Source organism: Hyperolius riggenbachi, chromosome 1, assembly GCF_040937935.1.
Source record: "Hyperolius riggenbachi isolate aHypRig1 chromosome 1, aHypRig1.pri, whole genome shotgun sequence".
In the NCBI taxonomy this organism is placed as follows: domain Eukaryota; kingdom Metazoa; phylum Chordata; class Amphibia; order Anura; family Hyperoliidae; genus Hyperolius; species Hyperolius riggenbachi.
Genome location: NC_090646.1, coordinates 629536419 through 629608507, shown reverse-complemented (window position 1 = coordinate 629608507; position 72089 = coordinate 629536419). Strand labels below are relative to the sequence as shown.

Genomic DNA, 72089 nt, shown 5'->3' with positions numbered 1-72089 from the left:
CAGGGCAATAGATTCCCCAGGTCCCAGCATCCCTGCATTATACTAGTAACATTGTGTCTACATGAGGAGGAGGGACTTGAACTTCAGAGGAAGTAGGCGGTAAGAGATGACCAATGAGATGCTAAGTTTCCAGGATTGGAATTGGGCCAATCAAATGCAGTTGCTGCCAATTGTCAATTGGCTTAATTCCGAGCTGCATATCAATGGCAACAAAGTTTACATCAACTCGGAAGATTAACATCCTGTTCATCATCTGTAGTGGTGGTGAGAAACTATATGGCCTCAATCCATGAAGAGAAAACCAGGCATGTTACAGGTATTTTTGTTTATTAGGAGCGCTGAAGCCAGTAAATATAATACCTGGTCTCCCAGAATGCTCTGGGAGAAGGATTCCACATAGCTAAACTTTATAGGCTGTGACATCACTGGGAGGGCGGGGCTACATACCAATATACACCAATATATAGCAATAGAAGGTATTTCTGATGTAGAAATCAGCATAACTACCATAAGTGCAGTGCAATAGGGGGTGCAGAGGTAGCGACCGCACCAGGGCTTTTGGCCCAGAGGGACCCTCCTTCATCTATCTTATTAGCTTTTTATTGGTATTGTACTGGTAATGAACACCTCTATATGTACATAGGATAGTAGTAATCATTAACAAACTGTTTCCTTACTCATATTACACCTCTCTGACACTGGAGCTGTCCTTGGCAGGTTTTGGGGCTTCACATCAAAAGCGTGCTTGGGGCCCCATGTAAAACTCGCACCGGGGCCCCAAACTCCTCAGCTACCCCACTGCGTAAGTGAGTATCCCAAATAATGTATTACCTCCGTTTGCTTGACTATAAGTTCAGTTTTAAACTTTAGTCATTTTATTAGCAAAAGCTCTTTGGTTACCTCCCTCCCCAATTCTCTGTTTAACCCAAAACAAAAGCACCACAAGTCTGTTGAGTTCACTCTTGCTCTGTTTAGGGAACAACAATAAGGATCTGCATTGAATGTCACACTCAGTTATTTCACAATGAGGCTGCTGGTAACATTTCCAGTCTGCAGCCATTAATATCTGACCTAAACCACAAATCTGACATGCAGTTATTAATATGCTTTTCAATCATATTGCACCTCCCCCTACGCTCACCATTTATGTGAGAACGTCACCGCCATTGATAGAATCCATATCACCCCCTGACTTGAACAAAATCAACTATGAACTAATGTTGCTTGCAAATTTTCGCTAATCATTTTCGCATTGAAAATGCTATTTTCAATTTTGAGAACATTTTTGCAAAAATAGCTCGTATTTTTGCGTTTTCGCATAATCCATATTTTTACCTCAAAAGCGTGAAAACAATATTTTTGCAGCGCACATTTTTACTGCAAAAAGGCAAAAATTCAATACTTTTGCTGTGAACAATTGCGAAAAGCAACAAAACTTATTTTTGATGACATTTTTACTCGAAAAATCTAATTTAACATTATGGTCGTGACAATTAATCCAAAAGAATATTGTCATTTTTGCTCATGACTGTCAAACACTAATAAGATTCTATGAAAAGTTTCTTATTGCTTGAAAGATTGACGTGTGTGTATAAAAACTGATAACCTCCAAAACTTCAGAATATTAGAGAAAAAAAAGAAAGTAGAAGTACGCGACCGTTCTCCCGCAATGGGATGCGGACTAACAGATTCAAAGGATGATAGAGGCGGTTCCTATGCTGTGACCCAATCTGTGAGTACCTATATAGTTCCCCATCCGGTCCGCCGTATGGGAGGGCCTCTCTGATAGGTTGTGTGAAACTGGATAATGTGATTGGTTACTCACAGTTCCATGTCAGTATATAAAGAAGTTTGTTGCATGTATATATGTACTTGACTTGCAGCTTAGCTTGAGAAAGGAGTGTTGCAGCTCTGAAACGTTGCTATAATGCCTGACAAGCAACTTTAATCAATAAAAGAGCATTTAAAGAGAACCCGAGGTGGGGTTCTCTCAACAAAATCCCCATACAGAGGCTGGCTCTGCCTATAAAGCCCAGCCTCTGATGCTAATCAGATCCCCCCTATATCCCCTCTGCGCTCAGCCAGACCCCATAAATCTCAGCCGTGTTTAGCTTCCTAACGTCAGTCTCCGCTCTCCCCCGCCTCCTGTATCGCTTCGGTGCCCGCCCACGTCTCTTCCCTCCACGCTGATTGGAGGGAAGGGACGCGGGCGGAGACCGGAGCTCTGCAGGAGGCGGGGGGAGCGCCGAGACTGACGTTAGGAAGCTAATCACAGCCGCACAGCGCGGCTGTGATTTATGGGGTCTAGTTGAGTGCAGGGGGGATTTAAGGGAGAATCTGATTAGCAACAGAGGCTGGGCTCGATAGGCAGAGCCAGCCTCTGTATGAGGATTTTGTTGTGAGAACCCCGCCTCGGGTTCTCTTTAAATACTTATGGTGCCGGCTTCATCGGTACACAGAAAAAAAAAAAGAAAGAAAATACACAAACTATGCATGGCTCACAAATGTCCCTTATTTGGGGAGGGACAGCCCCTCTTTTACAACCCCTATGTGGCTCTTTTCAAATTTTTCCCTCAATGGATGAGCAGGTTATAAAAATAAAAAAAAATAGGGTTATTTATTAAAAAAATATTAAAATAAATATTTATAAAAAAAAAACACATCCTGGGAGCGATCATTGCCCACCAACAGAGAGCTCTGTTGGTGGGCAGAAAAGGGGGGGGGGGGGAATCACTTGTGTGCTGAGTTGTATGGCCCTGCAGCGAGGCCTTAAAGCTGCAGTGGCCTAATTAGCAAAAAATGGCTTGGGGCGTTTAACCTCCCCAGCGTTCTATTGAGATCGCCAGGGCGGCTGCGGGAGGGGTTTTTTTTATATAAAAAAAAATCTATTTCATGCAGCTAACTAAAAGTTGGCTGCATGAAAGCCCACTAGAGGGCGCTCCTGTTGCATATTTCTGATCGCCGGAGGCTGCAGGGCGGCCCTCCTTGTTTTTCTTTTGATTCTGTTCGTTCTGACGTCAGCCGCCTCCGATCCAGCCCTTAGCGCTGGCCGGAACTGATTGGTCCGGCTGCGCAGGGCTCGGGCGGCTGGGGGGACCCTCTTTCGCCGCTGCTCGCGGTGGATCGGCGCCGATCAGACAGCACTCGCGGCTGGCAAAGTGCCGGCTGCGTGTGCTGCTTTTTATTTGATAAAAATCGGCCCAGCAGGGCCTGAGCGGCAGCCTCCGGCGGTGATGGACGAGCTGAGCTCGTCCATACCGCTCAGGAGGTTAAAGAAATACTACCAATACCCAAGTGTTCTAAAATGACAATGTACAAATAATGTCTAAGTAGCTGTGTAAACATTTTCCTACTTTTCATGTTAAATATCAGAGGCAAAAGCTTGAATTTATTGTGTGTAGATTTTAGCTACGTTTGGAATGTCTCATTTGCAGAGGTATGAATCTGTATGAATCTCTGCAGTCTGACATGCTAAGAACAGTGTAATATTGAAGCAGATTATTTGAAAACAGGTATCAGGTTTTACAGTATTTTATAAATGTTTATGTTGCACATAAGATACATTTCCTCTGCTCTCTCTGAGAGAAAGCTCTGCCTGTCTCTGACTGAGCTCTCTGCACAGAGTAAGGCCTCGTTCACATCTGCAGCGCTGAAAAACGTGTGAAAGCGCGTGGTAAAAAACGCATGCGCTTGTGCGCGCTTTAGTGCGCGTTTCTGTGTGTTGCGCTGCGCTTCTTTAAAGCACGTTTTGCTTGTTGTACCAGCAGCAGTTGTCAATAAAACGTTGTTTTTGTATGTAAATGTATTTTTTTCTCCAATTAGGGGTAAAAAACGCATGCGCTTCTATGCGCTTGTACGCGCTAAAAAAGCGCACCCATTCACTTGCATTGATGTGCGCTTTCCAGCTCAACGCACAGAAATGCATGCAACCCTACGTTTCTGTAACGCTGCTCAGCGCAGCGCATAGATGTGAACCAGCTACATTTAGTTACATGGGAAAATAAATACCTTGCTGATCGCACAGGGCAGTGCGCTGTAAAAAGCGCACAGAAACGGCCCTGATGTGAACGAGGCCTTAACTGATAAACTCTGTGAGGGAATTCCCCCCCTCCCCTCATGGCTGAGTCTGCCATCAGAATTGCCATCAGAAAAATGTGAAAGGAATTAGATAACAGTAATCAAATAGATAAGCAGTGAAATGTATACACCAGTCCAGTACTTAGCAGAACTTCCCAAACATTTTCTATCTCAATTGAAATAAACATGTTTATCGATAGTGTCCCTTTAAGCCTACGGTCCTTAAAGGGACCCTGAGCTCTAAATAAAAACGAAAGTAGTACTCACCTGGGGCGGCCGGCGTGACAGTACGGCGCATGCGCAATTAAAGCGTGCATGCGCAGTACTGTCACGCCCGGCCGCCGTGGTGACATGATGGCAGCCGTGACGTTTAAGGAAGAAGGAGCCCGACACCCGGGCCCAGTGTCGCCGGGAGCTGCCGGGGAGCCATTTCTGAGCAGGGCCCAGGAGAAGAGCTGCCGTGGGACCTCCCGACCTACACTGGGCTGCAGAAAGCCCCAGGTGAGTACCAATTTCGTTTTTATCTAGAGCTTGGTGTCCCTTTAAGTGGTTAAGTAACTCACCTCTCTCTTCATTCCAGCATCGCTCTATCAACTTCACGCTGAGCTGTCTGCAATGACAGCCCCAGAACTTGAGCCATATCACCCAAGCTGCCATTACAGTCAGTTTGGCATGCAGCCATGAGCATTTTGCTGCTGCTCTCCCATCTTGCCTTCCGCTGCCATCAGGGGAAATGTGGGGGGTGCTGCGAGACACGGGACAGTGCCTCCCAGCCGAGCAGTGCCAGCAAAACCGGGACAGTTGGGATTCATGGATTATTATTTTCAAATGCTAAAATCAAGGAAAGGGATCTGGTGTTGTCACTTCCCTATAGGGAGGTAAGTTTTGTCTACATATTACCTTGGTCCGATAGGTCTTCCCTTTGCCCTCAGGAGACAGCTGTTATTGCAGTCATATTTATTTATTGTATTTATAAAGCACCAACAAATTACATGGTTATCTTCTTACCTCTCTGAAAGGTCCTTCCCAGTCTCCTACTCAGATCAGATCTCTTCTCCTCATGCTTTGTCTGTCGGGGTTCCTCAAGGCTCTGTCCTTGGTCCCCTCCTCTTTTCCATCTACATGCACGGTCTTGGTGACTTAATCAACTCATTCGGGTTTCAATACCACCTGTATGCAGACGATACACAACTCTACCTCTCGGACCCAGACCTTTACTCCCTCCTCAAACGTGTTCCTGACTGCTTGTCTGCTATATCCTCCTTCATGTCCTCTCGCTTCCTAAAACTTCATATGAGTAAAACAAAACTAATAATTTTTCCACCGTCTCTGGTCACCTCTCTGCCTGAAGTAACTATAAAATGTTAATAACACTCCCATAACTTCAGTTCCCAAAGCACGGTGTTTGGGGGTAATATTCGACTCTTCTCTCTCTTTTATTCCTCACCTTAAAGTGGACCCAAACCAAACATTTTTTTAATTAAAAATATTTAGTTGCACCACTCTGACACATACAAAGATAAATACACACTCCTTCAAACCTATGATCATTTCAGTGCATGCTTTTCACCCTCCTCTTTTCATAACTAGGATTATACTGGGGGCAGCCATTAGCAATTCCTCCATTGCCAGACACCATCTACTCCACCAGTTTGCAGGAAAAATCCCGGCAATTTGAAAGGAAGGGAGGGGTTCCTCCAATAAATGTAAAATATTTTATATTTGTCATCATGCAGCTGAATAAAGGCTGCTATTTATTATTATAATTTAGAAAATAGATTTTATTTCTGAAATCTTGTATTTTTAATTTGGGTCCACTTTAACTCCATAACCAGCTCCTACCATCTCCAACTCAAAAATGTATCTCGCATCCATCCCTTTCTCACTCAAGACACAACCAAAATGTTAATCCATGCTCTTATAATTTCTCGTCTGGACTACTGCAACATACTACTTTGTGGACTACCTTCTAACAAACTGGCCCCGCTCCAGTCGGTACTGAACTCAGATGCTCATCTCATTCATCTTTCTTCTCAATCTTCCTCTGCTGACCCTCTCTGTCAAGCTCTTCACTGGCTGTCAATTAACCAGAGGATCCAGTTCAAACTCCTAACCCTAACCTACAAAGCTCTCCACAATCTCTCTCCCCGGTACATATCCTCACTAATTTCCAGATACAAACCCAATCGCAATCTCAGATCTGCACACGATCTTCTGTTGTCCTCCTCTAGAATCAACTCCTCACATTCACGCTTACAAGATTTTGCACGCGCTTCACCACTTCTCTGGAATGCCCTCCCACAACACATCCGTCACTCGCCAACCTTTGTTACCTTTAAACGCTCTCTAAAAACTCATTTGTTCCGACAAGCATATGCGCTACCCTAGGCCACTTCCCTTGGTCCTAAGACCAAATTGCACTCCTACTAGGTATCCTAAAACACACTGCCTCTATATATTTTATCGTATACTACCCCTCCTCTCGTTTCCCCCCATTCCCTTTAGATTGTAAGCTCGCAAGGGCAGGGCTCTCTCCCCCTTTTGTGTCTTGGAAAACATTATACATTTTATTCATCATGTTACTTTCATCACTGTCATTACCAATTCTGTATTTTGTATTCTGTATGCTGTATCATTTTTTGTATTTTGTCACTAATTATGAATCTTGTATATTAGTGTACACCATTGTCTGTCTGTATTATGTACCCCATGTTTGTTTCTTACCGCCACGGAATATGTTGCCGCTTTATAAATCAATAATAATAATAATAATAATTACACTTCAAGCATATTACGATTCAAGCATGGCATTAGATTAATATGTACCGTACAAGTAAACTCTAGGAAGGCAGCATTCAGTTTGGCTGAACCACGAACAGGCATAGGTTGTGTGGCTATTCCACAGACAGGTAGTAAGCCAAGGTCAGGGGAGGCTGTAGAGAAACAGAAGGAATCTAATGGCCCGTACTCACGGGCTGCAGAAGTAGCCTGTTGCCAGCACACGTGAGCGTGTGGGCGACAGGCCGGCGACAGCTCCTCGCCAGGTCCCTCCGCGTACACACGCGGAAGAGGGACCAGCGGCGAGACGGAAGCTGTCGCCGACGTTCCTCCTCCCCCCGCCGGAAGCTCCATTTACCACAATGGAGGTTGCTGTCGCTAGTCCGCGTACTCACCTGGACTAGTGACAGTTGCGGGGGAGGTGCGGCGGCGACTGTCGCCATGCGATTGAAACTTTCAATCACATGGCGACATGAGCGACGGGCGACAGTTCGGGGTGCGCGCGCGTGCGACGGCCCATACTCACGGGCGACCTGTCGCCGCAACACGCGCGCGCCGCGTGTTGAGGCGACAAAAGTCCCTCGTGAGTATGGGCCATAAAGGACGCCCTGAGGTCAGATTTAGAGCAACAAATGCAGATACAACACACCACCATAAATAAAGGATTATGATGGCGTGCTTTTAATGTGCTGCTTCAATTGCATTATGTGTAAGAGTCCATCAGGAAGTATGTGCAAGCATCTATGAGGAATAACATTACCACTGTCCCTGGGGAGACTTGATTACTGTTTAACAAAAGGTAAACTGCAGCTGAGAGTTAATTACAGAAGAATAATTATGGAGTCAGGCTATGCAAGCCCTTGCTCTGCTTAGGCCTTGCTGCAGTCAAGTAAGACTCAGTAAACCTTTTCTAAAGCACTAGTCCACTTCAGATTTCTGTTTTAATGTAAATGATGACAAAGGTTTGTGAATTGTATGTCTGTGTTTTGTTAATAAGGGAATGTTGTAGAAATATAGCGCCGAAGACCATTAGCAGAGACAACGTAACACCTTGATCAAACTTCAAAGAAATTGATGAAGAAGTCACATCAAGCATCCTCCTTCACCTCCGCCTAACTACCTGTGACCTGGATCCTGGCCCAACACAGTTCATGTAGAACTGCCCCGACCTGTTCGTCCCGGTATTCCTGAAAATTGTTAACTGTTCCTTACAATCAGGGATATTTCCTGCTTTACTGAAGGAAGCAATCATCAGGCCTCTCCTCAAAAAACCCTCCCTGGACCCAGATGCAAAGACCAGCTACAGACCTGTCTCTAACCGCCCCTTTCTGGGCAAGCTAATTAAAAAAGCTGTTTACCTCCAGCTAGAAGCCAAAATCCTACAAAACAACAGTTATGACCCATTCCAGTCTGGCTTCAGGAAACACCACAGCACTGAAACTGCCCTCATCCAAATATGCAACCACCTGCTCATGGCAAGAGACAGAGGAGAGTGCTAGATCCTCATACTGCTAGACCTTTCTGCAGCCTTTGATACAGTTGACCATGACATCTTGATAAACAGGCTACAGGAATACTGTGGCATTGATGGCATAGTTCTTCAGTGGTTCCAATTCTTCATGAGTGGCAGAACGCACAAAGTGTCTATGGGGCCCTTCCTGTCCACCCCTGTATCACTTAAGTATGGGGTGCCCCAGGGCTCAATCCTCTCTCCCCTGCTTTTCACGATTTACATGTTACCGCTTGGAAAACTAATTCAAAAACATGGCCTGACATACCACTGCTATGCAGACGACACCCAACTATATCTTTCCTTCAAGCCTGGTGTGACAGACCCAACTCTAACTATAAACGCCTGCTTACGGGAACTACAGCAATAGATGAATGACAACTGGCTGAAACTAAATGCAGACAAAACTGAAGTCCTTCTGATTGGAGGGCAGAGCATGATAACAAAACAACTTAACTTGCAGTCTTCACCACTGGGAATAGGAGGCACGGATCTACGCAGCTCTGATCATGTGCGTAGCCTGGGAGTTCTAATTGATGGGGATTTAAACTTCAGAACTCAAATCTCTGCTGTGGTGAAATCATCCTATTTTCACCTGAAGAACATTGCAAAAATCAAGCACCTCATCCCCCCAGAAGATCTGCCAACCTTAGTCCATGCCTTCATCACATCCCGACTGGACTACTGCAATGCTCTCTACACTGGCCTTCCAAAAAAGGTCTTGTACCGCCTACAGCTGATACAGAATACTGCTGCCAGACTGCTATCCAACCAACCCCGTCACTGCAACATAACGCCAGTCCTGCACTTCCTTCACTGGCTACCTATAGAATGGAGGGTCCTATTCAAGATCGGCCTACTGACATTTAAATACCTGACTAATCTAGGCCCTGGATACATGAAAGATATGTTGCAGCTACGTAGCAATCCCCGCATTCTCAGATCCACAGGTTCTAATAATCTAGTCATACCCAGAGTCCACTTGGAAACTTTTGGTCCCAGAGCCTTCTGTCATGCTGCCCCTACGTTTTGGAACTCCTTACCTCAACAGATCAGGACAGCTCCATCCCTGGACGTGTTTAAATCCAGACTGAAAACCCACCTGCTCAGTTTGGCATTTGCAGAAATATAACTTTTGTTGTGTGAATACTTCATCCTACTACCAATTACTGAATCTGAGAGAGCCTAAGCGCTTTGAGTCCTATGGGAGAAAAGCACTATAGAAATGTTATTGTATTGTATATATGATGGCGTGTGTGGGCCAAGTTATACCTACCTGGGGCCTCTTCCAGCTCCATAAGGTGCTTGGAGTCCCTCAACATCCTCCCCGGCTGTTCCGTTCTCTCAGAAAGCGTACTGGAAAGGTGGGTGTGCGCACGGGCCGAGCTGCGCATGTGCAGGAAAGCGCGGGCAGCCTGATTACTGGGAGGTTTTCTGAGAGAACGGAGCAGCCGAGGTAGATGTTGAGGGACTCTAAGCACCTCATAATCCAAACCAATCCAAACATTTGGATAGCACTTTTCTCCTACTGGACTCAAACCTTTTCAAGAGCTGCAGCCGCTTAGGGTGTGCTTAAGGGGCCACCCTGCAGTGTTAGGAAGTCTTGCCTAAGGGCTTTGTACTGAATAGGTACTGACCCCAGCCAAGATTCAAACCCTGGTCTCCCATGTCAAAAGCAGAGTCCTTAACCAGTACACTATCCAGCCATACCTCATGAGGCTGGAGGAAGCCCTAAGTAAGTATAAATTGACCCATACACGCCATCTCATTTCATTTTTACAATAATTATGCATAGATGATTTAGTCAGTGTTTGCCCATTGTAAAATCTTTTAAATTCCTAATTTACACTTTGACATTTATTACATGGTGACATTTTTACTGTTGGCAGGTGATGTAGCTGCTGCTAGCTGTTTTGGCCGTTGGAGACAGCTGTAAACAGCTATTTCCCACAATGCAACTAGGTTAACAGACAGGAAACTGCCAGGAGTACCACGGTCCTCAGAGTTTCTTGTGGGAGGAGTTTCACCACAATATCAGTCATACCAGCGCCCCCTGATGGTCTGTTTGTGAAAAGGAATAGATTTCTCATGTTAAAGGGGGTATCAGCTACTGATTGGGATAAAGTTCAATTCTTGGTCGGAGTTTCTTTTTAAGGTCTGCTGATCAAGGTAGACACAACTACTCACTCTCCACCTGTATCTTAGCGCATTGCAGTCTGGTAGCCAATGCATCACTCTGCAGGTTCTCACTGAATTTGCCTTCTGGTTTGCTATGGTCTTAATATTGTTCTTGGCTTGTTAGTTGCAACTATTTTCTTTTACAAGCCTTTGGTCACTATAGAGAATCATTTTCATATCCTCCACTGCATAAACTCTTCTTCCCCTTATTCTCTGGACATGAACCGCTAACATCCTGTTACCTCCTTGCTGCCTCATGTTCCTACAACCTACTTCTGCTTTGTGGGCACTTTTCATCTGGGACAGATAGTAAAACTCTCCCTGGCTTTGTTCAAGTGAATAGAAAGTGTGACTGTTGTAAATGTTTCTGTGTTGGCTGCGTACATTGTGCAGAGGTGCAGTGTGGGAGGCTTGGGAGAGCTCATTGCTCCTCCAGTGCCAAGCAAACAGTGTCAGAGCTGATGTTATACTGCCCGGATCACTGCACATATAAACACTTATATTTCATAATAGTCCTCTTCTAGTGCTGCTGTGGTTGCATTTTTAAACAACGTTGTGCGCTTGCAAGTTATCGTCGTTGCCTTGTATTATTATTATTTAGTATTTTTATAGCGCCGACATCTTCCGCAGCGCTGTACAGAGTATATTGTCTTGTCACTTAACTGTCCCTCAGAGGAGCTTACAATCTAATCCCTACTATAGTCCTATGTATGTATGTATCATGTAGGGTATGAATCGTAATCTAGGACCAGTTTAGGGGGAAGCCAATTAAATTATCTGTATGTTTTTGGGATGTGGGAGGAAACCGGAGTGCCCACAGCAAACCCATGCAGACACAGGGAGAACATACAAACTCCGTGCAGATAGTGCTCTGGCTAGAATTTGAACTGGGGACCGAGCGCTGCAAGGCAAGAGCGCTAACCACTACGGCACCATTACCAGAATCAATATGCAAAGCACATTACAAAAGACTGTGAAGACCTACACTCCACCAAGATGATCTTCCAGGCTGATCCCTCGCCGACGCACCGGGGGATCAGACTCTGGACTCCCCACATTAGATTCTCAATAATTTATCTTAATTTAATTTCAAAGCTAGAATGAAAAAACAAAATAAATAAATAGTAATCTATATATATAAAATCGGATGTATGTATGTGTGTGTGTGTATGTGTGTGTGTGTGTGTGTCTGTGTATGTGTGTGTGTGTGTGTGTGTGTGTGTGTGTGTGTGTGTGTGTGTGTGTGTGTGTGTGTGTGTGTGTGTGTGTGTGTGTGTGTGTGTGTGTGTGTGTGTGTATGTGTGTGTGTATATATGTGTGTGTGTGTGTGTGTGTCTGTGTATGTGTGTGTGTGTGTGTGTGTCTGTGTATGTGTGTGTGTGTGTCTGTGTGTGTGTGTCTGTGTATGTGTGTGTGTGTGTGTGTGTGTGTGTGTGTGTGTGTGTGTGTGTGTGTGTGTGTGTGTGTGTGTGTGTGTGTGTCTGTGTATGTGTGTGTGTATGTGTGTGTGTGTATATATGTGTGTGTGTGTGTGTGTGTGTGTGTGTGTATATGTGTGTGTGTGTGTGTGTGTGTGTGTGTGCGTGCGTGCGTGCGTGCGTGCGTGCGTGCGTGCGTGCGTGTGTGTGTGTGTGTGTGTGTGCCGCGATCACTCGAAAACGGCTTGACCGATTTGAACGAAACTTGGTATACCGATCCCTTACTACCTGGGATGATATGTTCTGGGGGTCTCGCGTCCCCCCTGCACACCTGGGCGGAGCTACAAACAGCCAATCAGATTCCACCCATTCAAGTGAATGGAAAAAATGGAAAAGGCTGCCATTCTCGCAGTAATTGAGCCAGAGTCCTAACACTTGGCACAGTTGGTCATTTGGTGACCGAGGTTACAAATCCAGGAAAAGTGGGCGGAGCATAAAACAGCCAATGAAATTTCAGACATTCATTTTAAATGGAAAAATTTAAACTTCAGCCATTCTTACACTGTTAACCTCAGGGTTTTCAAACTTGGCACACTTGGTCACTGGGGAAATGAGATAAATATTCAGGAAAGTGGGTGGAGCCTACAACAGCTAATCAAAAGTCACCTATTGATTTTCAAGGGGAATATTAAAACTGCTGCCATTCTTACACTGTTAATGGCAGAGGCTTCAAACTTGCTACAGTCGGGCATTGGATGACTGGGGTCCAAATTCACTAAAGGGGCGGGGCCACAAACAGCCAATCAGACTTTCTTGGTGGATAAACTGCTTCCATTCACACATGTTTGATGCCAGGAACCTGAAAGCTCACAAACTTGGTCATTAAAGTGACTGTGTGTCAAGGTTACAAAAAGTGAGCGGAGCCAAAAATAATATAATAATATAAACTGCAGCCATTCTTACACTGTTACTGGCAGGGTTCTCAAACTTTGCACAGTGGGTCACTGGGTGAATGGGATGAATATTCAAGACAGTGGGTGGAGCCTACAACAGCCAATTAAAATTCATCTGTTGATTTTCAAAGGGAATATTAACATTGCTGCCATTCTTACACTGTTAATAGCAGATGCTTCAAACCTGGTACTGTTAGTCACTCGGTGACTTGGGTTCAAATTCATAAAGGGGGCGGAGCCACAAACAGCCAATCAGATTTGTTTAATTTCAATGGTAATATACAAATTATTGATACCAAAAGCCCAAAGCTCATAAACTTGGTCATTGAGTGACTGTATGTCAAGGTTAGAAAAGTGGGCGGAGCCAACAACTACATTTTTTCCAGGGGAAAATAAAAACTGCAGCCATTCTTACACTGTTAATGGCAGTGTTCCCAAACTTGACACAGTGGGCCACTGGGTGACTGGTATTAATATTCAGAAATGTAAGTGGAGCCAACAACAGCCAATCAAATTTCACCTATTGATTTTCAAGGAGAATATTTACATTACACTGTTAATGGCAGAGGCCTCATTGCTGATAGGTGACTGGGGTCCAAATTCACTAAAGGGGGTGGAGCCACAAACAGCCAATCAGATTTGTTAGATTGATTTCAGCCATTCTGTTATTGGCAGGGTTCTCAAACATGACACAGTTGGTAAATGGATGACTGGGATTAATATTCAGGAAAGTGGGTGAAACCTACAACAGCCTACAACAGCCAATCAAAATTCACCTATTGATTTGTAAGGGAAATATTGAAACTGCTGCCACTCTTAAGGTGGCCACACACGATACAATAAAATGATCCGATTTTACAGTAATTCAATAAAAACGATCGTATCTCCCGAAAAAATCGGAAGCTTTTTTTTTCATTCGACTGAAAAATCCGATCGGATTTCCCATTTTCTTCGATTTTAAACGATCCGGACTGCCAGATATTTTTCTTCAATCTTTCTAAAGAATGTATGGTGTGTGTTGGGTTGTCAATTTATTAATATACACACCCTAGCAATTTTGTTGGAGTTTCCAATCATTTTTATCATAATTGGGGGAAAAATTGAACACAGGTGTGTGGTACATTGGTCATATTTTTGAAATGTTGCAATCAGTCAGAAAAATTTATTGCAATTCTTAAATTGAACAGATATTTAAAAAATTGTATGGTGTGTGGCCACCTTTACACTAATAATGGCAGAAGCCTCAAACCAGCTACAGTCGGTCATGAAGTTGCTGGGGTTCAAATCCACTAAAGGGGTGGAGCCACAAACAGCCAATCAGATTACTTTACTGGATAAACTGATTCACACAATTTTGATGGCAGAAACCCAAAAGTTTACAACTTGGTCACTTGGTGACTGGGATTAATATTCAGAAAAGTGGGTGGAGCCTAAGAAGAAAATCAAAATTCACCTGTTGATTTTCAAGGGGAATATTTAAATTGCTGCCATTCTTGCACTGTTAATGGCACATGCCTCAAACCTGGTACAGTTGTTTATTGGGTCACCGGGGTTCAAATTCAGAAAAGGGGTGGAGCTACAAACAGCCAATCAGATTTGTTTCATCTCACTGGTAAATTACAAATTATTGATGCCAAGGACCCCAGAGCTCACAAACTTGGTCATTGAGTGACTGTGTGTCAAGTTTACAAAAAGTGGGTGGAGCCAATACCAAATTTCACTAGGAAAATATAGACTGCAGCCATTCTTACACTGTTAATGGCATGGGTTCTCAAACTTTTCCCAGATGGTCACTGGGTGACTGAGATTAATATTATGGAAAGTGGGTGGAGCCTATAATAGCCAATCAAAATTCACCTGTTGCTTTTCAAGGGGAATATTTAAATTGCTTCCATTTTTGCTCTGTTAATAACAGATGCCTCAAACCTGCTACAGTTGGTCATTGGGTGACTGAGGTTCAAATGCCGGAGAGGAGCGCAGCCACAAACAGCCAACCTGATTTGTTTAATTTCTATGGGAATATACAAATTATTGATGACAAAGACCCCAAAGCTCACAAACTTGGCCATTGAGTATTTGTGTGTTAAGCCCCATCTACATGATGGGACATTGTAGCGATCCGGCGGCTCGATTAGCCGCCGGATCGCCTCTTCCGCGTGCCCGCCGCGTCCCCGCTCGACGCGCGTGTGTCGGCATCAATACCCGCTCGATTCCCGCTCGTCCCCATGCCGCGCCGCTTATCTTCCGCTCGATTCCCTGCCATTGTCCCCTAGCGGGGAGCGAGCAGGGAATTGGCGGAAGCAAGATCCGTCCTGTCGGATCTTATCAATCGAGCCGCATCAGCGGCTCGATTGATAAGGAGCATTGCGGCCGCATCTACGCGTGTAGATGCGGCTTTAGGGTTAGAAAAAGTGGCAGGAGCTAACTGCAGCCAAATACATACCGCCGATTCATCAGCTATTATTCATAAAAGTGGATGGAGCCTACAAAAGCCAATCAAAATTCATCTATTGATTTTCAAGGGGAATATTTCATTACTGCCATTTTTGCACTGTTAATGGCACAAGCCCCAAACTGGGTACAGTTATTTATTGGGTGACTGGGGTTCAAATTCAGAAAAGGGGTGGAGACACAAACAGCCCATCAGATTTGTTTCATTTCAATGCAAATTATTGATGCCAAGGACTGCAAAGATCACAAATTTGGTCATTGAGTAATTAAGTAATTGTCTGTTACTGTTAGAAAAAGTGGGCATAGCCAACACCAGCCAAATACATACCCAGGCAATGCTGGGTCATCAGTGGGCAGAGATAAATACAAATTTCACTTGGAAAATGTAAACTGCAGCCATTCTTACACTGTTAACGTTAGGGTTCTTAACCACTTGCTGACCGCACGCTTATACCGTGCATCGGCAAAGTGGCAGCTGCAGGACCAGCGACGCAGTACTGCGTCGCCAGCTGCAGGCTGATTAATCAGGAAGCAGCCGCTCGCGCGAGCGGCTGCTTCCTGTCAATTCACGGCGGGGGGCTCCGTGAATAGCCTGCGGGCCGCCGATGGCGGCTCGCAGGCTAAATGTAAACACAAGCGGAAATAATCCGCTTTGTTTACATTGTACGGCGCTGATCGGCGATCCCCGGCCAATCAGCGGCCGGGGATCGCCGCCATGTGACAGAGGACGTCCTGTCACTGGCTGCACAGGACGGATAGTGTCCTGTGCAGCCCGGATCACTGGGGGGACAGGTAGGAGAGGGAGGGGGAGGGAATGTCGCCGCGGAGGGGGGCTTTGAGGTGCCCCCCACCCGCAACTAGCCTGCACGCAGGAGCGATCAGACCCCCCCCTGCACATCATCCCCATAGGGGAAAAAAAGGGGGGCGATCTGATCGCTCAGCATGCCAGCTGATCTGTGCTGGGGGCTGCAGAGCCCACCCAGCACAGATCCCATCAAACAGCGCTGGTCCTTAAGGGGGGGTAAAGGGTGGGTCCTCAAGTGGTTAAACGTTGCACAGTTGCTCACTGGGTGACTGGGATTAATATTCATAAAAGAGGGTGGAGCCTACAAAAGCCAATCCAAATTTATTTATTGCTTTTAAAGGTGAATATTCAATTGCTGCCATTCTTGCACTGTTAAGGACACAAGCTTAAAACCTGGAACAGTTGGTCATTGGGTGACTGGGGTTCAAATTCAGAAAAGAGGTTGGAGCCACAGCCAATTAGATTTGTTTCATTTCAATGCAAATTATTGATGCCAAACAATGCAAAGCTCACAAACTAGGTCATTGAGTCATTGTCTGTTAGGGTTAGAAAAGTGGGTGGAGCCAACACCAGCCAAATACATACTCGGGCAACGCCGGGCACCAGCTAGTCTATATATATAAAATCGGATGTATGTATGTGTGTGTGTGTGTGTGTATGTGCCGCGATCACTCGAAAACGGCTTGACCGATTTGAACGAAACTTGGTATACAGATCCCTTACTACCTGGGATGATATGTTCTGGGGGTCTCGCGTCCCCCCTGCACATGTGGGCGGAGCTACAAACAGCAAATCAGATTTCACCCATTCGAGTCAATGGAAAAAATGTAAAAGGCTGCCATTCTCACAGTAATCAAGCCAGAGTCCCCACACTTGACACAGTTGGTCACTTGGTGACAGGTTACACATCCAGGAAAAGTGGGCGGAGCATAAAACAGCTAATCAAATTTCAGCCAATCATTTTAAATGGGAAAATGTAAACTGCAGCCATTCTTAGACTGTTAATCGCAGGGTTCTCAAACTTGGTCACTGGGCGAATGAGATTAAGATTCAGGAAAGTGGGTGGAGCCTACAACAGCCAATCAAAATTCACCTATTGATTTTTAAGGGGAATATTTAAACTTCTGCCATTCTTACACTGTTAATGGCAGAGGCTTCAAACTTGCTAGAGTCGGTCTTTGGGTGACTGGGGTCCAAATTCACTAAAGGGGTGGGGCCACAAACTGCCAATCAGATTTCCGTGGTGGATAAACTGCTTCCATTTACACATGCCAGGAAAATGAAGGCTCACAAACTTGGTCATTGAGTGACTGTGTGTCAAGGTTACAAAAAAGTGGGCAGAGCCAAAAACAAATTTTACTGGGAAAATATAAACTGTAGCCATGCTTACACAGTTAATGGCAGGGTTCTCAAACTTTGCACAGTTGGTCGTTGGGTGAATGAGATTAAGATTTTCGAAGGTAGGTTTTTGTAAGCTCGCAAGGGCAGGGACCTCCTCCTAGTGTTTCTCATACTGCTGTAATTTTAACATATGTACATGTACCAACTACACATCAACTATGTGTGTATCTGTATTTATTCTATTCAATGTCATGACTGTACAGTGTCTTGTATTTCTTATGTATATTTGTTCCCCATTATTTGTGTGTACTATGTACAGCGCTATGGAAGATGTTGGCGCTATATAAATAAAAAATAATGATAATAATAATAGGTGGAGCCTACAACAGCCAATAAAAATTCACCTTTTTTTCACCGATTTTAAAAGGGAATATTCACCGATTTTCAAAGGGAATATTTAACCTGCTACCATTCCTATACTGTTAGTAGCAGATGCTTCAAACCAGGTAAAGTTGGGTGATTAGGGTTCAAATTCCGAAAGTGGCTGCAGCCAAAAACAGCCAATCAGATTTATTTATTTTTCAGTGGGAATATACAAAGTAATGATACCAAGGACCCTAAAGCTGATAAACTTGATAATTGAGTGACTGCATGTCAAGGTTAGAAAAAGTGTGCGGCGCCAACAACTTAATTTTTTACATGGCAGGGTTCCCAAGACACAATTGGCCACTGGGTGACTGGGATTAATATTCAGAAATGTGGGTGGAGCCTAAAGCAGCCAATCAAAGTTCACCTATTGATTTTCAAGGGGAATATTTGCATTGCTGCCATTCATACACTCTTAATAGCAGAGGCCTCAAATCTGGTACAGTCAGTCACTGGGAGACTGGGCTTTAAAGGGAACCAGAGAGGAAGGATAGGAAAAAATAGCAAAAGATTTTGCTATTAAGCACGGATCAATCCCACGCCGCAATCCTCCGCTTCCTGTATCGCCGGTACCGGGCCCCGTCACTTCCGGCGGACGCAGCCAATTGTCCGCATCACAGGGGCTCCCTTCATACCCTTATGCATGCAGCTGCGAAGTATGCAGCCGCACGTGTAGGTATATGGAGGGAGCTCCTGTGATGCGGACAATTGGCCGCGTCCGCCGGCCGACTGGCCGACTCGCGGCAATGACGGGACCCGGTACCGGCAGATCCAGGCAGCGAAGGACGGCGGCGTGGGAGCGATCCAGGCTTATGCAGCTGGAGGAAGCCCCAGGTATGTATAAAACCTTTCCCCCAACGTCTCTGGTTCCCTTTAAATTCTGAAAAACAGCTAATCAGATTTGTTTAATTTCAATGGTAAAATGCAATTTATTGATGCCAAAGACCCCACATGCCCATAAACTTGGTCATTGAGTGTCTGTATGTCAAGATTAGAAATAGTGGGCAGAGTCAAAAACAACTAACTTTTTACATTATTATTATTATTTAGTATTTATATAGCGCTGACATATTACACAGCGCTGTACAGTGTATATATATATATATATATATATATATATATATATATATATATATATATATATATATATATATATATTGTCTTGTCACTAACTGTCCCTCAAAGGAGCTCACAATCTAATCCCTACCATTGACATATGTCTATATTATGTAGTGTAAGTACTGTAGTCTAGGGCCAATTTTTAGGGGGAGCCAATTAACTTATCTGTATGTTTTTGGAATGTGGGAGGAAACCGGAGTGCCTGGAGGAAACCCACGCAGACACGGAGAGAACATACAAACTCTTTGCAGATAGTGCCCTGGCTGGGATTCGAACCAGGAAACCAGCGCTGCAAGGCGAGAGTGCTAACCACTATGCCACCGTGCTGCCCCTACATGGGAAAATATAAATTGCAGCTATTCTTACACTGTTAATGGCAGGGTTCTCAAACTTGATCAGATTTGCTTTTCTGGATAAACTGCTTCCATTCTCAAAATGTTGATGCGAGGAACCCAAAAGCTCACAAACTTGGTCATTGAGTGACTATGTGTTAAGGTCACAAAAAGTGGATGGAGTCAAAAACAGATTTTTCTGGGAAATTGTAAACTGCAGCCCTTCTTACACTGTTAATGGCAGGGTTCTCAAACTTTTCACAGCTGGTTACTGGGTGACTGGGATTCATATTCAGAAAAGTGGGTGGAGCCTAAAAAAGACAATCAAAATCACCTGTTGATTTTCAAGGAGAATATTAAAATTGCTGCCATTCTTGCACTGTTAATTGCACAAGCCTCAAACCTGGTACAGTTAGTCATTGGGGTTCAAATTCAGAAAAGGGGACAGAGCCACAAACAGTTTAATTTCTTGGGAAAATACAAATTATTGATGCCAAGGACCCCAAAACTCCCAAACTTGGTCAATGAGTGACTGTGTGTCCAGGTTACAAAAAGTGGGCGGAGCCAAAAACAAATTTCCCAGGGAAAATGAAGACTGCAGTCCTTCTTACACTCTTTATGGCAGGGTTCCCAAACTTTGCCCAGATGGTCACTGGGTGACTGAGATTAATATTCAGTGAAGTGGGTGGAGCCTATAATAGTCAATCAAAATTCACCTGTTGCTTTTCAAGGGGAATATTTAAATTGCTGCCATTTTTACACTGGTAATAGCAGATGCCTCAAACTTGCTACAGTTGGTCATGAGTGACTGGGGTTCAAATGCTGGAGAGGGACGCAGCCACAAACAGCCAATCTGATTTGTTTAATTTCTATGGGAATATACAAATTATTGATGCTAAAGACCCCAAAGCTCACAAACTTGGTCATTGAGCGTTTGTGCGTTAGGGTTAGAAAAAGTGGGCGGAACCAACAACAGTCAAATACATACCCGGGCAACACCGAGTCATCAGTGGGTGTAGACAAATACAAATTTCACTGGGAAAATGTAAACTGCAGCCATTCTTACAGTGTTATTTGCAGGGTTCTCAAACTTTACACAGTTGGTCACTGGGTGACTGGGATTAATATTCAGAAGAGTGGGTAGAGCCTATAAAAGCCAATCAAAATTCACCTGTTGATTTTCAAGGGGAACATTTAAATTGCTGTCATTTTACACTGTTAATGGCAGGGTTCTCAAACTTTGCACAGTTGGGCAATGGTCACTCAGTGAATGAGATTAATATTCAGAAAAGTGAGTGGAGCCTACAAAAGTGAATAAAGCTTCACCTATTGCTTTTCAAGGGGATATTTAATTGAATTACTACTATTCTTGTACTGTTGGTCATTGGGTGACTGGGGTTCAAATGCAGAAAAGGGGGTGGAGCCACAAACAGCCCATCAGATTTTTTAATTTCAATGCAAATTATTGATGCCAAAGACCACAAAGCTCACAAACTTGATCATTGAGTAATTGTGAGTGGCTGGATGGTGTAATGGTTAAGGGCTCTGCCTCTGACACAGGAGACCAGGGTTCGAATCTCGGCTCTGCCTGTTCAGTAAGCCAGCACCTATTCAGTAGTAGACCTTAGGCGAGTTTCCCTAACACTGCTACTGCCTATAGAGCGCGTCCTAGTGGCTGCAGCTCTGGCGCTTTGAGTCCACCAGGAGAAACGCGTGATATAAATGTTATTTGTCTTGTCTTGTGTGTTAGGGTTAGAAAAAGTGGGTGGAGCCAACACCAGCCAAATACTGTACATACGCAACGCCGGGCAATCAGCTAGTAATAAATATAAATTGATGTATTATCTGGAGACAGAGCCTTCTGTCATGCTGCCCCTACTCTTTGGAACTCCCTACCACATCCAGTAAAGACAGCACCATCCCTGGAGCTATTCAAATCCAGACTTAAAAGCCACCTGTTTAGCCTGGCATTTCCAGATTTATAAAATTCTTCCTCTGTACCACGATGGTCGGAGCCATGCTTATGCGCTTTGAGTCCCACGGGAGAAAAGCGCTTTACAAATGTTATTTGTTGTTGTTGTTGTTATTAGAGTAAAAGAATGAAAGTCAGCCACAAAATCAAATTCCATTTACCCACTGCTCTGTGTTTATTATGTAGTCTACATCCAATATAATCATAAATGTTTCTGCTGTAATGAACCTTATCTCAGTCAGCCTGGCTGCTTTCTGGTACATTGCCTGGGAGAAGGAAGCTTGTTATCTCCCTTCCCACATTCCTGCTGCTCACTGATTGGCTGAGGACAGTTCAGTGGGACAAGCTGAGAAGGAACCAAGCAGCTCAGGGTGACCCAAACCACTAGGAATGTATAGGGGGATAAAAGAGACCGAAAAGCCCTCCTACTAATAAGCAATGCTTGATGAAATTTGGTAAAAAGCTGAGAAGGGAAATACACCTCACCCCTCTGCAGAAGCTGCTGAAATATTATCTATGCTGTGCTCGCATGTGTTTACAAGGCCTGCTAGACATGACAGTGCAGTTTCTAGGAGGAAAATAAGAGTAAGTGAGGAAATGACATCAGAATTGGCTTCAGTCAGAGGCAGTAAAAATGGAAAATACCTGGAACCGTTTTCTCTTCATATACAGTACTATATTAAAAGTTTACTGAAATTAGGGGACACAGGGAGTGGCATAGAGGAGACACAGGGGCATGACATTATATGCCTCTGTGTCACATTTGACTCATGAATATCCACCTTGGGTACACTTTAAGGTTTTTAAAACCCAATAAAAGGCCCCACCCTAACTTTTATGCACAAAATAAATCTTGCCTTCATCTAAAAAGAATATAGTGTTATGTGTATTAGATGTAAGGTTTTGAGGGTGGGGATTTATGGTCCATGGATTCCCATGACCCAGCTCCATCCAGATACGCTGCCTTAGTACACACAGCCACAGACCAGCACCACGTAACATCTGAAATCCATTCCATGTGGTGTCATATTGAAATGAATGAGGGAAAGACAGAAGTACGCTTTTGTTTTGATACTAAGTGGATAAATCTGTCTCACTGGAGTGAGTGTGAATGAGATAGTAGCAGCGTTATGTCAGCTTTCACAGTAATCTAGCAGCTTACTCCAGATACAGTGACAGTGTGTTCCATTTCACAGAGAAATCCCTAATCCTTAATGAAAGCTACATATATTTCTTACACTGGACTCATTATCTGGGCCTGTGAGGAGATATGTGAATGCAGGCCTGGCTGGAACACATTGTCATGGAATGCGCTGGTTGCTACACCTTAATAAACAAATACATTCTAATAATGATGATGATCAGCATTATTATTTTGTCCAAATGTCTACAATATGATAGGAACTGTGATCACCATGTCTTTTCAATGACTGGCATCCACTTCCTGTCAGTGGCGTAACCATACCTCCCGAGTTAGGAAAGAGGGACACTTAAGCCATGCCCATGCCACACCCCTAACCACACCCTGGCCCACCCTTGTCAGGCATACCATAAAGATTTTCATATGAAAAATATGTTGTTTTACAATTCAAACCACACGGGTCCTTTCCATTCTGGTGCATTTTTGTAACGATTGGTGTCAACACGCAGAGAGAGAATCTGATTATTGGTGATCTGCAGAATCACCAGCAATGCAGATATACACCAGATTATGGATGATCTGCAGAATCACCAATAATCCAGGTATGTCTAACCTCTGGACACCTGAGATATGAGTGTTTGGTGTAACAGTAGTGTCAGGAACCGGCCCGCGGCACGCCTGCGTATACGGTTCCCGACTGCGGGTTTGACCAGACTGAGAGGGGAAGCAGCCTTAGTCAAGCTAAAACAAGGCTGGAACCCCTCAGAACACCTCTCACTGCCACCACTAGTGGTTCGCTAGACACTTCCACTCTGCTGTCGAGTCCTCAGCGCGCACTCCGCGTGTTCGTATTTGGGTCAGCTTTGCGCTTAGGCCAAATACGGGAACGCCACGCACCCACACACACACACAGTTGCAATCTTACACTGAAGCAAAGACCCACTAACAGTCGTTCCGAACGATACTGTTAGCCACTCTGCTGTCGCTACTCGCACTGGCGTTGTTCGTACATTGGGTCAGCTGCGTGCTTAGGCCAACGTATGACAAACGCCCCCACACACAATGCAATTACAATTTCATACGGTAGTGTTGCTCAAGCGTACAATTAGGCATGAACTTATACACGGTTACACTTCAGTCTCTTCTAGGCTATGAGTGTTAGTTTAGTACAGCAGAAGTCAAGCTTATTAAATAATGATTTAATATTCCATAAAAACATAGAACAATGCAGAACTTAATATATACAAAAGATTACAAAAAGACAAAGTACAAATGTTACAAGATAAAAGTTACAAAAATAAGAGGTTACAAAGATACACACAAAGCGATTTTGCTTACCAAAATAAACGAGGAAATAAACGTACCAGCGTATCGATCTGGCGTTGTTGCGGGGGGTACGCACTTCTGGTCAGGAACCAGGTTAGTTCTAGCCGTGTGAGCTACCTCCAAGAACTACGAGTTGTGGCTATCCTAGCTGCGGTTTTATACTATGAAATACGCCTGGAGGCTGCAACTTCCTTGGGGAGGGGAGGAACTAGTTTTTAATTAAATCTCAGACATAAATGGGATTTCCAGAGATCCACATACATGAAAAGATTTCCCTAGTCCAGGTTACAGGTGACAACCCCATTGTTGACAGTATTTCCTAGCTGATCAAAGATAAGGATGTAGTTTGCACCTCCACCAATAATTCAATTTCCACAGGTAGAAAATGGTATCAAAAGGACTTCACCCCTTCAATAATTTCCCGTAGGCTGTCAAATACATTTCAAACATTCAGGTGTCAGCTTCCTCCTTTCCTCAAGACTCTAGCAGGCTTGCCTTGTAATGGGACAATGGCTGACACCAGACTCAAAAGCCATGCCGACCAGCCTATTCTTCCTCAATTGGCAGCTAATTAGCAGTCCACACAGTTTCCCCTGCTGGACAATGGGGCAGAGGTAATGGACATCTACATACCGAATTACATTAGACTTCAGTTTACTCTGGCCAGGTGACCAATTACACCCAAGCCCAATACACATCTGAGGTTTTACCCAGTAGACAGAAAAATGAAAATATTATCCTTACATCATCAGCACCCCAATATCACCACACCTCCACCGTTAACTTGGTGCAAGGCAGATGATCTTCCCAGATTATCCTGCCAGCACCTACACTGTTGGTTCTGCTTGACGGGACAGCCCATCCGCATACCCATGATTGCTCCCCTTCCTATGTTGAATAGTGAAGCTATATTGTTGGAGAACCAAGCTCCATCTCAGCAATTTTCCATTGTCCCCGGAAACCCGATGTAACCAACTAAGAGGGTTGTGGTCGGTGACGACCGTGAATACGCGACCATAGAGGTAGTGCTGCAGCTTTTGTAGGGCCCATACAATTGCCAAGCACTCTTTCTCTATGGTGGCGTAGGCTACCTCCCGGGGTAGCAGCTTCCGACTTAAATACAGAATCGGATGTTCTTCCCCAGTCTGGTTTACCTGGCTTAACACAGCACCTAGGCCAAAGGCTGAGGCGTCCGTCTGGACCACAAACCGTCGGCTGAAGTCTGGCACTTGCAACACGGGAGGGCTGGCTAGGGCCCTCTTCAGAGCTGTGAATGACTGTTCACATTCTGGCGTCCAGAGAATCTGCTTGGGCAGCTTCTTTTTGGTGAGATCTGTCAATGGCTTGGCGAGGGCACTGTAGTTGGGGACAAACTTTCTATAGTACCCAGCCGTTCCTAAGAAGGACTGAATCTGTTTCTTCGTTTGGGGGGTGGGCCAGGACACAATGGCATCTACCTTCCCAGTATCTGGACGAAGCTCTCCTTCCCCCCCCCACCACATGTCCCAGGTACTGTACCTGTTTCATGCCGATCTGACACTTGCTAGGCTTGACTGTTAGTCCTGCTGCAGTGATGCGCCCCAAAACCTGTGACAGCTGCGCTAAGTGGTCGTTCCAGTTGGCGCTAAACACGGCGATGTCATCCAGGTAGGCGACAGCGCAGTGTTCCAAACCTTCCAGGAGACCATTTACAACCCGTTGGAAGGTGGCCGGGGCGTTTTTCATTCCAAAGGGCATTACATTAAATTCAAACAGACCTGAGGGGGTGATAAAGGCAGACCTCTCCCGTGCCTCAGCTGTTAGAGGGACCTGCCAGTATCCCCGACTCAAATCCACGATTGTTAGATATTGCGCGCCAGCTAGCTTATCTAACAATTCGTCGACCCTCGGCATTGGGTAAGCATCTGACGCAGTTATCAAATTTAGTTTTCTATAATCTACACAGAACCGAGTGGTCTGGTCCCGTTTGGGTACTAGCACTACAGGTGATGCCCATGCGCTGTGCGACCGTTGGATCACCCCTAGTGACAGCATTTCCTCAATCTCCTTGCTGATGTGGGCCTGAACCTCAGGGGAGACTCTATAGGCTGACTGTCTAACCGGCTTGTTATTTCCGGTGTTAACATGGTGTACAGCCAGGCTGGTCAGACCAGGGCGGGCTGTAAAGGTACCACGGTAAAGGGTCAGCACATCAGATAGCCCAGCCTGCTGCTCTGCTGTCAACTCCGGATTGATCTGCACCTCGGTAACAGAGTCGGTTTCCTGGGTGGAGGCCAGGATGTCAACCAGGGCCTCTGCTTCACCGTCCGGTAGCAAACTGCAGACAGGGAGAGCACAAGCGGTTCTAGCATGATGTTCCTTTAACATATTTACATGGTATGTTTTCAGCTGCTTACCTCGGTCATCCAGCGCGACCACATAGGTCACATCACTAATCTTCCTATGTATGGTATAGAGCCCATCCCAAGCGGCCTGCAGCTTATTCTGTCGCATCGGGTTTAGGACCCATACCTTGCGACCTACCTCATAAACTCTCTCCCTAGCCCCGTGGTCATACCACTGCTTCTGCGTGGCCTGGGCTTGAGTCAGATTCTCTCGCACTAACTCCACCAGGGTGTCCATCTTTTCCCGGAACTTTAGAACGTATTCCACTATGGAGACCCCGGGACCCATATCCTGCCCCTCCCAGACCTCTCGAATGAGATCGAGGGGTCTGCGTACCCTCCTCCCATATAAGAGCTCAAAGGGCGAGAACCCGGTGGATGCCTGGGGCACCTCACGATAAGCAAACAGTAAGTGGGGCAGGTATCGCTCCCAGTCTCTCCCTTGCGATTCAACAAACACCCTTAGCATCTGTTTCAGAGTACCATTGAACCGCTCATATAACCCATTTGTCTGGGGGTGGTAAGGGCTGGCCATGATGTGTTCTACCTGCATTTGTTTACAGAGGCATTCCATTAGGCGCGACATGAATTGCGGGCCGTGATTGGTGAGCATTTCACAGGGAAAACCGACCCGTGAGAAAATGCGCACCAATGCGTCCGCAACCTTGTCTGCCCGTATGGAGCTCAGGGCTACAGCTTCAGGGTAGCGAGTGGCATAATCCACCACCGTAAGAATGAAACGTTTCCCTGTGCTGCTGGGTATTGCTAGAGGCCCAATTATGTCCACAGCAACCCTTTGGAAGGGCTCCTCTATGATGGGCAAGGGCCTCAGTGGGGCTTTGTCTGTGTCACCTGCTTTGCCGACCCGCTGACATGCGACACAAGACCGGCAAAAATCGGCAATATCTGTCCCCATGTGGGGCCAATAAAAATTGTGCGCAAGCCGGGATTTGGTCTTGCGGATCCCCAAGTGACCAGCCAGGGGCACCTCATGTGCTATTCTTAATAGCTGCTCCCTGTACCTGTGGGGCACAATCAACTGCCTGTCTGCCTCATCCACTTCAGACAGCTCAGAGGGAGTAACCTCTCTGTACAGTCTGCCGTGCTCCCAGTACACCCTCACTTTGTCGCCCTCCACCGGTGCCCTGTCCGCCACACCCCTGAGCTCTTCCAGGCTGCTATCAAGTCGCACAGCCTCGGAGAACTCAGCGCTGTCGGCCATAGGCACCAGGGAGGTGGCAAACTGAGAGGCCTCTGGGTCCTCAGAGCCAGGCTCTGAAGTGGAAGAGCCCGACCCAGTGACATCAGCCCCTTCAGTGAACAATTCGTCTGCTGCAGCCCGGTGAGCACTTCGGGTCACCACTGCAGCTGACGGAGCGTTCACTGTACACATGTCATTATGCAACACATCACATATTACATCAACATTATCTGCATTAATGGTAACAACGTGTCCTCCTCCAGGCCTGGGCACTGGAGACTCACTAGGGCTGGCACCTAGTACACAGTCCGTAGCCCCTGGGGCCTCACCAGCACTCCCCGCTTGCACAGCATTGTCACACAGTACCTTGCAAGAGTCCTGAACTTCTGCGGGGGATGCAGGCTCCATGGGGTGTGGAGTAGGCTCATACCGGGCCACTAACCGTCCCAGGTCAGTACCCAACAAAACGTTCGTGGGGATGGCATCCGTTACCCCCACTTCTTTCATTCCACTGCCGGCCCCCCAATCCAGGTGGACCAAGGCGGTGGGTATGGCGGGGGTGACACCCCCAACTCCTTTGACAGCCATAGTCTTGCCAGGAATGTACTCCTCAGGGTTCACAAGCTGGGGGTGCACTAGAGTCACCTCTGCTCCAGTGTCTCTTAGACCGGTGGTAACCGTATCCCCAACCGTGACAGGTTGCAGATTCTCTGCATAGCTACCTGCATTCCTGGTGGCACACAACGCATTTCGGGCCCCGCCAGAGTTTGGGGCTTCCTTCTTTTTTTCTGGGCACGTAGCACTGATGTGACCCGGTTTGTTACAGGCAAAACATCTCAGAGTGTCAACGGTGGTTGTTCTACCTCCAGGCGGCTGCGGGACTTGGCTTCGCTGGGTGCTCAGAGGAGAAGGTCTCGCAGGCTTTTCTCCCTTCCAGCTGGGCGCCATAGTCCTCCGAAAGTCAGATGCTCGATTGGACGTGTAGGCATCAGCAACTTTCGCGGCCTCATCCACGGTCTTCGGCTCTCGGTCCCGTACAAACTGCCGGACCTCAACAGGACAAGTGTGGAGGAACTGGTCTTTTATTATCAGTTCCTGCAGGGCATCAAAGGTTTCAACCGACAGTCCTTTTAACCACTGCTGGAAGGCAGTGCGCAGGTTGCAAGCATGATCCAGGTAGCTGTCATTAGGACCTCGCTGCACTGTCCTGAAACGTTTGCGATACACTTCTGGCGTGAGGTGGTATCGCGCAATAATGGCTTTCTTAATTGCCTCAAAGTCTGTTTCTTCCTCCTGGGGGAGACTCACAAACGCCTCCAGGGCCTTGCCTCTCAGCCCTGGTGTGAGATATCTTGCCCACTGCTCACGGGGCACCCCATACTGCCGACAAGTCCTTTCAAACCCCTGTAGGAAAGTGTCTATGTCAGAGTCCTTGTCCATAGCGGGGAACTTATCCAGGGGGATTCGGTGGACTCGCTCACCTTCGCGTTCTGCGGGTCCAGCAGACCGGTTCTGCTGCTGAAGTTTAGCCAGCTCCAGCTGGTGTTGCCGTTCAGCTCTTCCCTCCTCTGCCCGGAGTCTGTCCCTCTTGGCCTGGAGTCTTTCGCTCTCGGCCTGGCGTCGCTGTGCAACTTGTTCCCTTTCGGCCTGGAGTCGCTGTGCCGCTTGTTCCTTCTCTGCCTGTCGGTGCAGTAGGATCAGCTTTAGGCGCAGTTCAGGATCAGCCGAGTTCAATAGCTGTAGATCAGCTTCCAGAGATGTCATCTCTGTGTTCGGTGGATCATCCAGGACATCGTCTCCCCTCGCATTCTGTGGCGGGAGCGATTCCTCCTCTGGCGTGTCGTGAGCTGCATCCGCTGACGTTGAAGCACGGGCTTGCTCTGCCTCATCATACTCCTCGAGCGCACGAACTAACTGCTCCTTAGTCTGGCCGCTCACCGTCTCGATGCCTTTGTGCTCACACAGGTTGAGTAGTATCTCCTTGTTTTGCCTTGCATAGCTGGATGCTTTCTGAGCCATCGTGTTGCGAAAAAAAAGAAAAAGAAAAAAGGGGGGGGAGGGAAAGCAAATACCAAGTGTGTATCTTTAAACAAAAAAAACGTATATAGATTCTGCACTGAGTAGACTTCTGTAGGCTAGTTGCTTCTAGCAAGCTTCCAGCCTTTAGTACTCAGAATAGCGAGCTAAACTGCGTACTAATGTACCAAACGATCCCACCACTGCCAGCCAATTATGTCAGGAATCGGCCCGCGGCACGCCTGCGTATACGGTTCCCGACTGCGGGTTTGACCAGACTGAGAGGGGAAGCAGCCTTAGTCAAGCTAAAACAAGGCTGGAACCCCTCAGAACACCTCTCACTGCCACCACTAGCGGTTCGCTAGACACTTCCACTCTGCTGTCGAGTCCTCAGCGCGCACTCCGCGTGTTCGTATTTGGGTCAGCTTTGCGCTTAGGCCAAATACGGGAACGCCACGCACCCACACACACACACAGTTGCAATCTTACACTGTCGTGAAGCAAAGACCCACTAACAGTCGTTCCGAACGATACTGTTAGCCACTCTGCTGTCGCTACTCGCACTGGCGTTGTTCGTACGTTGGGTCAGCTGCGTGCTTAGGCCAACGTATGACAAACGCCCTCACACACAATGCAATTACAATTTCATACGGTAGTGTTGCTCAAGCGTACAATTAGGCATGAACTTATACACGGTTACACTTCAGTCTCTTCTAGGCTATGAGTGTTAGTTTAGTACAGCAGAAGTCAAGCTTATTAAATAATGATTTAATATTCCATAAAAACATAGAACAATGCAGAACTTAATATATACAAAAGATTACAAAAAGACAAAGTAAAAATGTTACAAGATAAAAGTTACAAAAATAAGGCCCCGTTCACACTTGCGGTTTTGCTAAAACCGCACCGGATGTCCGGACCGCACCGGAGCCGGATCGGACCTGACCCGTACGGTTCCAGTCCGGATCCGGTCCGGATCCGGTCCGGTTGCATACGGTTTCCGTGCGGTATGAACACGGTTGCGGTCCGGATCCGGATTCTTAAAGAGATAACAACCTGTATAAATACCTGGGGTTCTGGGAGGTCAGCAGAAGCTCTGGGGTCATTGTTGGAGACAGCTGGACGTGTGGAGACCATCCTTGGATACAGAGACAGCAGTTGGGACCATGGATCCAGTCATTTTTTACGCTTATTACCTGGGAATTCTCTCCTTCCTGTTGTTTACCTACTACTATGTGGGGAGAAGGCGTGCTCCTCGCAGGAGATGGTGGGTGCACCCTCTACTAGCCAGGAGGCAGAGGAAGGGAGAGTTCCAGGCCCTCTACCGGGACCTCAGACGACACCCACAGAAGTTCTACAGCTACACTCGGATGTCTATTCCCCTGTAAGTATCTAGGCCTAAATACACCAACCCCCACCATCCCTAAACACCCCACCCTCACCCCCACAACACCTCATCCCTGTATACCTAGCTAAACACACCACCCTGACCCCCACACCCCTGTATACCTAGCTATACACTACACCCCCACCCTCCACAACACTCCCAAACCTCTGTAAACACACCTCCCCCATCCTCCACCCAACACCTTGTCCCACAACATAATTTACAGCTTCTTCCTTTCCATCTCCTGACAGGTTTGATACCCTTTTGGAGATGGTGAAGGATGACCTTAGGAAGAAGGATACCACGTTCAGGAGAGCAGTCACACCACAAGAACAACTACTCATCACACTGAGGTATGTAAAAACAAATTTTTTTATTGCAAAAACAACCACTTTCCAACATGGAAACATTCTTCCAACATGGAAGACAAAAAATAACATATCTATGGTATAGCCCGGTCAGTTTTAAGGAACACCAACCACCAACTTTGTGCTGGAAGAGTTGCAGGGCATAGCTGCCCAAGTGTCTTTCGGGGACACCAGTCCCTAATATTAAAGTGCTTCAAAAACCTAACCACTGGCACAGGACCCTCTGAGCCATGGATGAAGGACACAGGTCAGTGAAAAGGCTAGGCCTCTCACCGACCAGTGTAGGTGTCCTTCATCCATGGCTCCAAGGGTCTTGTGCAAGTGATTAGGAACAAGAACAAAGTGAGGAGCAAGAGGAACCGATGGCAGAGGAGCAGGACTACAGGTAGTGTCTTTCGGGGACACCAGGCCCTAAATTTTTAGTGCTTCTAAAACCTAACCACTGGCACAGGACCCTCTGAGCCATGGATGAAGGACACAGGTCAGTGAAAAGGCTAGGCCTCTCACCGACCAGTCAAGGTGTCCTTCATCCATGGCTCCAAGGGTCTTGTGCAAGTAATTAGGAACAAGAACAAAGTGAGGAGCAAGAGGAACCGATGGCAGAGGAGCAGGACTACAGGTAGTGTCTTTCGGGGACACCAGGCCCTAAATTTTTAGTGCTTCTAAAACCTAACCACTGGCACAGGACCCTCTGAGCCATGGATGAAGGACACAGGTCAGTGAAAAGGCTAGGCCTCTCACCGACCAGTCAAGGTGTCCTTCACCCATGGTTCAAAGGGTCTTGTGCAAGTGGTTAGGAACAAGAACAAAGTGAGGAGCAAGAGGAACCGATGGCAGAGGTGCATGACTACAGGTGCAGTGCAACAGGCACAAGGTTGTGACCCAGGTAGTGTCTATCGGGGACACCAGGCCCTAAAATTGAAGTGCTTTAAAAACCTAACCACTGGCACATGACCCTCTGAGCCATGGATGAAGGACACAGGTCAGTGAAAAGGCTAGGCCTGTCACAGACCAGTGTAGGTGTCCTTCATCCATGGTTTCAAGGGTCTTGTGCAAGTGATTAGGAACAAGAACAAAGTGAGGAGCAAGAGGAACCGATGGCAGAGGAGCAGGACTACAGGTAGTGTCTTTCGGGGACACCAGGCCCTAAATTTTTAGTGCTTCTAAAACCTAACCACTGGCACAGGACCCTCTGAGCCATGGATGAAGGACACAGGTCAGTGAAAAGGCTAGGCCTGTCACAGACCAGTGTAGGTGTCCTTCATCCATGGTTTCAAGGGTCTTGTGCAAGTGATTAGGAACAAGAACAAAGTGAGGAGCAAGAGGAACCGATGGCAGAGGAGCAGGACTACAGGTAGTGTCTTTCGGGGACACCAGGCCCTAAATTTTTAGTGCTTCTAAATCCTAACCACTGGCACAGGACCCTCTGAGCCATGGATGAAGGACACAGGTCAGTGAAAAGGCTAGGCCTCTCACCGACCAGTCAAGGTGTCCTTCACCCATGGCTCCAAGGGTCTTGTGCAAGTGATTAGGAACAACAAAGTAAGGAACAAGAGGAATCAAAGGCACAGGTGCAGGACTACAGGTGCAGTGCAACAGGCACAAGGTTGTGACCCAGGTAGTGTCTTTCGGGGACACCAGGCCCTAAAATTGAAGTGCTTTAAAAACCTAACCACTGGCACAGGACCCTCTGAGCCATGGATGAAGGACACAGGTCAGTGAAAAGGCTAGGCCTCTCACCGACCAGTGAAGGTGTCCTTCACCCATGGCTCCAAGGGTCTTGTGCAAGTGATTAGGAACAACAAAGTAAGGAACAAGAGGAATCAAAGGCACAGGTGCAGGACTACAGGTGCAGTGCAACAGGCACAAGGTTGTGACCCAGGTAGTGTCTTTCGGGGACACCAGGCCCTAAAGTTCAAGTCCAGCAAAAACAAAAGTTCCCTGACATGGTCATCTGAACACCTCTGAACCTTGGTTGAAGGAGATGGGGCAGGGAAAAGGTTGGGCTAAAAAGCCCTGGGATGGTATCCTTCCTCCGAGGATCGGAGGTATTCAGAGGAGCATGTCCAGGAACAATTTGACTTTTTTTTTCAAATTGTATCGGCACCACTACTAGAAAAGGTGGGAGTTGCTGCCTGGAAATCTGGACTCTCTTGGGTGCTGGTCGTGGATGAGCTGGACCCTGACAGCGGTGGCCCATATTGACTGCCTCTGTAGCCGGTGTACATCTGTGATGATTGCCAGGTGAGCACCGCTTTTGGTTGTGGGGGTCTAAAAATTGGTGGTTGCAATAATGGCGTGTCCATGTGTTGTTTGATCACCTCCAGCAAAGTGGAATGGCACGCCATCATGTTTTGGGAAGGCACCTTTTCCAAATATGGTATTAGAGACATCACAGTGTGAAAACACGGGTGTGCCTGCAATTTCAGTAGTTCCTTGCTTTGTTGATGCATTTGCTGCATCATGTTCTGCAGCTGGCCCACCGACTGATGATGCTGCGCACGCAGTTGGTCGATTTCTCCTCTGTGCATCTCATGCATCATTTTAAGCTCGTCCCTGTAGTGCCCATGTACAGCGTCGAGCTCACATTGCAGTGAAGTGATGTGGGACTTGTACTGCTCCATGATATGGCCCCTGTCCTCATCTTGCAACTGCCGGGTTATGAGAGTTTGGTGGCTCTGAAGAATCCAGAGAAGTCCGGAGACAGCCCCGGACATCTTGGACTCTGTCTCTCTCCTTGTTGGGGGGAGGGTACCTCGACGCCTCACTGGTGGGGTGGTCCTCACTGGTGGTGTGGCAGCATCTTCCCGTCCTCTGGCCTGTGTCGGGGTTGCCCTGCGCGCTGGTTGTGCTGCAGTCTCTCGGTGCTCCTCACTTTGTTCTTGTTCCCCTGGATCTTCCATAGCGGTCGATTGTGGAGGTGCAGCTTCTTCCACACTCGGTCCTGCAACCTCAACATCCAAGCTCTCTTCTACCAAGTCATCATCAAAGGAGAGAGCTGGGATAGCTAAGGACTCCCTCCTCCTACTCCTCTCCTCGGGGCAATAGGTTACATCGGCGACGTCATCATCCACCAAGCTCTCCTCACTGCTGAACCGTGCCTCCTGGGTCGGTTCCTCTTGCTCCAAATTGTCTTCAGTCCTGTAGATAAAAACAATATTTATTGGTGTGCCAAACAGCATGTGGCGTCAATTCACAGAGCTAGCAAACACTAGCAAACACTTTATCAACCGTTTCTACCAAACATTTGATAAAGCTTGTGAGAAAAGTTCGCTAGCCATGGGAATTGAGGCCAGTTTATAGCAATACATGGCCGAAGTCATGGTAGTTGTCTGCTAAAATGAGCTCTCAGTTCCTGCCCACAGTAGTGGTACTTACAGTCTAGGTTCCAGGCTTGCATTGATGAAAGACAATTGCTTGGCTAATTGGTAGTCTTTTTGTCGCTTTCCCCCGCCACTGCCACTTCGTTCGGCAAGTTTTTTCTTCCATAGCCATTTCACGTATGCATCACGTATATTGCGCCACCTTGTCTTGAACCTTTCTCCTGTAACGACATGAAAAATTGATTTTGATTATTTCTCTTGTAGGTACATCGCAACTGGACAAACATATACATCGCTACATGTCACATTTCGTATTGGGAAGAGCACGGTGGCAGGCATCGTCGTGAGGACTTCGAGGATCCTTTGGACGCGACTGAGGGCCAGATACATGCCTGTGCCGGACACCACGAAATGGGAGGAGATCGCCCAGGGCTTCTGGACCGAGTGCAAGTTTCCTAATTGTGTTGGCGCACTGGATGGGAAACACATCCGGATTCAGAAACCCGTGGGGAGTGGCAGCCATTATTTCAACTATAAAAAATACTTCAGCATTGTTCTAATGGCAGTGGCAGATGCGGACTACAAGTTTGTGTACGTGGACGTGGGGTCGTACGGTAGTTCCAATGACTCTGGAATTTTCCAGCGTACGACCCTTTGCTGGCTGATGGAGGAAGGCAGACTGCGTCTCCCCCGTGACAGACCCTGGCCTGGGACAAGGGCACCGGCCTACCCCTATGTGTTTGTGGGGGACGAGGCCTTCGCCCTGTCCGACCATGTAATGCGTCCGTACCCAGACAGGGGACTTGATGCCAGCCAGCTACACTTCAATGCTCGGTTGAGCCGTGCAAGGAGAATGGTGGAGTGCACATTTGGGATCCTGGTGTCAAAGTGGAGGGTGTTCCACACGCCCATGCTGCTGAAACCGGGCAACGCAGTTGTCGTGGTGAAGGCAGCATGCATCCTCCACAACTTTGTGCGGCAGGAGGAAAGAGAGACTCCGGAACCCCCGAATGTGCTTCCACTAATGCCCCTGCGGAGGTATGCAACCAGGCCAAGGGTAGTGTCACTGCGGAACAGGGACCAACTGAGACTTTATTTTACCACACCACCAGGACGAGGGTGAATGTTTGTTTTTTAATATGTTTTGTTGAAATGTGTTTATTTTGGAGTTTCAAGTTTTTAAGTGATTTTAAATGTCTTAATTTTTTACAATAAATTGATGTTTAATAATTGGTCATTGTGTATGTTTTATGTGCACAGGTGGGGTACATCGCAGGTGGGTGGGAGACATCACAGGTGGGTGGGAGACATCACAGGTGGGTGGGATACATCACAGGTGGGTGGGATACATCACAGGTGGGTGGGATACATCACAGGTGGGGTACAGGTGGGTGGGATACATCACAGGTGGGTGGGATACATCACAGGTGGGTGGGATACATCACAGGTGGGGTACAGGTGGGTGGGATACATCACAGGTGGGTGGGATACATCACAGGTGGGGTACAGGTGGGTGGGATACATCACAGGTGGGTGGGATACATCGCAGGTGGGTGGGATACATCACAGGTGGGGTACAGGTGGGAGGAATACATCACAGGTGGGGTACAGGTGGGTGGGATACATCACAGGTGGGTGGGATACATCACAGGTGGGTGGGATACATCACAGGTGGGGTACAGGTGGTGGGATACATCACAGGTGGGTGGGATACATCACAGGTGGGGTACAGGTGGGTGGGATACATCACAGGTGGGTGGAATACATCACAGGTGGGGTACAGGTGGGTGGGATACATCACAGGTGGGTGGGATACATCACAGGTGGGGTACAGGTGGGTGGGATACATCACAGGTGGGTGGGATACATCACAGGTGGGTGGGATACATCACAGGTGGGGTACAGGTGGGTGGGATACATCACAGGTGGGTGGGATACATCACAGGTGGGTGGGATACATCACAGGTGGGTGGGATACATCACAGGTGGGTGGGATACATCACAGGTGGGGTACAGGTGGGTGGGATACATCACAGGTGGGTGGGATACATCACAGGTGGGGTACAGGTGGGTGGGATACATCACAGGTGGGTGGGATACATCGCAGGTGGGTGGGATACATCACAGGTGGGGTACAGGTGGGTGGGATACATCACAGGTGGGGTACAGGTGGGTGGGATACATCACAGGTGCGTGGGATACATCACAGGTGGGTGGGATACATCACAGGTGGGGTACAGGTGGGTGGGATACATCACAGGTGGGGTACAGGTGGGTGGGATACATCACAGGTGGGTGGGATACATCACAGGTGGGTGGGATACATCACAGGTGGGTGGGATACATCACAGGTGGTGGGATACATCACAGGTGGGTGGGATACATCACAGGTGGTGGGATACATCACAGGTGGGTGGGATACATCACAGGTGGGTGGGATACATCACAGGTGGGGTACAGGTGGGTGGGATACATCACAGGTGGGTGGGATACATCGCAGATGGGTGGGATACATCACAGGTGGGGTACAGGTGGGTGGGATACATCACAGGTGGGGTACAGGTGGGTGGGATACATCACAGGTGGGTGGGATACATCACAGGTGGGTGGGATACATCACAGGTGGGGTACAGGTGGGTGGGATACATCACAGGTGGGTGGGATACATCACAGGTGGGGTACAGGTGGGTGGGATACATCACAGGTGGGTGGGATACATCACAGGTGGGGTACAGGTGGGTGGGATACATCACAGGTGGGTGGGATACATCACAGGTGGGGTACAGGTGGGTGGGATACATCACAGGTGGGTGGGATACATCACAGGTGGGTGGGATACATCACAGGTGGGGTACAGGTGGGTGGGATACATCACAGGTGGGTGGGATACATCACAGGTGGGTGGGATACATCACAGGTGGGTGGGATACATCACAGGTGGGGTACAGGTGGGTGGGATACATCACAGGTGGGTGGGATACATCACAGGTGGGGTACAGGTGGGTGGGATACATCACAGGTGGGTGGGATACATCACAGGTGGGGTACAGGTGGGTGGGGAACAGGTGGGTGGGCCACGGGTGGGTGGGCAACACGTGGGTGACACAAATCCATAGCAAAAGTGGAATACATCACAAGCTAACCACAAGCCCCCCCAAAAACTTCTAGTCAACATACCCTCTGTGCCTTGCTGTCTCTTGCTCAAGTGCTCAAAGTCCTCCACATACAGCTTGGCAATTTTTTTCCACAGGCCTCTGCATTTTTTGATGTTGCTGTGGTCCGCATCCCCCTTGTCCCACAGGGCTGGTACCTGCTGCACCTGTAGGATGAGGTCTTCTGATGTGTAGGGCCTCACCCCCTCGTTATCAGACATATCGTCAGACATGTTGCTGCCAAAGAGCTCCAGCATGAAGTCACTGCTGCTCCACTCTGTGAACGCTGGTGCCATGTGGTCCCCATCCAAAATGGCCACCATACCATAGAGTCAGCATAGGAAGTGTGGTATAACATCCGGTTTTTATAGCCAGTGTGTTGTGCGCTCTCCGGTTCTCATTGGTTTCCATTGGCCGGATGCAACATTCCGGCTCCGGTCCGGATACGTCAGCCGGACCAGCCGGACCAAAAAATAGCGCATGTTGGAACGGACGCCGGAGTCCGGATCCGGTCCGGCTCCGGTCCGGACGAAACGGACGCATGTGAACGGTCGCATAGACTTTCATTGCTATGCCGTGCGTCCGTTTCGTCCGGTCCGCATGCGGTCCGGCTCCGGCACGGCTCCGGCACGGCGATTCCGGATAGCAACCGCTAATGTGAACCGGGCCTAAGAGGTTACAAAGATACACACAAAGCGATTTTGCTTACCAAAATAAACGAGGAAATAAACGTACCAGCGTATCGATCTGGCGTTGTTGCGGGGGGTACGCACTTCTGGTCAGGAACCAGGTTAGTTCTAGCCGTGTGAGCTACCTCCAAGAACTACGAGTTGTGGCTATCCTAGCTGCGGTTTTATACTATGAAATACGCCTGGAGGCTGCAACTTCCTTGGGGAGGGGAGGAACTAGTTTTTAATTAAATCTCAGACATAAATGGGATTTCCAGAGATCCACATACATGAAAAGATTTCCCTAGTCCAGGTTACAGGTGACAACCCCATTGTTGACAGTATTTCCTAGCTGATCAAAGATAAGGATGTAGTTTGCACCTCCACCAATAATTCAATTTCCACAGGTAGAAAATGGTATCAAAAGGACTTCACCCCTTCAATAATTTCCCGTAGGCTGTCAAATACATTTCAAACATTCAGGTGTCAGCTTCCTCCTTTCCTCAAGACTCTAGCAGGCTTGCCTTGTAATGGGACAATGGCTGACACCAGACTCAAAAGCCATGCCGACCAGCCTATTCTTCCTCAATTGGCAGCTAATTAGCAGTCCACACAGTTTCCCCTGCTGGACAATGGGGCAGAGGTAATGGACATCTACATACCGAATTACATTAGACTTCAGTTTACTCTGGCCAGGTGACCAATTACACCCAAGCCCAATACACATCTGAGGTTTTACCCAGTAGACAGAAAAATGAAAATATTATCCTTACATCATCAGCACCCCAATATCACCACAAGTAGCACTTTGAGTGAGAACCACCAGAGGAGCTGGAGGTTAGAAGAAGAATGGAATTCACCCCAGACTGTGGGTGAATCCCTAAAGGCTCCCTAGGAGAGGGACCTAGGCTTGGTTGCAGGATGCCCTGCTTCTAAGATGAACAGACTTGCCCTAACTGGATGTGAGATCCTAGCTCTCTACACCCTAGAGGCGGGCTAAGGTAATACAAGTACACAGTGCTAGTCTTGGGTGTGAGGTCCGTAGTGTCAACACCCTGGAACTAGTCTATAGCATAACATAGCATTGACACAGTATCCTAGGCTTGGGTGTGAGGTCCATAGTCACAACACCCCGGAACTAGTCTATAGCATAACATAGCATTGACACAGTATCCTAGGATTGGGTGTGAGGTCCGTAGTCACAACACCCTGGAACTAGTCTATAACATAACATTGCGAGAATAATCTAGCTCAGTGTGAATTCCCAGGTCCTCCTGGTTCTAACACACTGTGGGATCTGACTGAGGTCTGTGTGCCAACACGTAAACAGGGTCGGTTCAAGTAACAGTTGGGCCCTAGGGCAAAATTAGCCTGGGGGCCCCCCAACAGACACCCCCCAACCAAAAAGCGTCATTAGAGGCCCTTTGTTGCAGCCAAACTTCCCTCCTGGGCCCCCGAGCTGGCTGCTGACCCTCCCCCAATCATCTACCAACTTTACAGACTCTGCAGAGACCCTGGGGAGCAACAGTTAACATGGGGGAGGGACACCTTGGGGGCCCCTACAGGCTCTGGGGCCCTGGGGCAGTTGCCCTTTTTTTTCCTATGGTAGCTCCGGCCCTGCACGTAAAGCATTCGCAACGGCAGACAACGTGAGACTGAGGGACGAGTGGTTATATAGTGCAGCGCTGATCAGCGCCGCCCAGTCCCCTCCAGCCAATCCGCATACATCCTGGGATCAGCTGACCAAGGGAGTCAGCTGATCCCTCTCTGCTTCCCATAAAGCTTCTGTCTTTCCACAGCCTATGTGCACAGGAAGGCTGTACCACATCAGACACATGTCGCCGCGCGTAAACCGCCGGACTGGACGCGGAAGTAGCCACGACGTCGTCAGAGCATGCGGCGGCTACTCTGCAATCCTTCACAATTTTCCTTTAAATTAACATGTGAAAATAATACTGTATATCTTACTAATATTATAAATGGAAAACAAAAGTTTGCTTTCTTAAAACAGAAAATATTTGCAATAATTCAGCTTGGAGTGAGCTCCGAGATGTCTCCCACAATGCATCACTGCTGAATATGCAAATCCTCCATTGTTGTCCCTGTAAGCTAAACACGCCTCTACATCTGCTGGAATGCAATGATGTGTCAGCTTATTAATATTACAGAGCCACACTAATCTAACATGCATACAGGCTGTTTCAGATTGATTGATCCACATCAGTGCATGGCATGGATGGCTCTATGGGGTAGGACTTGACTCTTAAAGAGGAACTTCAGCCTAAACAAACATACTGTCATTAACCTCCCTGGCGGTAAGCCCGTGCTGAGCACGGGCTATGCCGCCAGGAGGCACCGCTCAGGCCCCGCTGGGCCGATTTGCATAATTTTTTTTTTGCTACACGCAGCTAGCACTTTGCTAGCTGCGTGTAGCATCTGATCGCCGCCGCTACCCGCCGATCCGCCGCAATTCCTCTCGCCGCGGCCGCCCCCCCCCCCCCCCCCTAGACCCCGTGCGCTGCCTGGCCAATCAGTGCCAGGCAGCGCTATGGGGCAGATCGGAGTCCCCTCTGACGTCACGACGTCGATGACGTCGGTGACGTCATCCCGCCCGTCGCCATGGCGACGGGGGAAGCCCTCCAGGAGATCCCGTTCTTTGAACGGGATCTCCTGATCTCCGATCGCCTCCGGCGGCTGGGGGGATGCCGCTGAGCAGCGGCTATCATGTAGCGAGACTTTGTCTCGCTACATGAAAAAAAAAAAAAAAATTAAAAAAAAAGATTTGCTGCCCCCTGGCGGATTTTTTGCAAACCGCCAGGGGGGTTAAGTTACATTCGTTATGTTAATTAAAATAGATAGGTAATCTAATCTCTTACCCACCCTGTTTTAAAAGAACAGGCAAATATTTATTTCATGAGGGCAGCCATCTTTTTGGTTGAAAGGAGGTGACGGAGCATGAGACACAGTTCCAACTGTCCTGTGTGCTGATCACCCCTCCCAGTTGCTAGGCAACGTGAATAACAACATAGGAAATCCCCTCGTGCTTTGCACAGCACCAGGGAAAAAAAGCCCGGGCAGTTTTTTTTGATGGGTGGAGTTTAGCTAAAAATGCAGCTAAAAATGATGCTTTGGTAAGAAAAACAAAGTTCTGATGCTGTGAAACTGTTAAAGAAACACCAAGCCTTTTCAGTTCTGCTGAGTAGATATTTAGTCCGGAGGTTCACTTTAAGATGGCTTTTAGGTCCAATGTAGCCCCTAAGAGTTCTGGTTCACCAGGAGCTTGCCAGGTACTCTGTACCTCTGGGTGTTTCAAGTCCATGTCACATACTTTAGAGCACCGTTACAGCCATGGATACAGGATGCTGGATTGGCAGATGGAAATCCCATCGCTGGAACGCTGAGACCAAATGAGTGAAGCGGCGTCGCGCATCCATGGAGGGGGAGACGGGGAGTGCAAGGAGGGGGATATTTGGGGTGGAGAGCTTCTCTTGCTGCCCTCTAATTGATGCACGTGATTCACGTTGCTATATGGAAGAATCGCCCCTAGATAACACACAGAGCTAAAGCCACCAGTGCATCTCTCTAACCTGATTTTTTTAAAAGGAGCAAAATCATAAACGTAAAAGAAACGCCACTGTGACCGAAGATACACTCTAGTAAGACACATCTGCTAAGTAAATCTAATAACGCAGAGTAAGAGTTTTCTGTGCTATCCCTTCATGCCTGGACAAGCAGTCTCAGCCATCCCCGCACGTTTCATCTGTATTGTGCTGTGTTTGTATTTCATGTTCAAGACAGATTAAGACACAACTGACAAGATTTATTGTTGCTTTATAAAAGGCTCTATTGTTTAAGCATGTTGCAACATAATGGCTAATGGAGGACTACCCACAGCATATATCAGATCAAACACAAAGCAAGCAATATTTATTCATAACAGAAAACCTTACACAAAACATAAAAGCTAAAGGGAGAATAAAGTATTGATTTTTATTTTCCATCAAAGAAAGGTGAACTTGTTTTTTCCAGTGTTGGGCCATCGTGTAGTATTGTATATAAGCCATGTTAATGAAGAACACATGAGCGGTATATTTGCGGTCGGAATCTCCATGTGCAGAGTCCTCTTTTTAAGACCATATGAAGCCAGCACCTATTCAGTAAGGGACCTTAGGCAAGTCTCCCTAACACTGCTACTGCCTATAGAGCGCGTCCTACTGGCTGCAGCTCTGGTGCTTTGAGTCCGCCAGGAGAAAAGCGCGATATAAATGTTATTTGTCTTGTCTTTTGTCTTGTAAAACACAAACGCATGTATTTTTTTTTAGGTACTCATGTGTTAAAGTAAATGGCAGAATGTGTGCGGTATGTACAGAATCTCATGAAAGCGAGTGCACCTCTCATATTTTTGTAAATATTTTATTACAGTATATTCTGGCGTATAGGACTACTTTTTAACCCTTGAAAATCATCTGAACAGTCAGGGGTCTTCTTATACGCCGGGTGTCATTGATGCCGGATGACACGCCCTATCCTGTTACCGGCAGGCGCACATGTGCGACATCTGAAAGGCAGAGAAGGAGGCAAATAGGAAACAAGGGCGGGCCAGACAGGTAAAAGAGGCATGTTTTATGGTTACAGCGCGATCTATTCTTCCATACCACTCTGATAAACAGGTAGACAAGGAGAGCTGACTAGTCTACTTAGGGAGAGGGAGAGTGAAATCACCTGTGAAATCATTTAGAAAACTGAGTGTATTGTGGAAACTGCAATTATTAGAGAAGGATGCAATGTTATAAAAAAAAAAAAGCTATGTATCTGAAAATAAAAATATGACATTATTTTCTTTGCTTTACTGTTCTATTAATTAGCCGTACTACACAATTAATTCATTATCTCATGAGGTTTTTTTTTTTTTTTGCTTCATTGTCACTTTAATACCGAAACAGCAGCCCATGAGTATCAAGCACAGCTGTGCAGACAGCCTGCTAAAGTGCCAGCATTGAAAGGACAACGGTAACAAGAGGTATCTGGAGGCTGCCATTTTTATTTCCTTATAAGCAATACCAGTTGCCTGGCAGCCCTGCTGATCCTCTGCCTCCATTACTTTTAGCCACAGACACTGAACAAGCATGCAGCGGATCTTGGGATTGATTCTCAAAGCGGTGCTAACTGTTAGCACGCCTGTGAAAACCCCCTTAGCACGTCTAAACAAGCAAACTTTATGTGCGTAAAACTTTACGCGTGCACTGCACAGAGTGCAGGGCGCTCCGCGCGAAGTGCCCAAAGAAAGCCTATGGGACTTAACTTTGCGTGCGGTACTTAGTATGCGATTTGATTGAGAAAACCGGTGCTAACCTACTTAGCACCCTGGTTAGCGCGCCTAAAGACTTTAGACATGCTAAGTAGGTTAGCACCGCTTTGTGAATCAAGCCCCTAGTGTTTCTGACATTATTGTCAAATCTGATAACATTAGCTGCATGCTTGTTTGTGGTGTGATTCAGGCACTACTGTAACCAAAGAGATCAGCAGGGCTGCCAGGCAACTAGTATTGTTCAAGAGGAAATAAATATGTCCATGGGCATAACTAGAAATCATGGGGCCCCCTGCGAAACTTTGGATGGGGCCCCTTACCCCTATCCCCCCCCCCCCCCCCCCACACAAAACTTCGATCATTGCATGCACTTTCTCTATCAGTTACATAAGCTTCTGTGATAAAACATGCATGTTTTCACATATAACATGGTGTGCAGAGAGCTGTATAGGGACTGTCTACAAGAGCAGTAAATAGGGACTGTCTACAAATCTTTGTCTGCAAAACTGTATGATTCCTTATCAGTGGCTGAGCAAATGCAGTCATTAGAACAATTGTTCAGAGAACAGAACGTTTTTTCCTCTCTGTGCCCTTAGTTGTCAATCTCTCAGGACAGGGAAAAGAAACTTCTTTACCCACAGGGCCCCCTGAGACTTCTGGGCCCCCCTGCGGCTGGATCCCTTGCAGAGTCTGTTGTTACACCCCTGAATATGTCAGCCTTCATATCCCTCTCGCTACAGTTGTCCTTTAAAACTTACAACCCCCCATGCAACCACTACAAAAAGCAGAAAGTGAAAACACATACTACACAAAATGATTTTAGTAAAAAAAAAAAAAGTTCTGTGCAAATTCCAATTGTGATTATAGGAATTATAGTGCCAACAGGTTCTAAGACTTTATTAAGTAAATACACTTAGTAGGAAAAAAACACATATGTTTGTAACGGGAAGGATTCCCAGTACAAACATGTTCAGGTTCCTTAATCATGTTTAGCTTCAGCCTCTCCCTATACTAAATGAGCAGATAATGGACTTCACATTAATGATCTCTTCTAAGATAAACACACTGAGAAGTCTAACATTTCATGTACAAGTCATGTCCTATCTTGTGACGAAGAAAAAAAAAAGCAAACAGGTAAGTCCAGTAATAATTTTCATGTAGGCTTCAGTTTTCATCAACTTGGTGCAGTGAGCAGCAGTGAGCAGCAATGTGTTTTTCTTCAGAGTAATCTAATCACTTAGGGCCCGTTTCCACTATCGCGAATCCGCATGCGTTATCTGCATGCGGATTCGCATAGCCAATACAAGTAAAAGGCCCCTATTTCCACTTGTCAGTAATCCTGAGCGTTTTTCAGTGCGGGAGAAATCTGCACGGAAGAACTGTCAGAATTCGCACCCCGCACGTCGCTATGCGAATCGCCGGTAATGTATTTAATAGGGAAATCGCATGCGGTTTTGGCATGCGTATTTTACCGCGATTTTGCATGCGATTTCGCATAGAAACTAATATAAATCACACAGGCAGTGACATGGTTAAAATTGCATTAATACTAACCCATGCGAAATCGCATGTGAAATCGCTGTAAAATACGCATGCGTAATCGCACCCGCATGCAATTTCGTCAGCGGGGAATCAGCGGAAGTGGAAACGGGCCCTTAGGCTTTGTTCACATCTAAAATCGAAATCGCTGACACCAGTCTTTATCAATTTTTTTGCACGATATTTTTTAGCGCCTCTCGGTGCTTACCTGCTCGATGCGACTTTGTATAAAGCGCTTTGCTAAGCACTTTTGCAGAGCGATTAGTCAGGAAGTGAGCTCTTTCACCCAGAAATGAATAAATACAATGTATTTATTCATAAAAGCGCTGGGGAAATCGCTATACAAAGCACTTTTTCAAGCGTTTTGCGATTTCCCTATACCTTCCATTGAGGTAAATAGCCCTAAAATTGGTACAGGCAGTGGATTGTGAGAGGATCGGAATTGAACCGCTCAGATGTGAACACACATAGGGAATCATTGCACAAGAGCTTTTAGGGCGATTTTGCAAATTGCCGGCGCTTAAAAAAAGGCAAAAACGCGCTTACTGCGAACAAGCCCTTAAATGATGTAATAGATCGCGGAAAAGCCGCCGCGTGCACTGGCAGCAAGGCGGCTGATTCCGCGTCCAGCGCGGCGGTTTGCACGCAGCAGCGTGCGTCTGGTGTGGCTGGGTCTGTTAGTTTACACAGGTTGAGGAATACGCGCGCTGACAGGCAGAACCTTTATGACAAACGAGGAGGGATCAGCTGACCAGGTTGGTCAGCTGACCTCAGAGCAAGTGGCTATTGGTTGATCGGTGATGGGTGGCGCCAGAGAGCGCCGCTCTATATATAGTTACTGCTGGTCAGTCTCAAGTTGTCTGCCGTTGAGAACACTTACGTGAAAGCACTCAGACCTTAGTCAGATCCCACAGTGTATTAGAACCAGGAGGACCTGGGAATTCACACTGAGCCAGATTACTTCTGTGTTATCATTGTGTTATACTTCAGACTAGTTCCAGGGCGTCGAGACCACGGACCTCACACCCAAGACTAGGGATTCTGTGTTATCATTGTGTTATACTTCAGACTAGTTCCAGGGTGTCGAGACCACGGACCTCACACCCAAGACTAGGGGCTCTGTGTTATCATTGTGTTATACTTCAGACTAGTTCCAGGGTGTCGAGACCACGGACCTCACACCCAAGACTAGGGATTCTGTGTTATCATTGTGTTATACTTCAGACTAGTTCCAGGGTGTCGAGACCACGGACCTCACACCCAAGACTAGGGATTCTGTGTTATCATTGTGTTATACTTCAGACTAGTTCCAGGCTGTCGAGACCACGGACCTCACACCCAAGACTAGGGATTCTGTGTACCATCATATTATACTTCAGACTAGTTCCAGGGTGTTGAGACCACCGACCTCACACCCCAGACTAGGCATTGTTTGATATCTGTTATGACCTATTGCATTCCTGACTATCCCTCTGCTTTCTGATTCGGTACCTACGCATATCTGATTACCTGTTGCCAACCCTGCCTGCCCTTGGTTACAGAATCAGCCTTCTGTCTCTGTACCTTATCTGCCTGTGTGTTGCCGACCTGGCTTGCCCGACCTTGAGAGCTATCCCTCTCCATTGAGAGATTAGTCTCCAGACCTGCTGGTGACACCCACCTTCCAGGTGTCACTAAGCCACAAGTCCTTCCTGCTATCCAGCCTGGGGCTCCACCCCTTTGGATGTCTCAGGCTGCTGGAAGGTTTTTGCACTTCCCAGAGGGAGGTATTTCCCATACTGCCAAGGATCACCTGCTCCTCGGGTGGTCCCACTCAAAAGTCATTACTGTTGCATCAAACACTCACACTATATAGGTGTCCAGAGGTTAGTTATACTTGGATTATTGGTGATTCTGCAGATCATCAATAATCAGGTATATATCTGTATTCTTGGTGATACTGCAGATCACCAATAATCAGATTCTCTCTGTGTGCTGACACCGATCATTACAAATGACTTCTGAAGTAACAGGAGTATGGAGGCTGCCATTTCTATTTCCTTTCACACAATGCAAGGGTGTGCAGCAGCACATCTGTAGGGTTGTGAAAGGAAGTGACATATGCAGCAAGATACATTTTGGAGCAGAATGATGAATATCTCATTAAGGGTATGTGAACACTAACGTTTTATTTGCATTAGAATACTGTTTGGTCTCAGTGAGCCAGACCCCCACATTTGGGATGGGGGGGGGGGGGGGCAGAGCGCTCACCTGAATGAATAAATTATGGCCTATTAGGTAAATATTCTTTTTTTCTAAATTCTTTATTTTCAAAGAGGTTTTGGTATAACAATGAGGAAACAGATAAACGTCACATTGTCAATTATACGTGTTTTTATTTAATTTTTTTATTTATATAGTGCCAACATCTTCCGTAGTGCTGTACATAGTACATAGGACAAATATCGGATACATGGGATACAGTAATTTCAAGGTACAATGTTAAGTAAATAGACTTCTAATGAAATCTTAGCATGTATAACAAGGTATAATTACATTAGAGAAAGTCTGCCCCATGTGTGCCCATGGCAGACCAGTCATGAACCCCCCGAGGGGTTGTGCAAGTAATTCTTCAAGAAACTTCAGGGCCCAAAAATAAACTACCACCCCTAATCATCATAGCAGCAGCAGGAGATATTGGCAGCTCTTCCAAATACAGGCTGCACCCGAGTTGACCAGCTGCATAGATGTGCAGAGCCCACACATGGGCAGATTACACAACTTGAATTCAAACTAGATGCAGCAAAGGAGGACGTTGGCTTCAAGGACAGCCTGTGCACAGATTGTTCACTACTGGACTCTTCCACGACGATGACGTGCTGTCTCGGAAGAGACCTAACCATTAGCAAACCTAACCACTAGCTGACATTTAAAACATAGTATGAACCTGAGGCTGCTAGCCATGAATGGTCTACACATTTTCTAAAGAACCCATTAGGGCAGCCCCCTCCTTCAACATCTTCAAGAAAGCCCTCAAAACTCACCTTTTCACTCTGGCCTACTACCCCTCACAAGTGCTCTAAACCCACAGCTGAACTCTGGTCTCCTACCTCTCATGTCCCTACCTCTCCCTTTAGATTGTAAGCCTTTGGGCAGGGTCCTCCTCCTTTTGTGTCCAACCGGATCATGCACCTCCATTACTGTGAACCCATGCTAGCTAGGCATCTGAGTGAACCTAACTTGCCTAATCTCCATGCTCCATCCAGTGACTGACTAAGCATTACCTTGTACTCATACTGTGCTGCATGATCTGGTCTTTCTTGTATTCAGGTATTGTCATTTTGATGTATGTCACCCCTAAATATTGTATGTATCCCTATTTATTGTCCAGCGCTGCGTAATATGTTGGCGCTTTATAAATACAATAAATAATAATCTATATATATAATAGACTAAGTGCCTCAACCTTCAAACAAGAAGAAGAAGTACTTTGCATGAGAAAATGTATGCATGCTCAAACACCAAGTTTAAGGCCTCTTTTCCACGGACTGTTGAGCTGTGTGCTCAGCAAGCAGTTACCAGGCAGCAGTGAGCAGATACCAGGCAGCAACAAGCAGTTACCAGGCAGCAGCAAGCAGTTACCAGGCAGCAGTGAGCAGATACCAGGCAGCAACAAGCAGTTACCAGGCAGCAGCAAGCAGTTACCAGGCAGCAGTGAGCAGATACCAGGCAGCAACAAGCAGTTACCAGGCAGCAACAAGCATTTACCAGGCAGCAGTGAGCAGATACCAGGCAGCAGCAAGCAGTTACCAGGCAGCAGCAAGCAGTTACCAGGCAGCAGCAAGCAGTTACCAGGCAGCAGCAAGCAGTTACCAGGCAGCAGCAAGCAGTTACCAGGCAGCAGCGAGCAGTTACCAGGCAGCAGTGAGCAGTTACCAGGCAGCAGTTGTGAGAGTTTGAGAGGCATTTCACTGCCTATTCACAGTCCATGGAAAAGAGGCCTTACCCTAGCAAGTCTGACATTGCAAATCTGGCCTAATTGGCTATTCATGAGGCAATGCTCATGCAAATGCATGCACAAACCAATACCACAAAGCATTCACCCTGCTACATGCTACATTAGCACTATCCGGCTTAGTGCACACCAGAGCGGTTCGGCAGCGTTTTGCGATCCACTTGCGGCTGCGGATACGCTTGGGTAATGTATTTCAATGGGCTGGTGCACACCAGAGCGGGAGGCGTTTTGCTGAAACGCATCCTCCCGAGGTGAGGCATTTTTTGGATTGCGGAGGCGTTTCTGCCTCCAATGTAAAGTATAGGAAAAACGCAAACCGCTCTGAAAAACGGCAGTTCAGAGAAGGTTTTGCAGGCGTTTTTGTTACAGAAGCTGTTCAGTAACAGCTTTACTGTAACAATATATGAAATCTACTACACCAAAAACGCTTTACAAAACCGCAAAATGCTAGGTGAAATGCTACAGAAAAATAAGAAAAAGCGTTTCAAAATCTGCTAGCATTTTGCGGGTCTGCTAGCAGTTTTTGGTGTGCTCCAGGCCTCCAGGAGCGCCACGGGGAGGATTCCCAATGCCCCCATTTTATACAACTGGGGGGACCGCAGGGTCCCAGGCTCTCTCACTGCCTGGAAACCACAGCGGCACCCCGGAGGGGGAGGCTGGGTGGCATGGATGACCCCCCCCCAAGTGTGGCCAGCGCCGGGGAGAGCCGTCTGCACCCCCTCCCAATATTAAAAACAGGCACTTACCTTAACGTCCATTGCGTTCTGCTACATGCGCATTAATTTGGGGGCACCACATGAGAAAGGAGAGAAGCATGGGTCACCCCGAGCTTTAGAGCTCAGGGCTGGCTCACATACAGCACTCCAGAGGGGGGGGGGGGGGAGGACAGGCGCATTCACTCCAGGGTTCACACCACCGGAGCAAGCCATCCACCACCTGCCTCCAAAGGATAAAAACTGCACAAAATGCTTTCCATGACAAAATGTATGCGCATGTAGCAGAACCCAATGGATAAGGTAAGTGGCTGTTTTTAATATTAGGAGGTGGGTGCGGACGGCTCTCCCCAGCGCTGGCCACGCTTGGGGGGGGGGGGGGGGCACCCAGCCTCCCACTCCGGGTGCCGCTGTGGTTCCCAGGCAGCGAGAGAGCACTTTGCAGTATTGGTTTTTTGACCCTGCATAGTTTGGCATGCGAAAGCAAATGCATATTTGCATGAGCATTGCCTCATGAATAGCCAGCCAATTAGGCCGGATTTGCAAAGCCAGACTTGCTAGGGTTAAACTTGGTGTTTGAGCACGCATACATTTTCTCACGGAAAGCCTACTTCTTCTTGCTTCAAGGTTGAGGCACGTACTCTATTAGATAGATAGATGCGGCGTATGCTACGACGCGGGTTGGCTAGTAATAATAATAATAACAGCGACAAGATTGGCTGCGCTCAGTCAGGCTGTTGGTATCATTTCAGTTGCAGCTTGATTGAGCACTGCCAATCTTTTCCCCATCATATCAGCAGCGTCTGATGACAAAAGGTACTAGTATCTACCTGGAAATGCTAAAGGGTTTGGACTCACACACGTCCACAAGAGGAAAAGAGGACGAGGTAAATGAAAGAAAAAGCACGTGGCTTGTCCATGATGCTGAGAAGAGAAAGTCTCGGGTTAAACCTGGAGGATAGAGGGCCTCCAACAACTCAAAAGGATAGACACTCAGTTAACATCAGGGGGTGGCTTATCCTGATGATTATCCTGATGATTCTGACTTCAAGAGCAGGGGGTGTAACTAGAGGAGAGAAGCACCTGTGATCACGGCGGGGCCCAGAGCTGTGGGGGGCCACAACTACTAACCTTCCCTTTCTCCGATATACTTTAGACCAGGTGGTTTTGTGGCTACACTTGTTATGGGTGTGAAGATCATGATGGCCACACTTGTTCTATGACTTTTGTGAGATGGGCCTCCAGGCTGTGAGGGTCACCAAGGGGAGGCCAGGGAAAGGGTGTGAACATTGGAACATTACAGCACTGTTCAAGAGCATTTCTATTCCACCCCCCCCCCCCTTCCTCACCCCCAATCCTGCATCATTATGACAGAGCCTGGCATGACAGGCTCTGTCTTTTATACTGGAGGTTCTTTTCAAAGGAAACCAGAGACGATCTCATATAAAAGAAATCTTTTACATACCTTCCTCCAGTCCCATCTGCATGGATTGCTCCCGCGCCGCCGTCCTCAGTCTTCTCCCTTTTTGGTACCGGGTCCTGTGACTTTGGCAGTCGCGGTTAGTTTGAAGTATGTGCAGTGGGCTCCCTTGGTCTAGGCGTTGGAGAATAAAGCTCAACACACACCATACAATCTTGGTTGTTCAATCTTACCACTTTCATGTAGTATAAGAGCTTATCCAATTAATCATTCAAGGTATTTTCAATCTGTTGGCCCTTATACTATAGATTTGGTAAATCTGTACAACCAAGATCGTATGGTGTGTGTTGAGCCTAAGAGAGACGGAGAGAGTGCATTGTGCTTGTTCAGGCTGGCCGCGACTGGCCGAAGTTACGCGACCCGGTACCGGGGCTGGAGAAGACTGAGAATGGCAGCGTAGGAGCGATCCGTGCGCATGGGGCTGGAGTAAGTATGTATACATCTTTTATATGAGTTCGTCTCTGGTACACTTTAAGACTAAAAGAGGAAATACCTGTAGACACTATTTAAGACACAATACATACATAGATACGTCATGTTTAATTGCATGTGAAAGCAACTGAAAACTTTCTATGACAAAAGAGCTAAACCATTTTCTCTAGTATTTTTTAAACCACAGGGCAAATTCCCCTATAATTACGTAACATGGCATCTTCTTTGATCAGAAACTCAGTCCTCAGGAATTTACAGGTGGTCAACACCTGCCTAAATGGCAAATATAGTCAAAGCAAGAAATTCCTGCGATCATTGAAAATTCATCGGGATTTACATTCTCACACAAGCGTATCTCATGCTTTTTGTGTCATATTGTTTTTTTCCCACCAAGGCAAAGAAAAATTCCAGGGACCTTGTGGTCTCCAGCAGGAAATGTTGTGTTATCTGCTAGGGACAATGGTCCATCATCCCTTGCAGGGTGTTCTTTTGAAGATCAGGGTCCATATGCAATTAATTTTTTCTCCTAAGTTTTCTCCTAGGACAGTGATCTGCAAACTTGGCTCTCCAGCTGTTAAGGAACTACAGTACAAGTCCCACAATGAATTGCAGGAGTCTGACCGCCACAGTCAGAGCCGGGACAAGGTCCTCCAGCACCCGAGGCTGAGACACCAAAGTGCGCCCCTCCATCCCTCCCACCCCAGCTGTCACACACTGATTGCTATTAGACTAATGGCCCATACTCACGGGCAACTTTTTGGCCTGTCGCCAGCACACGTGAGCGTGTGCGCGACAGCTCGTCGCCAGGTCCCTCCGCATACACACGGCGGAGTGCCCAATGCATTTCTTATCTTGTTGCTGTCGCTAGTCCGCGTACTCACGCGGACTAGCGACAGTTCCAGCAGAGTTGCGGTGGCGACTGTCGCCAGGCGATTGAGCGGTTCAATCGCCCGGCGACATCAGCGACAAGCGACGGTTCCAGGTGCGCGCCCGTGCAACGCCGCATACTCACGGGCGCCCTGTCGCGTGTTGCGGCGACATTTGTAGCCCGTGAGTATGGGCCATTAGAGGCATCCAAGGGCCCCGAATACCTTCATCTCTAGTTATCTGGCTTGCAGTCACTGCCATGTAGCCCCTTTTCTTATTTCTCTCTGCTTCAAACACAATAGGGGAATGATAGTTGAGTGAGTTGTGTGCCCCCTCCTACACTGCGCCCTGAGGCTGGAGCCTCTCTTGCCTCTGCCTCGGCCCAGCCCTGGCCACAGTCATGATTCATAAAGGCAAATGCATTGTGGGACTTGTAGTTCCTTAATAAGCTGGAGAGCCAAGTTTGCAGGTCACTGTCCTAGGAAAAAACTTTTCGTCTGTTTAAAATAACTTTTCAGCATTCTGCAATTGAAATGTTTCCAAAAAGTAGGTATAAAGGTATTGTCAAAATTATTCTGACTATTTTCTTGCTTTCTGGTGGGTTAAAAAAAACCATTTAATTGATAAGGTGGGAAAATATCATTTAGGACAGGGATGCCCAACTCCAGTCCTCAAGCGCCGAGGTCCTCACACATTTTTGGTACACCTCAAATTAATTGATGGGAGTGAATGAGGAAAGGTGTGGTTCGTCAAGAAGAGCACATTTCTCCATTTCTCTGTACATCTGTAACACCAGCATGGATATGTCCCTCGAAGGACTTGAGTTGAGCATCCCTAGCATGACCTAGGAGAAAACTTAGGAGAAAAAATGAATTGAATAAGGGCCCAGATGGCCACTTTGGCTCTTTTGTTGGAGAAGCCCTAATCAACCACTGATGGCATGATTCAGCAGTACCTGACAAAAACTATGAGCCAGCATGGTTGCTAATGGAGATCAATTCTTGATCAAACAGCTGTACGAAAAAAAATATATGGCGTAAAAAAATAAATTAGGGTTTCCGCCCAAGAAGTTCCCCGGGGTTATTTTCAACTCCAAGGGCAATCTCAGTTCAAGTCATTATTGTCTTTGTAGTTTGCTTTTAAGAGGCTTACCAATATAATACCCATCCTCTTACTATCCACGCAGCCAACGTATAAGCAATAAGCTTCCGGGCCATTGCTCACGACACTCTCCCCTCGTAGTCACCACTTCATCTGAAGTTACTGCATCTCCCTTGTTTCTGATTATACCTTGTTCAGAAAAAGAAAGTCTTTGTACATCTCTGCATTCACTTTTAGGACTTCAACAATGTTTCCATTAAAGAGTGACTGTAACCTTAAAAAAAAGTTAAATACTTACCTCAGTAGGGGGAAATCTCTGGATGGCCCAGAGGCTTACCTGACCTACCTATGCCCCCTGAGAATCCCCCATGAGGAGATGGACTAGTCCAAAAATTGTCAGTTCTGTCAGATCTTAAAGAAAACCTGAACTGAAAATTAAAAGTCAAAATAAGCATACACAAGTCATTCTTATCTTCCATGTAGTCTACTCCTCAGTGTCTTTCTCCTGTCCCGTGTCCTGTTTGTTCACTGTGATCAAGGGAATTTTACTTCCTCCATTTTGAAAATGGCCATTACCCATAACTTCTTTCTGGTCAGCACACAGTTAAACTGTAACATCGCCCACTTGAGCCATAGGGAAACATAGACATTACCTGGCACATCAGTTTTCCTCTCAGCTATAACTGACAGCAACTGATATTTTACTAACAGCAACTGATATATTTCAGATCTGACAAAATATTGTCAGAACTGGAAGGGATTATTGTCAGAAGAAAATGGTGAGCTTCTGAGAGGAACTGATGGCAAGGTAACTATGTAATCTTCATTTGAAGTTACCTCATGTGTTTATTTTAAATAATTTTGCTCAGAACAGGTTCTCTTTAAAGTTTCCGTTGCTGCTCTGCATTACATACAGGGGCAGGCTTCCTAGCTTTTGGGCCCTCCCACAATGGCGAGGGGGTATTGTTATGCCCCTGTTGGTGGGAGGTTTGGGGTGTGGGTGTACATAACAAAGTTTGTTGGCTGTAGGAATGAGGCAGATTTTAAGACATGAGCCTTTATAAAACTATTTGCCCACGTCTCATACTTGAATGTCTCACCCTTTGTTTGTGTCACGTAATTGTATGTATAGTGTGTCTGTGTCACGCAACTGTGCCACGGAAAATACTGGGGCTATGTAAATCTATGATAATTACCGTCTTGTTTTTGGTAACCAGTGATAAACTCATAAAAAGCATCCAAAATACTCTTCGTAATCCTCAGGAGGCTTTCATCATGGCATCCACAGTTCAAAATACAACTCCATGTAAACAGAACAACATGCTGCACTATTTTCTCCAATTGCTAACACAGGCCCGTCCTTGAATGGTAGTGCGTATCAGTGAAATATGCCTGCCCTGCGCGTAGGCCTGTCTTTCTTTTATCTGTCTGGGAAATGTTGCAGAACACATGAAAATGCTACAATTAATTAGAGAAACCAAAGCAATTATATGCTCATGCTGACATAAATAATTCTAGGACGCAAACTATCCTGGCGTCGTTTATTTTATACTCTAATGGGATCCAGCTGTATCTTTTTTTCCATTTCTATCCACAAATATGCTTTAATGTTCCTCTGTGAGGTTTTGCACGGCCTGTGCTGGTGGAATCTACCAGATAGGTAATCCATTTAACTACGGTAAGTTTCAGACAAACCTGAATTTTATTGGCCTCACTTTCCATGGATAATAAAAGTACCTGCAGACATGTGCATGAAATAGGGACACAAGAAAAAATGGGAGCCCATTTTCGTTAATAAAATTATCTTCAAAGAGAACCTGTACTGAGTAAAATTATTTAAAATAAACACATGAGGTAACTTCAAATGAACATTGCATAGTTACCTTGCCATCAGTTCCTCTCAGAAGCTCACCATTTTCTTCTGACAATGATCCTTTCCAGTTCTGACAATATTTTGTCAGATCTGAAATCAGTTGCTGTCAGTAAAATATCAGTTGCTGTCAGTTATAGCTGAGAGGAAAACGGATGTACCAGGTAATGTTCATGTTTCCCTTTGGCTCAAGTGGGCGATGTTACAGTTTAACTGTGTGCTGACCAGAAGGCTGTTATGGGTAATGGCCATTTTCAAAATGGAGGACGGAAAATTCCCTTGATCACAGTGAACAAACAGGATGCGGGAGAGGAGAAAGACACTGAGGAGTAGACTACACGGAAGGTAAGTATGACTTGTGTATGCTTATTTTGACTTTTCATTTTCAGTACAGGTTTTCTTTAATATCTACCATTATACTTGGTTTTTAAAGAGAATCTGTACTCTATTATTCTTACAATAAAAAGCATACCATTCTATTCATTATGTTCTCCTGGGCCCCTCTGTGCTGTTTCTGCCACTCCCTGCTGCAATCCTGGCTTGTAATTGCCAGTTTTAGGCAGTGTTTACAAACAAAAAACATGGCTGCTAACCAGCATGTGATAGGCTGAGAGAAGCTCAGTCTGGGACTCATACAGAGCATGGAGGGGGTGTGCAGAGGGTGTGTATAACTTCTACCTATCACAGCAGAGTAGCACATCCCTGCCTGAGCCGACAAAGCTGACAAAGGAAAGAAGTTAACAGAGATAAAATAGCCACTGTGCAGCTAGAAAAGGCTGCAGAAATACAGAGGCCACATTTGAACAGGTATAGGAACGTGTAGAATAGAAGAAATAAGGCTGAAAATTTTGTTACAGGGTCTCTTCAAAGTGTAAATAGTGTAAATTACCATAATAAAATATTGGTACATATTAGCAATATTTTACTACAACTTCACCTAACCCGCCTCACACACAGAGCCCTCCTTTCTTGACGTCTATCCCTAAAACCATACTTTCTGATACCCAACCCTAAAACTACCCTTCCTGACGCCTAACCCTAAAACACTCCTACTTCACGCCTTACTCTAAAACACCCCTTCTTGATGACTAACCCTAACCCCCCCCCCCCCCCGTTCTTGAAACCTAACCCTAACCCCCCCTTCCTGAAACCAAACCCTACCCCCCCCCCCTTCCTGATGCCTAACCCCAAAAAATCCCTTCTTGACGCCTAACCCTACAACCCCCCTTCCTAACATTAAAATATTGGAAACTATATATTTTAAAACCATAACTTGAAAAAATAAATAACTTCTAAATATTAAACATTAAAAAATGTCAAACTATAACGTTCTTATATTTAAAATGATAAACATTTTCAAAAATGATGTAATTTTCAAAACAATTATCCCGTGCCCATTTTTTTGCTTTGGGCAGCTTATAGCCGATTTTCTTAGCGCCTACGGGGCACCCAAATCGTCCATTAGCCGCAAGTGCCCAAATTTCAGTCTCCGCCTGCAGACTTAAGATGACAGTGGCATATCTCAAGTTCTAAAAACTGTCCCACAGATGATATCTCTCGATGCACACTTGTAGGAACTGGGCCTACATGTGCGCTCTTACAAAGGAACAATAGGAGGCACCACACAGTGCAGTCTGTCTTAGTGAAAACCAATAGGCAACTAGTTGCAAAGAACCTACTCCCCAGCTTTGTGTTTTAACCGTAGCCTCCTTGGCGGTAACCCTGAGCTACGATCCGGGCGGAAAACCCCAGCCTGCACTCAGGGTAGCTGCCGGAGGCTCTAAGCAATGTGCGCAGCTGACATTTCCACTCACCTCCCAGGGGATCCCGACGTTGGCCGCCATTCTTCCGCTCCTCCGAGGCTCTGCTTCCCCTGGTGATATCGCCGTCTGTCGTCATGACAACAGCCAGCCATCTCACTTTAGGGTTGCAGTGCCACCTGGAGGACGGAGGGGAAACTGCAGCAGTGGATACAAGGGAGGTGAGTGAGTGATGGGCTGTGCAGATCTCCCTGGCAGCATGATTTTTTCCAGGTGTAGGGTCTGAAAGTAGGCAAAAAAAAATTGCACCGCTTTTAGACCCTAAAATTAGGAATCATAATGCCAAGGGGGTTAAAGGACACCTGAAGTGAGAGAAGTATGGAGGCAGCCATATTTATTTCCTTTATTATTTTATTTAAACAATGCAATCACTGAAGGTTGGCTGGATATGCCGCATTCTTGTTTCAGGTGTGTGATGCAGACACTCCTGATGCAGGGAAGATCATCAGAGCACCAGGCAACTGGTATTGTTTAAAATGTAATAAATAAAACAGCCTCCATATCTGTATCACTTCAGTTGTGCTCTAAAGGGAACCAGAGATGAACTATTCACACAAAATAAACATATCAGTCGATAGCTTGTAAAGAATAAATGTTCTACCTGATAATTTCGCCGCTCTGGTGTGCCTTTTTTAGTGTTTTTTATCCATTATTGCTCCAGGAAAAATCCAATATGGCCGCCGGCTCATATCCCTTCTGTTTCCGGGTTATGAGTTGTTCTGGATGTGCTGTCTAGACTATATGAGACTAGGCTGCTATCTAGGCTATATGAGAAAGGCTGCTGCAGCCTTTTATCTGTGTGCTTTCATTTTGGTATGATGTGCAGCTGCCTCTAGGAAGTGTCTCTCATAGGAATTAAACTGCAGTCATCATCAGTATCTATGCAGAGTGCACACAGAGCACATAGATCACACAGCAGCCACATTTGTCTGTATCAGAGATTCTCTGTCAGCAGCAGCAGCCCCTCCCATGTCATCACAGCTCTCAGTATGCAAAGCAGGAAATCTGAGCCAGGAGGTGGCAGGCTTGGGCTTGAAAAGACTCCACAGAAGAGTGACACAGCTATATTGATTCCAGGTCAAACCTAGACTGAGCCAGTCGGGGATTCTTATCACAGCTGATAATAGACTAATTAAGCAGATAAGAATGAAACTAAAAGCAGGGTAGGTGTTTACTGTCATGTTCCCACTGATAAATGTAATAAAATACATGAGGGTGCTTCGTCTCTGGTTCTTTTTAAAGGAAACCCAATGTAGGAGGGATATGGAGACTGCCATAATTATTTTCTTTTAAATAATACCAGCTGCCTGTCAGTCCTCCTGATCCTGTGTTTCTAATATTTTTAGCCATACATTTTGAACAAGCATACAGCAGGTACTCTGACTCACGGTTTAAACAGGGATTCCACCTGTTCTGAATAACACACAGGTCTCCCTGTCTTTATATTATTGCCTGTTAGTAAGATTGGCATCAAGCACCATTTGTACCTGCAAAGCCTGGAAAATGCTAACAGGTGGCATCCCAAACTCAATCCAACGCATAATCCCACTGTATAATTATAGAATTAGTAAGGATTACAGTTACAATTTCTGTAATCAGGAAAGAGCAGCGAATTATGAAATTGATAGCAAATAAACCAATTGTATGGAAACAATCATAGTTGCCACTATATAAAATAATCATTGTGTTAAGGGGATCTGAGCAGTAAATAAGCACAATATATAAAACTAAACTCACCCTAAAAGAGGATCAGTGTGGACCATTGGGGGGGGGGTTGGTGTTTGACAAGAATTACTTACCTTCGGGGGGCTACCTTCGGGAGGCTATTCAGTTTGTCACTACAAAGAATACACAAAACATAAGCCTCAACCATAAAACACTCTAAAATCTATTATACCACTTATCACAGTTAAAAGGTTACCACATAAGTCTCATGTATTTTGCTGAAACTTTCCCAAGTTTGATAATATTTTTGAAAATTACTTTTTATGTTTGATTGCTTTTGACCCTACTTATTTTTTATGTGACGTGGGTCCAAACTTTAAAACACACCAAAATGTATTCTACAACTCGTCACAGTTAAAATGACACCACATGTGCCTCATTTAGTAACCAACTGGTGGTTTACTCTCCACAACTACACTTGATGTAAATATAAGTCCTGTTACGTTAAGTGGTTACGTTCTATCATCCATAATTAATGTCCATCAGTAATCGTCTTTGTGGATCCAGTCCAGTCCTTCAAGTAGCTTGTGCTTTTGTGTGGTTCCTGTGTGGATGTAATATATATATAGTATCTCACAAAAGTTATTTGTACGATTATATCTTTTCATGGGACAACACTGAAGATGACAATTTGATACAATGTAAAGTAGTCAGTGTAAAGCTTGTATGACAGTGTAAATTTGCTGTCCCATCCAACATACCTCAAGGACGACCACTGCCTTGCTAAAAAAAACTGAGGACAGAGGTGCTGGACTGGCCAAACATATCTCCAGACCTAAACCCTATTGAGCATCTACAGGGCGTCCTCAAACGGAAGGTGAAAGAGCGCAAAGTTTCTAACATCCTCCAGCTTCGTCATGGAGGAGTGGAAGAGAATTACAGTGGCAAATCTGTAAAGCTCTAGAGAGCTCCATGTCCCGAGAGAGTTAGGCCAATGCTGGAAAATAATGGTGGCACACAAAGTCTTGAAACTTTGGACAAAATTTGCACACTTTTGTGACTCATTAAAATGAGTGTGTGTGTGTGTGTGTGTGTGTGTATATATATATATATATATATATATATATATATATATATATATATATATATACACTATTTATGCTTCAGACTTATCTACTACTCTGCTGCATTCCATGCCTTGGCTGGATGATTCTTAATGATTGTTAAAGACTTGGCACGTGTTTCAGAAGAGCATTTCATATTCCTAGACAAGACTTTTTTTGTTAGGCGAGATGATTTTGCCCTTTAACTTTCATGCTTCATTGAAAATCCTTCCAGCTTTTAGACCCACATTCTGGCATATGATTAGTACACGAATGCTCTATCCCCCTCGCTTGCACTGACTGCGGCTGCAATTGTGATACCACGGCTGTGGCTGTAAAAATAAGAGAGTTCGCAACCCCTCCGCACACACACACCCACTCCGCAGCTGATATCAAATAGCTTTGGTGGGAAAGAGTAGACCTTTAAACTCTACCAGACTCAATGCGCTCTGTAGCTCATTTATTCATTTCTGCTGTAATAAATTCAAAAACTGCAGCCCAAGTGGAAAAAACAAAGCTATCTGTTTATTTGTGTGGACATCCGTGATTACTCACAGTAACCACAGATCTACTGAAGTGACCAAAAAAAAAAACCTCAAAAGAAAAAGCTACTTGCAATAAAAATAAAATGGCTCCCTAACCATAACAATAGTAACTTGGAAATAAATTTGGCAAATACAATTTCTACCCAGGAGGTCAGTCTGGTGATGATCGTTAACTGCTAATTGCAATTACATGAAATTTCGCATAATTTTCTGCAATTACGTGCATACATAATTACAATTTGGACATTCAATTGATTTCGCTTAATCCATTCGTAATTTTGCGTAACTAGGGGAAACTTCACGTTATTTTGTTACAACAGAAAATTCTTTTTTTGTCTTATTTCTACTATTCCCCTTGACAACTCAATTTTGGTGGTGATATAATTGATAAGGGCTTTGCGTAAAAATTACACAAAATTGCTAAATTAAGATCCCTGATTTTATTTGCAAACTAAATTATTTAAGATTTTTCCCAAAATTTTGCATAATGATTTTGCATCGTAATTGCTAATTAGGATGCAAAATTACGATTATTAATGTCCACCCTAGTCATATCTAGGAGAACTCATGGAGACGCATGTGATCAGTTTGGTCAGGTGATAGGTAAATAAGTGTCTGATTTGCTGGTCATGATCATGTGCTAAAGCAGGACGTGATCACAGCAAATCAAAGCTTTGCAAATCTTTCAACTGATGAAACAAATCACGTTTCTCCATGAGTTCTCCTAGACATGACCAGCACTAAGTCCTCTGTTTCGTTATCCATTTTGCACCCAATAATATGTGCATGCTGTATGATCTGGAAACAGATATCAACTTACAATGGTAGTACAGCACTTTAGGCTTTCTCTTCTCTCCCAACTTATGTCTAAGCTAACCTAGTTTCAACTGTACCCTTTGTCTCGCCCTAATCCAGCCTATGCTTAAAGGACACCTGACCCAAGCAAAGCTTCCTAAGGTAAGCACATAAAGTGGGATGAGAAAGTTTGGGAAACGTTGTTAATCGTCATGATTTTCATGTATAATTCGTTGGTTGTTACGATAAAAAATGTCAGTTAAATATATCATATAGGAGACACACACAGTGATATTTGAGAAGTGAAATGAAGTTTATTGGATTTACAGAAAGTGTGCAATAATTGTTTAAACAAAATTAGACAGGTGCATACATTTGGGCACCACAAAAAAGAAATGAAATCAATATTTAGTAGATCCTCCTTTTGGAGAAATTACAGCCTCTAAACGCTTCCTGTAGGTTCCACTGAGAGTCTGGATTCTGGTTGAAGGTATTTTGGACCATTCCTCTTTACAAAACATCTCTAGTTCAAACAGGTTTGATGGCTTCCAAGCATGGACAGCTCTCTTTAACTCACACCACAGATTTTCAATTATATTCAGGTCTGGGGACTGAGATGGCCATTCCAGAACGTTGTACTTGTTCCTCTGCATGAATGCCTTAGTGAATTTTGAGCAGTGTTTAGGGCCGTTGTCTTGTTGAAAGATCCAGCCCCAGCACAGCTTCAGCTTTGTCACTGATTCCTGGACATTGGTCTCCAGAATCTGCTGATACTGAGTGGAATCCACGCGTCCCTCAACTTTGACAAGATTCCCAGTCCCTGCACTGGCCACACAGCCCCACAGCATGATGGAACCACCCCCATATTTTACTGTAGATAGCAGGTGTTTTTCTTGAAATGCTGTGCTGTTTTTCTTCCATGCATAATGATGGGACACAGGAGGAGCCTTAGCAGTGATGGAGTCACTCGCTACGGTAGACCTGTTTGAAGTTTTGTAGTAGCCGGGGGTAACGGAAGGCTAAGCGGGGGAGGGGCCGCCGAAGGAAAAGCATTATTTTAATCTCAGACTGCCAGAGCTGAGCGGGGAGAGGTACAGCCGCAGGGAAAGAGGTATTTTTTCATTCTGAAGTTGCCGGGGGTAACGGACACTTTGCGGGGGAGGGGCAGTTACAGTGATTATTTTTTTTAAAGAGGACCTAAACTCTTGCTCAGGTCGGAAGAAAAACACAGAAATGTGTATGTATTTAGAGAGTTTGGCCTAATTCCCCCTCATCTCTGACTAATCACTACTGCTGTTTGATCTCTCTCCTGTGTCAGCCGACTACAATGGCAGAGAGCTAATTTGAAAGCAGCTTAGAAGATAGATAGCTTGGGGGAAAAGCTCCACAAGAGGCCCCTGCACCATGGACGCACCTAGGTATACTATATTTGTTTTCCCCTGGTTTTTGCCCTTTAAACTTAGGTGCGTCTTATGGTCAGGTGCGTCTTATGGTCTGAAAAATACAGGTAGGTCTTTTTCAAACTCTGTTTCAAACAGAGAAATACCAGCTCATAAGTCAAGAAAAATTTAGGAAGCAAGTTCAAATAAGTTCAATGAAACAATGTTTGGCTTTTGTGATCTACAAAGTTCCAAGAAAAAGTGAGATCATTGCAGGTGCAGATACTCCAGACAGACAGGTATCAAGGTGTGAAGGGTGTGAAGAGTATATTTCGGAATTAATTTAAGTTGGAAACAATAAATTGTAGATCTGAACTAAATCTTAAAGGGAGCCTGAGATGGAGGATTTTTTTTTTTAATTATACATACCTGGGACTTCCTCCAGCCCCCTCTAGGCTGATTGCCCCCTTGCCGTCCTCCTGCGATGTTGGGATCCTCCGCAATTCGCCCCAGAAAGTGCTCCAGTCTGGGGCCAGGGCCGGTTCTAGGTGAAAGGGGGCCCTGGGGCAGAAAAAAAATAGGGGGCCCTGCCTCTCAGCGAGTCTATCAGCGGGGGATCTCCTCCTCTCCCCCGCCCCTCTCAGTGAAGGAAGACTGAGAGGGGCGGGGGAGAGGCGGAGATACGCGTCTGACAGACGCGCGTGCGGCAGGGCTGCGGCCATTAGCCCTGCCTCACCAGGAGAGATCCACGCTAAGAAGGAAGGGGATTTGGGAGGTAAGGGACCCCCGTTCAGCTGTGTGGGATAGCGGCCTTTTAGCAGGGGCACACATGCCCTGCTGAATATAAGAGCTGAAGCGAGTTTTATTCTCGCTTCAGACTCTCTTTAAGTATCCCTTTACAAAAAAAGAATTTAGTGGCAGGCCACAGGCATCAGGATCTCCCCCCCCCCTCCCTCCCTGAGCCCCCCCCCCCCTTCCCTTACACATACAAATTAAAAAAAAAATTCAGTGGAAGGCCCCAGGCAGCAGTATCCCACAATGCCACAACCAACTACACCCCCATCACCACCAAAGCTCCCCCCCCCAGTCCCCCTCCCCTTACACATACAAATACAAAATAAATAATCCAATGGAAGGCCCAGGAAGCAGAATCCCACAAGGCCACAACCACCAACTAAACCTCCATCACCACCAAAGCCCCCCCCCCCCCCGCACATCCACAGGATTGCCTGACTGACTTACCATTTACGTCAGTCAGGCTCAGGACAGGCTCTCCAGTCTCCGCATGCTGATGCCGCCAGTGCGCTCCAGTGATGACGTCACGTGACGACGTCCTCTCCCCTTTCCTCGCAGGCATGGACGTCCACGCACTGACGTCCATGCCTGCGTGGTGTCAGTCTGATGTACGTCCAGGAGGTGGAGCCGGGCCCGGCAGCGCTGAGTGGAAGAGAGGACGCCGGGTGGTTTCCATGGAGACCCGACGCTGGAACCAGCGGTAGCGGTATGTATCTCTTCAGTTCCTCCCCGCTCCGGCCAGGCTCAAACTCGCGGCGAGTCTCCGCACCCGGCCGGCACCCACACACAGTCAGGGCAGCCCAGGACACACTGGCAGCACTGCAGCCAGCAGCAGCACAGACAGTGTCCCAGGCCGCCTGCCAGCAGGGGCCGGGGCCCTAGGGCAGCTGCCTTCCCTGCCTTTATTGTAGCGCCGGCCCTGTCTGGGGCATACTGTGCAGGCGTGGCATGGCTGCTCACATGTTGCCGTGACTCCCACCAACTAATTTAGAATGTAGAATGTATTAAGCAAAATATTGATACTGGCTTAAAGGTGCCCAATAACCATACAAACCCATGCACGATCAATCGTCTGATTCGACCGTTATGATTCATTAGAAATGTTTGGTTGAGCCCACTAACTGACGAAAAGGATTAGTCTGTTTTTTGGATCGATTTCATCAATCTGATCAAATTGGTTAGCTGGTTTTCATCTGTTAATCGGCATGACCAATCATAACGATTGAATCAGATGATCAGTCATGCGAGGGGTTGTATTGTGAATGGTCAACTTTACATCATGTAAGTTACATCACCAAATGAATTTGAGGAAATAGGGCCAGATTTACATCTCAGGGGCCTATAGGTACAGACGTTCTGGCACCCTAAACACTGCCCTCTACTTTGCGAATCCCAAGGCAAACCTCATTGCAAGCATATTGTATTAATACAGGTAACAGGAGATCCCTTCACTCTGGGAATGGATAACCTTTAGCCTATGGAGAAAGGAAGACAGGGAACCCTTATGGTGCAGTATCGTTAGGACCAATGTGATGATAGAATATTGTGGGTAGTTATACTCACAAAGAAGTGTCGCAGTCCTGCAACCACTGGAAGTGCATGCGGAAAGAAACCGTTTCCGCTCGGTGCCCTGGAACCTTCTGGAACTGGGTGGTCGCTCTCCTCCTGTGGTCCTGTCTACAGGTGGACTAGGTCAACAAGTAGTAGGAAGGAAGCTGGCTGCCACAATTCCCTAGACACCACCTCTCCTCCGGACTGCCTCTGTTCAATAGTCACCACCACTCATCCCTTCCTCTGCCCAGCATGCCCACTCTCACTCTCCTGGTGCCCTCTGATGTTACAGCTTCCAAAGCTCAGAGTGCTGGGCATATGGGTTGGACAAGACTGCCCATCCAGCCTACAAACAACAATTAACCCTCTGCACTCACATCAAGCAGGAAGTCTAGTAATGATAAAACAACTTGCACAAAATTTGCACTAATTTGCATGAAATTTGCATTCAGTTGTACTAATGGAGGATGTTCGCTTTCAAAATGGTATGCATACGAGACCCTTACATCGTGATGAGGTCCCTCCATTCTGACCACCCAGCTCTCAGTCTCTACACTGTATGCATAGAGCTATGCTGTGATCCATGGCAGTTTGCCGCCTGGTCACTTTCGGTGCAGGGTGAGCCGATTGTCGGCTCACCCTGCTGCAGGTGAAATTCTGGGCGGCATTAATTCCTATTTTCACTCTGAGTCATGTCATTTCAACTCGGAAGGAGAAGTAATTCGGGGTCTGGCAACCACCGGAACCCCAAATTACTGCAGCCCTTCCGCGCACTATAGCATTGTGGCTACAGCGCCACCAAATTCTGGCACTACACGGGATGCGAGCCAAGAAGCCCTGCCTCGTCTAGGCTGTTCGCTGCTGAGAGAGCATAGAAAGCCCATGCAGCCCACCTGTCCTGCTCTCTATGATCCGGGGATTGTAAGGTCAGCGTCGCTCCAGGATGATTAGTGCAACTTCCAGCACACTGGTTCCTCTAGGTTTTTGCCTAGTGTGTCCAGTGTTATGACGGCCCTGGGTGGAAAGCATAACAGATACATTACAATCCTTTGCATAGGGGAAAATAAGGGGAGGGGGTGTAGAGGGACAATTTATAACCAGGGAAGGTACATGCAACATGCAAGAAGCAGAGTGAATATTTTTTGGTAACACATTTTTTCAAGCAGGGATCATCACACAGGTGTTGGATAGCACCATGTAATTAGATTCCTCTCCTGGAATTCAACAGATACCAACAAAGCTGGTAGATGATTCATCCGTTCCATGAACTGCACTTAAAATGGAAATATTTGCTTTGGGTGTAATTTTAGAAATATAGTCTAAACCAGTAGAGGGCAAACTTTTTGACTCATGGGCCATAAAGGCTTCCTAAATTTGACAGAGTGGCTGGAACAGTATAAGAAGGAGCGGCGGAGGAGCTGAGATGACGAAAGACAGGTGAACAGAGAAGGAACATATGTGACATGCACTGTCCGTTCTCATAGGCTTGTATTGATTCCGTCGGTCATCCGCTTCGTCAGTGTTCCGCAAATTATCGTGCAGGTTCAAAATTTACGTTCCGCTTGCTGCAATGGATCAAACAGATCCATTGCAGTCTGACAAGTGTACAATGAACCTATAAATAACATTGGATCCGTGAACATGTCCATTCCAAAATAAGTCACTACACTCTCCTCTCTACAAAATCCTAAATAGCACTGTATATTCATCTCTGAGCTGATAAACAGGCTGCAGAGTTGAAAAGGAACAGGAACAGCTTTTTTCCTCAAGCGGTAGCCATACTTAATGCTGAACCACGTTACAGCTGCTAGGACTTGATAGCAATCAGCACCAGGGGCGTTTCTAGGGTCCTTAGAGATCGGGGGCACCTGTGGGCACCAGGCGGGAAGGTATCGCGCCGCGGCAAAAAAAATGGGCGTGGCCAAAGCCATGCGGTGAGTGGGCGTGGCCATGGGTGGGGCCAAATGTACATGAACTTAGCAGCGGTGTAAGCTACAGATAACGGGCCTGCCCATCGAAATATTGGATGGAGCCCCCTGTCCTTTATTTGGATAATTTACAATCAGTATAGGCATAGATCAAAGATGTATACGCACATACAATTTTGATTGGTCAATCACTGACCCCCAATTTTACCACCCCCGTCACAGTAAGTGGGCCAACAGACAATGAATTTTATGAACAGAGCTAAAATTGGCTAATCAAAATTGCATGTGTGTACCAGGCTTTACAGCTAATACTGTACATACTGAAAGTAGCAGGGATCAGCATACAATACAGCTGGTTTACAATCAGTAAAGGCACAGAGTAACACCTTACACTGTACACACTGGAGGTAAATCAGCACACAGTGCAGGCACTAGAGAACAGCGTATACTGTACATACTGTAGGCAGCAGAATTCAGCACACTGCAGCTAGCGTGGCAAAAATATGAGGATCACGTTGTGTGGCGTGCTTATCGTGCCGCACCGAAAAATGGGTGGGCCATGGACCAGAATATAGGTGTGGTAAGTTGTAACGGCCGGGTGGAGACAAATTTACATGAACCTAGCAATGGTGGGACATTAGATTATGACAGTGGTGGCGAACCTTTTGGAGGCCGAGTGCCCAAACTGCAACCCAAAAGTCACTTACCGGTATCTATCGCAAAGTGGCAACCGCAATTTAAACTAAATACTGTACAAACGTTTTAACTCATACATTAACATTATGGAAAATCCAAGTTGAAAATAAACTGTGAAGATAAACAATTTCATCCATCCTACTCCTGAAAAATGTATTCAATTTTTTAGAACCTCCCAGTTTTATTTTCTGTTTTAAAAAGCTAAAAAAGTAGGTTTAATGCTATTGTCTCATATGATAAGGATTCAGCTTTTCCCATAGTCTCGCAGTTAGCAATCATGTGACCCCCAACAAGACAAATTCAGCAATCATGAGGCCCCCAACAAATCATGAGGCCCCCAACAAGACAAATTCAGCAATCATGAGGCCCCCAACAAATCATGAGGCCCCCAACAAGACAAATTCAGCAATCATGAGGCCCCCAACAAATCATAAGGCTCCCAACAAAACAAATTCAGCAGTCATGAGGCACATAAATAGACAGCATTTCACATAAATAGGCAGAATGCCCCCTTAATATGGTAGCCCCCCAAGTTAGGTAGTGAGTGACAGGGACCCCCAGGTTAGCTAGTGAGTGACAGGCGCCTCCAGTTAGGTAGTGAGTGACAGGGACCCCGATAGTGAGTGACAGGGAGCCCCTTTAGGTAGTGAGTGAATGCCAGGGAGCCCCTTTAGGGAGTGAGTGAGTGACAGGGAGCCCCTTTGGGGAGTGAGTGAGTGAGTGACAGGGAGCACCTTTAGGGAGTGAGTAAGTGCCAGGGAGCCCCTTTAGGGAGTAAGTGAGTGCCAGGGAGCCCCTTTAGGGAGTGAGTGCCAGGGAGCCCCTTTAGGGAGTGAGTGAGTGCCAGGGAGCCCCTTTAGGGAGTGAGTGAGTGCCAGGGAGCCCCTTTAGGGAGTGAGTGAGTGCCAGGGAGCCCCTTTAGGGAGTGAGTGAGTGCCAGGGAGCCCCTTTAGGGAGTGAGTGAGTGCCAGGGAGCACATGTAGGGAGTGAGTGAGTGCCAGGGAGCCCCTTTAGGGAGTGAGTGAGTGCCAGGGAGCCCCTTTAGGGAGTGAGTGAGTGCCAGGGAGCCCCTTTAGGGAGTGAGTGAGTGCCAGGGAGCCCCTTTAGGGAGTGAGTGAGTGCCAGGGAGCCCCTTGAGGGAGTGAGTGAGTGCCAGGGAACCCCTTTAAGGAGTGAGTGAGTGCCAGGGAGCCCCTTTAGGGAGTGAGTGAGTGCCAGGGAGCCCCTTTAGGGAGTGAGTAAGTGCCAGGGAGCCCCTTTAGGGAGCGAGTGAGTGCCAGGGAGCCCCTTTAGGGAGCGAGTGAGTGCCAGGGAGCCCCTTTAGGGAGCGAGTGAGTGCCAGGGAGCCCCTTTAGGGAGCGAGTGAGTGCCAGAGAGCCCCTTTAGGGAGCGAGTGAGTGCCAGGGAGCCCCTTTAGGGAGCGAGTGAGTGCCAGGGGGAGCCCCTTTAGGGAGTGAGTGAGTGCGAGGGAGCCCCTTTAGGGAGTGAGTGAGTGCCAGGGAGCCCCTTTAGGGAGTGAGTGAGTGCCAGGGAGGCCCCCCCTCCAGCCGCCGCCGCTCCCCCCACCCCCCTTACCTCGTAGCAGACCTCAGGATCAGCGGCGACCTGACCAGTAAGAGCGGGCGCCGGACGCACCCGCTCGATATGCGGAAGTGATGTCACTTCCGCATATCAGTGCGGGCGCTGGGTCCTAGCGCCCGCACGATTGGTCGCCGGCTCGCCGCCTGATCCTGAGGTTTGAGTGATGCGGCGGCGGAGGCTGGAGGGAGCCGCTGCCAGAGGGGGCGGCCGGGCGGAGATCTGTGGCACCCCAGGACAGATTGGGGGCACGTGCCCCCCCAAAATAGGGCTAGCGACGCCCCTGATCAGCACAGAACTGTAAATGAACAATTCTCACATTGCTTACTGCCACTATACTTATAATGTCCTTGACTTGTAATATACACACTGTCTGCCCTTGTATAGTTTTTGTTTGTGTTTGTGTTTGTTAAGCAACTGCCAAGACAAATTCCTTGTAGGTGCAAACTTACTTGGCAAAATAAAATTGATTCTGATTCTGATTCTGATTCTGAATGACAGAAACCCTTCCACACACCCCCCCCCCTCCCCCTCCTCCCCACAGGGAATTCAAGGACAGGATTAGATAGTAAACATGTGTAAAATAAACATGGCTGGAGAAGACAGAGACAACAGTGAGTAAAGTATAGAGTCTGTGTCTGATGCATGATGAACAAATTAACTGCTTTAATAAACAGGAAATATAGACAAATAAAATGTGTGGGTTTAATACACAATACAACTGTTTACATTAAAGCTATACTGGATGAAAATGGATAAATAGTTAATTTTTTGCTTTTTTCCTTATTTTCCCCTTAAAATGCATAGAAAATATTGTAATTACTTAAAAAAAATTAGCACCCTCAAAAAACATAATTTGTCCTAAAAAAAAAGAGAGATCATTTAGGTGTGATAAGTAGTAATAAAGTTATTGGCAAAGTAGTCAGAGTTGTGCTGAATTGTGAAAACAAACTCAGTAGCAACGTGGTTAAAGAGAGTCTGAAGCGAGAATAAATCTCGCTTCAGACCTCATAGATAGCAGGGGCATGTGTGCCCCTGCTAAACCGCCGCTATCCCGCGGCTTAACGGGGGTCCCTTCACCCCCAAATCCCCTCCGTAAAGCGGGGGAGCGCTTCCGCATTGGGGCAGGGCTAACCGCCTCAGCCCTGCCCCACGCGCGTCTGTCAGACACGCATCTCCGCCTCTCCCCCGCCCCTCTCAGTCTTCCTTCACTGAGAGGGGCGGGGGAGAGGCGGCGATGCGCGTCTGATAGACGCGACTGGAGGCAGGGCTGCAGCCGTTAGCCCTGCCCCCAGGAAGGGAAGATTTACGACCAAGACTTCGACCAAGTCTTGCGGGGGTGTGTTTGGGGGTGAAGGGACCCCCGTTTAGCGGCGCGATAGTGGCGGTTTAGCAGGGGCACACGGTCTCTTTAAAGAGGATCTGTAACGTCAAAAGATCCCCTGGGGGGTACTCACCTCGGGTGGGGGAAGCCTCCGGATCCTAATGAGGCTTCCCACGCCGTGCTCTGTCCCACGGGGGTAGGACAGAGGACGGCGTGGGAAGTCTCATTAGGATCCGGAGTCTTCCCCCACCCGAGGTGAGTACCCCCCAGGTGATCTTTTTCATGTTACAGAGTCTCTTTAAGTGTCAAGATAAATATTTGCCACTGTTTTAGAATAATGATGATGATGCCTACACAGCTATTTATTTATTTGTGGGTTGCTGCTGCTGAGTTTGACACTCTTTTCCTTTTCCCATCGATCTGAGCGTTGTGTGCTGAGCAGCATCCACACACATCAAAGCCTGCGGGTTCCTTATCTTCCAGCTGTAGTCCCAGATAGTCTCACCAGTAACTTCTAGCCCAATGCTAAAGAAAGCACACCCACAGCATCTGCAGCAAGGGAAATGGACCACAGTCCTGTGCTGAATAAATACGGTTATCATTACAGCGATCCAACATAAAAGGCACAAGAGGACAGATAAGAGCTGATATGGGTATTTAGAGGATAAGGAGAGATGAATATGAAGAATGATAAAGTAGGCGGAGGCAGACTGCCAGAACAATAACTTTGAGGTGGTTAACAGAAATTTTCCCTAGGATATTTGTGCTTAAAGCTTTCTCACATCAAAGCTTATACGCTGCCTGAGACATATGAGAAAAAATAAAGAACTTTCAAACTGGAAAGTTGGAATATCATTTGTGATGTAGGCAGCATTCTGCACAGATGTCACCTCAGAAGAGCATGAGGGTTATTGTTAGGCACAGAAGAGGATGAGGGTTATTGCTAGGCACAGAAGAGGATGAGGTTATTGATATGCACAGAAGAGGATGAGGGTTATTGCTAGACACAGAAGAGGGTGAGGGTTATTGCTAGGCACAGAAGAGGATGAGGGTTATTGCTAGACACAGAAGAGGATGAGGGTTATTGCTAGACACAGAAGAGGGTGAGGTTATTGCTAGGCACAGAAGAGGATGAGGGTTATTGCTAGGCACAGAAGAGGATGAGGTTATTGCTAGACACAGAAGAGGATGAGGTTATTGCTAGGCACAGAAGAGGATGAGGGTTATTGCTAGGCACAGAAGAGGGTGAGGGTTATTGCTAGGCACAGAAGAGGATGAG

General features: G+C 46.6%; 1 long non-coding RNA gene across 1 annotated transcript; it reads left to right on the top strand.

Moving 5' to 3' along the window:
* Positions 1–42811: 42811 nt before the first annotated feature.
* Positions 42812–70100, top strand: LOC137559845 (uncharacterized). Its single transcript, XR_011029812.1, has 4 exons — positions 42812–42933; positions 47573–47646; positions 61679–61720; positions 70031–70100. It is a non-coding gene; the product is annotated as an uncharacterized lncRNA (long non-coding RNA).
* Positions 70101–72089: the final 1989 nt, after the last annotated feature.